This window comes from Ammodytes marinus (genome assembly GCF_949987685.1).
Source record: "Ammodytes marinus genome assembly, chromosome: 14".
NCBI classification, from domain to species: Eukaryota; Metazoa; Chordata; class Actinopteri; order Uranoscopiformes; family Ammodytidae; genus Ammodytes; species Ammodytes marinus.
Window position 1 is genome coordinate 18,722,413 of NC_137218.1, and position 70,016 is coordinate 18,792,428.

At 40.4% G+C, this 70,016-nt stretch overlaps 6 protein-coding genes and 1 long non-coding RNA gene across 8 annotated transcripts in view; 4 read left to right on the forward strand and 3 right to left on the reverse strand.

Moving 5' to 3' along the window:
• The window catches only part of LOC307260960 (ribonucleoside-diphosphate reductase large subunit), a 7,214-nt gene extending 1,527 nt beyond the window's left edge, over positions 1-5,687 (forward strand). For both annotated transcript variants that reach the window (XM_080041368.1, XM_080041367.1), the window contains exons 2-19: positions 601-689; positions 782-959; positions 1,498-1,598; positions 1,702-1,761; positions 1,850-1,889; positions 2,016-2,178; positions 2,297-2,438; positions 2,526-2,609; positions 2,724-2,885; positions 3,259-3,338; positions 3,436-3,637; positions 3,758-3,907; positions 3,994-4,215; positions 4,295-4,371; positions 4,478-4,613; positions 4,701-4,796; positions 4,896-5,084; positions 5,177-5,687. In XM_080041368.1, the coding sequence (XP_079897494.1) occupies positions 794-959; positions 1,498-1,598; positions 1,702-1,761; positions 1,850-1,889; positions 2,016-2,178; positions 2,297-2,438; positions 2,526-2,609; positions 2,724-2,885; positions 3,259-3,338; positions 3,436-3,637; positions 3,758-3,907; positions 3,994-4,215; positions 4,295-4,371; positions 4,478-4,613; positions 4,701-4,796; positions 4,896-5,084; positions 5,177-5,368 (2,262 nt within the window). In that variant the 5' untranslated portion in view covers positions 601-689; positions 782-793 and the 3' untranslated portion in view covers positions 5,369-5,687. The remainder of the gene's footprint in view (positions 1-600; positions 690-781; positions 960-1,497; positions 1,599-1,701; positions 1,762-1,849; positions 1,890-2,015; positions 2,179-2,296; positions 2,439-2,525; positions 2,610-2,723; positions 2,886-3,258; positions 3,339-3,435; positions 3,638-3,757; positions 3,908-3,993; positions 4,216-4,294; positions 4,372-4,477; positions 4,614-4,700; positions 4,797-4,895; positions 5,085-5,176) is intronic.
• A 1,704-nt stretch (positions 5,688-7,391) lies between these two features.
• On the reverse strand, positions 7,392-15,833 carry LOC307261026 (short transient receptor potential channel 2-like; the record flags this gene model as incomplete). Its single annotated transcript, XM_080041463.1, has 13 exons — positions 7,392-8,239; positions 9,325-9,442; positions 9,524-9,596; positions 9,678-9,805; positions 9,909-10,101; positions 10,985-11,077; positions 11,214-11,376; positions 12,266-12,466; positions 12,558-12,732; positions 13,382-13,546; positions 13,659-13,859; positions 13,960-14,652; positions 15,819-15,833. 13 exons carry the CDS (start codon positions 15,831-15,833, stop codon positions 7,392-7,394), a joined length of 3,066 nt encoding a protein of 1,021 aa, XP_079897589.1.
• Positions 15,834-17,325: 1,492 nt separating this feature from the next.
• On the reverse strand, positions 17,326-49,807 carry rb1 (retinoblastoma 1). The gene is made up of 27 exons (XM_080040954.1): positions 49,465-49,807; positions 48,856-48,976; positions 47,789-47,892; positions 46,387-46,521; positions 46,251-46,289; positions 46,097-46,146; positions 45,762-45,872; positions 42,996-43,141; positions 42,820-42,897; positions 41,684-41,793; positions 41,502-41,579; positions 40,988-41,075; positions 40,770-40,886; positions 40,613-40,669; positions 40,224-40,255; positions 39,976-40,052; positions 39,624-39,844; positions 24,598-24,713; positions 22,298-22,452; positions 20,766-20,911; positions 20,546-20,650; positions 20,337-20,450; positions 20,103-20,251; positions 19,964-19,994; positions 19,706-19,851; positions 19,498-19,544; positions 17,326-19,392 (listed from the first exon to the last, which is right to left on the reverse strand). Exons 1-27 carry the CDS (start codon positions 49,566-49,568, stop codon positions 19,328-19,330), a joined length of 2,742 nt encoding a protein of 913 aa, XP_079897080.1. The 5' UTR covers positions 49,569-49,807; the 3' UTR covers positions 17,326-19,327.
• LOC307260679 lies at positions 26,624-28,664 on the forward strand. Its single transcript, XR_013845191.1, has 3 exons — positions 26,624-26,836; positions 27,698-27,774; positions 27,864-28,664. It is a non-coding gene; the product is annotated as an uncharacterized lncRNA (long non-coding RNA).
• LOC307260677 (lysophosphatidic acid receptor 6-like) lies at positions 32,351-35,638 on the forward strand. Its single transcript, XM_080040955.1, has one exon. It carries the CDS (start codon positions 32,817-32,819, stop codon positions 33,921-33,923), a length of 1,107 nt encoding a protein of 368 aa, XP_079897081.1. The 5' UTR covers positions 32,351-32,816; the 3' UTR covers positions 33,924-35,638.
• LOC307260678 (lysophosphatidic acid receptor 6) lies at positions 38,142-39,228 on the forward strand (the record flags this gene model as incomplete). Its single annotated transcript, XM_080040956.1, has 1 exon — positions 38,142-39,228. The coding sequence occupies one exon, from the start codon at positions 38,142-38,144 to the stop codon at positions 39,090-39,092; it is 951 nt and encodes a 316-aa protein (XP_079897082.1). The 3' UTR covers positions 39,093-39,228.
• Positions 49,808-52,687: 2,880 nt separating the features above from the next.
• slc6a7 (solute carrier family 6 member 7) lies at positions 52,688-66,755 on the reverse strand. The gene is made up of 14 exons (XM_080040618.1): positions 66,547-66,755; positions 64,588-64,819; positions 63,969-64,100; positions 63,188-63,398; positions 59,381-59,519; positions 59,089-59,223; positions 58,888-58,991; positions 58,668-58,792; positions 58,037-58,149; positions 57,797-57,934; positions 57,593-57,692; positions 56,214-56,332; positions 54,728-54,901; positions 52,688-54,400 (listed from the first exon to the last, which is right to left on the reverse strand). Exons 1-14 carry the CDS (start codon positions 66,610-66,612, stop codon positions 54,230-54,232), a joined length of 1,959 nt encoding a protein of 652 aa, XP_079896744.1. The 5' UTR covers positions 66,613-66,755; the 3' UTR covers positions 52,688-54,229.
• Positions 66,756-70,016: the final 3,261 nt, after the last annotated feature.

The window sequence follows — 70,016 nt, forward strand, 5'->3', positions numbered from 1 at the left end:
ACACACACACTCACACACACACATACACTTTAGGCTGCAGCTCGTTTTCAGCCCTGTTTAAATGAGTTGTTTTTTGTTTCTTTGTGTGTTTCCGTCGAAACAATAAACAAAGTCTGCAGTTATCAAAAGACAAAATCTGTCCGTTTTTTTTTTATCTCAGGTTGAAGGTTTCTTGCCTGTTTCACATATATTTTGAATACACTACGACTTATTATGTGTTTTGATAAAGGCGACGCAGCCAAGGCTTTTAAGTATTTGTTTTTAACTTTCGATGCCTAAACTGTTTTATTCTAGTGTTTTGCAAGGTAAAGGTGGTGACAAAATGTCTCCCAAGTTAATGAATGTGTAAGAAGAGGGTTACTTCTATTAGTCATGTATGGTTTGTGTGGTTATGGCGCGAAGTAGGAAGCTATCATCCTTTTGTTGTCATAACAACTGGTCAGGCAGGTGTTCAGCGCAGGGGTTAATTGATCAGTAAAGGCGGTCCAATTAGCCGCTGCCTGGACTTATACTAATCAACTTGACTGAGAATTTACTTCAGAAAAAAATAGATAAATAAGTTTGATGTCTAATCATTTTGTCCTTGTATTTGTATTTCAGATGGGCGCAAGGAGCCAGTTAGTTTTGATAAAATAACATCTCGCATTCAAAAGCTTTGCTATGGACTCAATTCTGACTTTGTGGACCCTGTAAGTTCAACCTCTATAACCTATTATTTGTATTTAAACAAATACACAACAAGTAATGGAGTGACACGGTTGTTTTACCTCCCTTTGCGCAGGCTCAGATTACGATGAAGGTGATCCAGGGTCTATACAGTGGAGTCAGCACAGTGGAGCTGGACACGTTGGCAGCTGAGACCTCCGCCACCCTCACCACCAAACATCCTGACTATGCCGGCCTGGCTGCACGGATCGCTGTGTCTAGCCTGCACAAGGAGACCAAGAAAGTGTTCAGTGGTAAGCACAAGTTACCATAAAAAGATACAAAAAGTTGTGGGACTTTTGTGTAGGCCTATGTAATAAATGTTTTTTTAAAAATATGACTTAATTGAAATTATAATACAATTAATACAGCATAGTCACTTTAAACTGTGTTCCCACAGGTCCTGAAAGTTTGTGAAATTAGACATGAGTCCTTGAAGATTTTTAAAGAGAAAAAAATACAGACTACATTGAGTGTTTTTTCTCTTGATAGCGCTGGAGATACAATTTCCTGTGCTTTAACAGTAATTAACCTTGATTCATGTCTCAAACTATGCCATGTTGGATCTTTGAATATGGGGGAATTGGGCTTGAAAAGTCATTTCATTAAATGTTAAAGAATCTGCAGGAACCCCGCTTAAAGCAACCTTTTTTTGTGTAAATAAATCAAATTAATTTTTTTTTATAATGTTGCCGGAGGTGGTCTTTACAGGAAACCATGGCATTTATCACTGTTCACTTTTGAAGTGATTCAATCATTGATGCTGATGTTACACTTTATACGGTTTTGTAGATGTGATGGAATCCCTGTACAACTACGTGAACCCGTTAAATCAACGGCACTCTCCTATGATCGCCAAGGAAACGCTAGACATTGTCCGGGAGAACAAGGCTGTAAGTCACATTGAATGATATATATCAGCCGAGTTTTCAAATTTTGAATTCAGTGTAATTATGTTTAGCATTTTTTCACTATAATATCCGATATTCCTTGCAGCGCCTCAACTCAGCCATAATTTTCGACAGAGACTTCTCTTACAACTTCTTTGGCTTTAAGGTGATTTTTCTTTAAATTTCCTTTTAATTTCAATATCTCATGCTGATACTTGGATTATAAATCTAATTTGTCCTTTTCGCCCCAATAGACTCTTGAGCGGTCGTATCTTTTAAAGATTAATGGCAAAGGTGAGAGTTGATTTTCCTTTAGAGATGCATGTTTATCGGTGCAGGAACTTGCTCTCAAGGTAATTTGTTATTCGAATACTCGTTATTATTATGAATTGAATTGCTAATTTACTCTTTTTTCTGTAGTTGCTGAGAGGCCCCAGCACATGCTGATGAGAGTGGCAGTCGGCATTCATAAAACAGACATTGATGCTGCCATTGAGACCTACAACTTGCTGTCAGAGAAGTGGTTCACCCATGCCTCACCCACTCTGTTCAATGCTGGCACCAACAAGCCACAGATGTCCAGGTAAGGACTACAACATGCGGGCACCTGAAGGCTCTGAGCAAAGCTGACTACATTTCTGATGCTTCCCTTTAAAATAGACTTGTCTTTTCCATATCTGATTATTATTTCTTTTTTGCAGTTGTTTCTTGCTCGCCATGAAGGACGACAGTATCGAAGGTATATACGACACACTGAAGCAGTGTGCCCTCATCTCCAAATCAGCTGGAGGTATTGGCTTGGCAGTAAGCTGTATCAGAGCAACAGGCAGCTATATTGCTGGGGTGAGAAAGAACACACACGAGGGATTCAAATGAAGTACACATGGAGGATCTTTCATTTTACATACATTTTTGTTTTCTTGTTTTCAGACTAATGGGCAGTCTAACGGGCTTGTTCCTATGCTTCGAGTGTACAACAACACAGCACGTTATGTTGACCAGGGTGGCAACAAGGTAAAGAATCTGATTTGCTTTAAACACACTACAATAAAAAAATTAACATTGTTGCTATTGTTGCTATAGACTCTTCTTGTGTAATCACCTTTGTCTTTGTGTTGGCTTGTTTAGAGACCCGGGGCCTTCGCTGTGTACCTGGAGCCGTGGCACTCTGATGTGTTTGACTTCTTAGAGTTGAAGAAGAACACAGGGAAGGATGAGCAGAGGGCCAGAGACCTCTTCTATGCCATGTGGATCCCCGACCTTTTTATGAAGCGAGTGGAAAACAATCAGGTGAACACTGAAGGGAAAATTCTCCCTGACTCGAATCCCACAAACTTTAAAGTCTGAATTAAAGGTGCAGTGTGTAGAATATATTGGTGTTTTTTCAGAACAGACTTGAAAAGAAAAATGGAATATAACATTCATAAGTATGTTTTAATTGGTGTATAATCATATAACTATGTATAATAATAGTTATTCGAAAGGGACAGGTTACCAATTGAGCGTTGCAATCTGGAATCAAACAACTAGATGCCACAAAATATTGCGATATTACACACAGCACCTTTAAAAAATATAAATTATAGTCTACTGTGTGTTTTCTGCATGGTTTGACAGTTTTAGGCTCCTCCCATAACTTATTGTTCCTCCCTTGTTCTCATAGGACTGGTCTCTAATGTGTCCCAGTGAATGTCCTGGGCTGGAGGACTGTTGGGGAGAGGAGTTTGAGGAGCTCTACACCCGGTAAGACCAGAACCAAACCAAACCCTGTTCTTAGCAAACGGATCGTGTGTGTCTATGCGCCAACCTTACCTGTTCCATGTTTCCTGTTTGTCCTCAGATATGAGAAGGAGGGCAGGGCTAAGCGTGTGGTGACGTCTCAGCAGCTGTGGTACGCCATCATTGAGTCTCAGACGGAAACCGGTACCCCATACATGCTGTACAAGGACGCCTGCAACAGGAAGAGTAACCAGCAGAACCTGGGCACCATCAAATCCAGCAATCTGTGCACGGAGATCGTAGAGTACACTAGCAAAGATGAGGTGAGGGGCAGGAGATGTTTTATTGGTAGCTAATAGATTTAGCTTGTTGTTTCATTAAATTATTTTGCTGATGCTTGTTTTCAAGTGTTTTTATTTTTTTTTATCTTTTTTTAAACTCAGGTCGCAGTGTGTAACCTGGCATCCATTGCCCTCAACATGTATGTCACTCCAGAAAGGACCTTTGACTTCAAAAAGCTTGCTTCTGTCACCAAAGTCATCGTCAAAAACCTGAACAAGATTATTGACATCAACTATTACCCAGTGCCTCAGGTGTGCTTTCCTATCTAGTGTTGTTACTATATCAGCCATGCAGCTAGGTCTTATGTGCTCAGTGTCAACTCTGTCCTTCCCTACAGGCTGAAAGGTCTAACAAGCGTCACAGGCCAATTGGAATCGGTGTGCAGGGTCTGGCCGACGCATTCATCCTTATGCGTTATCCATTTGAAAGCCCAGAGGCACAGCTGCTCAACATTCACATCTTTGAGACCATCTACTATGCCGCCCTGGAGGCCAGCTGTGAGTTGGCAGCCGAGCTCGGCCCTTACGAAACATACGCTGGCTCTCCTGTCAGCAAGGGAGTGAGTAGCTTTCATCATGTCTCAAATCCATCCTGGGGTACAGTTTAGCCGTTTGAACCTAAATAACTTTGTTTTCCAGATCCTCCAGTATGACATGTGGAGTGTAACCCCAACAGATCTGTGGGACTGGATAGCTTTGAAAGAGAAAATTGCAAAGTAAGTCTTTGTGACAGTTTTTTTTCGTTATTTCCCATCTCTAATGTATGTGGATATTGTAGCTCATCCCTGATTCTGCTCCTCTCTTGTCCCTGTGTGTCCTCAGGCATGGTGTGAGGAACAGTCTGCTCTTGGCCCCCATGCCCACAGCCTCCACTGCCCAGATCCTGGGCAACAACGAGTCCATTGAAGCCTACACTAGCAACCTCTACACGCGCAGGGTGCTTTCTGGAGAATTTCAGGTCTGCACCAAATGCGTTCGATGTGCCTTCAAAGTTAGGTGTCCATAGAAGGAAAAGTAGCTGAGTGTGTTTCTGCCTCTCCCATAGATTGTGAATCCTCATTTGCTGAAGGACCTCACAGAGAGAGGACTGTGGAATGACGAAATGAAGAACCAGCTGATTGCTCAGAACGGGTCCATCCAGGTAAACAGTGACACAAAATAAAACGGATTCAATGATTCATTACGGCAGCTATAAATGTAATTATAGCAGATTATTTAAACACATCTGACTTGTCCACAGGACATCGAAGAGATCTCTGATGATCTGAAGCAGCTGTATAAAACAGTTTGGGAAATCTCCCAGAAGACTGTCCTTAAAATGGCAGCGGATCGTGGTGCCTACATTGATCAGAGCCAGTCCCTAAACATCCATATTGCTGAACCAAATTATGGCAAACTGTCCAGCATGCACTTCTATGGTTGGAAGTTGGTAAGTCAGGGCTAAGGGAATGCAGTTTTGATGTATGCTGCATTCTAGCGCCAAGAAACAACATCCTAATGCACATCTTCTTTTCTCTGCAGGGCCTGAAAACCGGCATGTACTACCTGCGTACGAAGCCTGCTGCCAACCCCATTCAGTTCACCCTGAATAGGGAGAAATTAAAGGACGCCCAGTCAGCCAAGAGCGAGGAGGAGGAGATCAAAGAACGCAACACTGCAGCCATGGTCTGTTCCTTAGCCAACAAAGATGACTGTCTAATGTGCGGTTCCTAGGTCTAGTTCACTCAGACAAACACACTTACCCTTTCCACCAGCTTCCCAATTCAATATATATTTATGGAAACTAATTGCTTCTTTTTATCCGTGTATGATGTTGTAACAAGGGTCCTACCTAGGCAGCTTTTTTTATATCACAAATCAAAGCAGTTTTTATTTAATAATTTAAGTATTTCCATCATGAAATGTGTAAACATGTTTGTATAGTATTAATAGGGTACAATGAATTATTTTTTTATCAATTCAATTTTGTAACACGTGGGTCACATTAATGAACTTAATGTTGGTATTTTATTTTAGATGTTTGGAAAATTAAACTTGCTAAAAAAAATTCTCTAATTGAAGTCTCATTATTTGTTTTGCTGTTTTCTTGCATTGTACCTTATAACCTGGTCATATTTATACTTTGGTATTATACATATTTAGACAAACATTTATTGAGGCAAGAACAGCAATTCTCTAATGAGGTTAAATATCCACAGAGAAAAGTATTATTATAAAAATGGGTGAGTATTCAGTATGCTGCATCTTGAAACTGGCAGATCAGAGCAAACATAACAGGCCTCACAACACCAAGAATTTAATTGGAAAGGATGATGGCACCAACCCTGCAATTTGCCACAGAGGGTTACATGCTGAGATGTTTTTCCAGTGGAGTCTGGATGTGCTGTGTCTGGGGACAGGTGATGCCGCAGGTGATGATTTAATGACCCAATGTGTCAATGCATTCTACCTCATGGGAGCAGAATGTGTAAAGCAAGCTGAGACCTGCACTGTTGCACTGTGTCAGGGTGTACAGTTGGTCTGCTGCCGACACAGAGAAGAAACACTTAAAGCAACACCAATTCATAACCTCAGTCTACACACCAGTAATGTTTCCCTACACTATGTTGATGAAATACACAGACATGAAAGAAGATGCATTTTCAAATGTTTTAATCGTATTGCAATGTCACTATCTGTGCAAAACTTATTTAACACGGCCATTTTTTGCTTTTGAAGTGAAATTAATTTGAATACAAACTGCAACAAGAATGACCAACAGAGGCGTTTTGCTATTGAACAGTGAACTTTGGAAAACACACTTATATCAACTGACTGATTCATTTTCTAATCGGAAGCCACTGTAACCCTATTCTATTGCCAACGGTGCCTATCAAAGTATACTAGTAGATGTGGTTCGCCATTAAGAATCCGTTTGATCACTCCAGCATGCTGAATTATGAGTACACGACTTCCCTGAAGTTAGGATTGGCAAAAAAAAAAATCCGTTTTGGTAAGAAATTCTTAGAAACAAGCATACATTCTTAAAATTACAAAATCTAACTTGGAAAGGGTTGGGGAGAAAAGGAGGGGAGGCAAGGAGAAGCGTGAGAATTCCCCAAAATGAACACTTCAGCCAGAAAGCCACATGTTTTTGGACACCGATCGACTGAACTGCATAAAACGTTTCTAACAATATCCGTGTATAAGACTAAAGGAATTGTTCACCCTTTCAAAGATAGATAGCTCTCTCGTGTGTACAGTAAATCTGATGCTATGCTTAGTACAACTGTAAACAAATAGCTAGCCTGGCTATTTCCAAAGGAACACCACACCATACGTATTGTTTATTTAATCAAAAACAAAGCATAAAAATGAAGATTACACTGTTTTACAGGCCTTTTCTCAGATATTTGATAAAGTGGCCAAGGAGTCAAACCCCCAAGAAGTCAGTGTGGCCCTTTAAAGGTGGAGTCGGTGATTTTAGAGAATGGTTGTTGTTAAAATCAGATTGTCAAAAAATCTGCTTAGAATCTTAGAAAAAGAATATACTGTTACTGTAAACTGGCATGTTTCAAGCCACGGTGGGCCTTTTGTTGACATACCAGTGTACAGAGCCTAGGCTGTGTATTAACACTAGATTTGTTTTTAGTGCACACACAGTACGGACAAATAGCGGATTGTGAGGAAATATTCAATGATTTTGACAACAAACGTCCAGTATCGCTGACTCCACCTTTAACTTCAGACATCATCGCTATGGTAGCGGATTCAGTAGCTTCCCCTCCATCGATCCTTCTCCTTCCCAGGAACCAAAGCCTGTGTCCTGGGAGCTGCTGCTGCCTTTTGGTGAGTCAATGATGTTCTTGTCTCCAGGTTTTTCTGTGCTCTCCCGGACACTAGACTTCTCTGCTACATTATTTTCAAACTTCATTCCCTTCATCCAGTTTGCCTCCTTTTTATCTTGTCGCAGCTCTATGTCTTTGACCTTGTTTCCAACTCTCTTTTCATCACTGACTTTGGTGATTTGAGCTTGTTTGGGGTTTGGCTCTGTGCAGTCCTTCAACACTGTGGAGACCTCTCTTTGTTCTCCCTCATTCTGTGTGGCCTCGGCCTTCACCTTTTCTTCAACATTATTACAACTTGTCCCTTGCACCGCCTCCTCCTTCACGACATTATCAGTGTTTTCCCTTTTGTCTGCTGCTTCCACCTGTTCTTTTTTCTCACTTTCCTTCTTAGCTCGGCCTTCCTCCATTTTCACCACGTCACAGTCCGTTACCTGCTTCGATCTACATTCGCCTACTGGATTCTCTTGTGTATCTGATGCCTGCTTGGTAACTGAGTCAACCTTTTCTTTATCCACCTCTTCCTCTCCTTGGTGCACTGTCACGTGAAGTGATGTATTTTTCTCATCTGGTTTTTGGTTAAAACCTCTGAAATTGTTCTTGGCACCAAGGATGTATTTCCCAAGTATGGAGGAGCCCGCATTGGTCTCTACGTCATTTGCAGAGTGTCCATCTGCAATCAGAAGATGCTGGACCTCTTTTATATCAGTGTGCATCCTGCAGACTGATTTGTTCAGCTCAGTGATCCGATTCCCGATATCTGAGGGAAGAGAATACAACAATCACAACACAGCGTGCAGGCACTTTTATAATAATATATGCTTACAGTTTTTAATCAGATAACACTTCCTCATTACTTCAAAAAGTGTGACTAGGCAACATGCTGCAGAGTTGGTGCTGCAGTGCTGCCTAACTTGTTTTGTGGATCAATATGATCATATGATCATGTATAATGAATTATTTAGAATGTTTTAAATTAGAACATTTTAAGTTGTTTCTTATTTTATTATTTATCTGATTCTTTAGATAATTGTATTCTTTATTTGTGTTCCAAAATAAGAGGTGTTTTTATAGAGGCCTAAAATGTTCAAAATAAATATCAATGAATGCCTTTTATTTTTATTTCCTTGCCAATTTCAAAATCCCTTTTTGATTCTATTTTTTTTCCAAATTATGCTTTGTTCATGACCCTTTTCATGAAAGTAGTGAGACGTCTTTAGCCACTGTTAGCAACCACAAAAACAATGTTATTCTGAATCCAGTAAACCAGCTGTAATTAGATTAAACAGTTCACAGAAACATTTAATTCATTTATTTTGCTCGATAAGGCTGCACACACTACCTGCCTAGCTGGCTAATTAGCTAGGCTGAGTTGCGAGCTTGCTAACACTAATTTTTCTTTTTGATGCTGAGTCATAAATGAAGATCACAAACTGGTTAGCTGACTAGGGAGGTTCAGTTACTGAGACTGTGTAGGCTACTGTGTTCGTTTAAAACAGCAGCCTCTCCTTAGTTGATTTAGATTCAGAACAACTGACACTGATGTTGTTCTAGCTTACAGAAGCTAACATGTGTTTACATATAGCTGAAGCGGCAGCTGATTGGCTGAAAGGTGAACAGGTTGTGACAACATTAGGATACACAAAATAAAACTTGAAATACAAGTTTCTGGAAATATATAATGTTTCATATGGCAAGTGCACCAACACATGTCAGCTTGAGCCTTCTTCAGGGTCTAGTGTTTCTCTATGTTTTTTTGACATACTTTATCTCATATTGTCTTCTTTACTTCAGACTTTTTAACTGATGGCCATAGTAGAGCCAAGTGTAACAGGTCACGGTTACCTTTCCTCTTGGTCTCCTCGAACTCCCTGCGAGCTGACTCGATATAGCGCTGCACCAGAGCTCTGATCACCTGCTGCCGGTAAGGTAACTTGCTGTTCTCAGATTCTTTGTCATTGGCCTTAAAAAAAGGGCCAATTGTTAAGCAAAGAATATGTAAAAAAAAACTACTACTGTATTTGAATATCAAACTCACACTGACCATTGAGGCTATAGGAGGGTATTCCTTCTCAGAATTATAAGTGCAGCAGCAGCAGATTCGTCTAAATATACCTCTGGAAAATAATTTTAAATAAATAAATAATGTAATTAATTTAAAAAAAAAACATACACAAAGGTTTTATTTAAGAGCTCACCTTAAAATGTAAAAGACAGCTTTGGGTGACGGGATGATGTTGAAGGGCACAGGCATGGTGAGGCCCTCTCTGAAGTAACTGAGGTACAGCTTTGACCTGGCAAATTTCCACTCAACATCTGCATCATCCTGAAATAAAAGATGTTGAGATGTCAGTGTCAGTCTTTAGTTTCTGCTTTTATTGTAGGTTTGCCATAAATATAGTTTAAAAGAACAACAAAATAAATTCTACCTCAATTTTCTGAAAGGAGTTGGTGATCATAGCTATGAGCATGTTGAGAAGGACGATGACAATGACTAGCGTGAAGATGCCGTACAGTACCCTTCCTACGAACTCAGCCAACGCAAACTGTGCCATGTCCACGTACTCGATGTTGGCCACACCGAACATTGTCCAGAATAAGAAGTGGAACGTCTCATTAAACCTGCAGCAGTGCAGTCAGTTAAAGTGTTATCACGCGGAGACCATTTCCATACTATTCTTTGAAATTACAAAAGAGAAAGCACACTTTACACTACAGAAACGGTCTGATACTTCAGAGATGTTATTTAGTATTCAAGATTCTTGTCTGCACTTATTCCATTGTTCACATCTGGATGACAAAGTGCAGTGAGTATGTTGTCAAGTAAATACTTAAACTAATTACCAATCATTTGAATTAGCAGAAAAGACTATTACTAAGAAGAAGTATACAGAGTAGGACAAATTATTGTTGGCTATCTTGCTATTTGTAATATTTCTGTTAATAAGAAATCTGGTTTAAACATTGCATCATATATATCCCAAGCAATACTGGATTCTTTTTAACTTGATATTTGCAAATTAAAAACATGTAATACAAATATATATGCTAATGGGAATGACTTAACATAAAAATCCTAAACACAAACATGTTTTATAAGGTTCCCATATATTTGCTTTTCAAAATGTGGGACATTTAACAATTGAAAAATAAACAAGTCAGTGCTCTCCGGTTGTGAAACTATGGGGCTGCAATACCGTTGTGAATTATCTTTAACATATCTTTGGCATTTCTGTATTCACTTTTCTTGTAAATAACTGTCTGGCATATTTACCAACATCAATATATCTACACTAAGCTCATATTAGCTCACATACTGACCAAGTATATATGTCAGTCTGGCTCTGATATGGTAAAATTCTATGTAGGCTGAACTAAAATAGGCTTATTTGAGAAAAGGGAATTTGGCATATTTGATTGGGCTTACTGGCAGCTGTACCAGAGCAGCTGGTGGATGAGCAGCCTTGTGTAATTGTGATTTCTCAAGAGGGCGCCTTACTCTTACCTGCCAAGATTGGGAGAGATGACATAAGGAACATAGATATTGTTGATGCCACAGAGGAAGGCTGTTCCGATGATCATCAATATAAACATAAATCTAAAAGAAAGAAAGAAAGAAGGAAGGAAGGAAGAAAACAACACACTCATTCTCTTTGTCATGTGCTCCGAAATCCCTTGCAGGAAGTGATCAATATATGAATATGCCAGATGGCAAGATGAAAAAGTGTTTCTACCTCATCATATCATCGATCATTTTCCCTATTGAGATCTGCAGGGTCCCCAGAGACTCGTGGGCCGGCAGGATGTATGCCAGCCTTGTGAAGCTGAGCATGCTGGTCACTGCAAACAGCACCTCTGCAATCAGCTGAGGGTCCTCCTGATGCCAGTCCTCACGTACTGCAAAACAGTTTCACACCACATAACACAGGATGTTCAGCATTAAAGGTCACCTTCTATGCAAAATGCACCTTTTCTTGGGTTTCAGTATTAATATGGGTCCCCCCCGGTGTGTCTGTAGACTCCCAAAGTATGAGAAAAAACTACCCTCTCTCATTTTCTCCACCTCCACTAGTCTGAAAACCTGTGTTTAAAAACCCCAGTCGGATTTCTCTCCCCTTATGACATCACAAGGAGAGAACAACGCTCCCTTATTACAAACCTTACCTAGCACTACATCCACCTGTGATAAGCACACTCAACCGGCAGTTAGACTCAGGGCCAATCAGAGCATACTGGGCTATTTGGAAGGCAGGACTTAAAGGCATACTAGTTGACAAATCACTTCTTGTCAAAATCGGTAAATATCTCCTCACAATCTGCTACCTGTACTGTGTGTTAATACAGAGCCTAGGCTCTGGAAACTGGTATGCAAACAAAGGGATCAACCTATTTTGTTTACATACCCTTTGATTACAAACCAGTTTACAGAGCGTAGGCTGTGTATTCGCACACCATTTATTTTCAACGCACACACAGTACGTACAGCTAGGTTATGAGGAGATATTCACTGATTTTAACAAAAAGTGATTTTTCAACAAACATTATCCAGAATTACCTAGTGTGCCTTTAAAGAGAATCTAAAACGGAGTGTTTCGGAGAGAGGCCGAAAAGACAAGATTTAGCAATGGCACGTTTAGAAATAAAAAGTTTTTTTTGGACACTACACGATGACAGCAGTTTCTTGAAGAAACCCGAATCCCAATTTTTAACCAGAAAATGATCATAACGTGACCTTTAAGACCTTTGACAATAATTTTGTATGAATGGCCCGATATGGCCGTCTCACCGGTCTGAGTGAAGTAGATGCACTCCTCTGTGCCACTGTGGTCGTGGCAGAGGAAGTAACCCTTGAGCACGATGAGCACACGTAGCGCAAAGGACGCCAGGTACATGCTGAGCACCATCACGTCCAAGCAGTTCCACCAGTCCAGGAAGTACATGCGCAGCCCCTCGATCCACACTTCCTTACACTCGTACCAGAAGAATCCTACACGAGACAGCTCAGTATAAACAGTTTAAAAAAGATTTGCTTGTGCACATTGTAGAGGGGAATTGGAAAAGAGAGAGAATGGACCTACCAACCACCCACACCATGTGGAAGGAATTGTGCAGCATGTTCTGCTGCCGGGATGCAAACTTGTCTCGATACATCTCCATAGATATGGATTCTCCAAGTAACGTGATGAGAAACCACAGATAGGAGGCGGAATGGATGAGAAACTTGATCACAGGGATCTTTACTAACTTTCCTGCCTGGAGATAACACAAAGGAGGATGCCAACTGTCAAAGTCAAGACACACTTTTGCTCATTGTGGTGACCGTCCTCTTGTTCTGCCTAATGTGTAATATTTGAAATATCATGAATTTCTGCTGTATTTTGTACCTAATTTAATAGTCGAGTTGTTTTTAACATGTATCAAATATGATACAACAGGTATACATAAATAACATATCTATTAAATCCATAAATGGTCAATGTATTGCATTTCATGATGCACTCTGCATTTTGCCCACCACAATGCCAAACACATGTTTTTGACTATAAAAAAAAACACACAAGGTCAAAAGGTGAAATATAAGGTTGTAAAAAGGTTCACATTTAAAAATAAATAACCAAACCAACTGAAATATTCTAAATATTACAAATGCAATGGACAATATTTTTCTACAATATACTACTGTGCATTCTTGAGATCAATAAAATGCCAAAAATGCCTGATTAGAATAAATGTGATACAAAAAGTCACATTACAATTGTCTTGAGTTTCCTGCCTACTATTCGATGTGGCTTTGTTGTTATTGATCAGGCTTTAAACGGTTAATTAAATGTCTCTCGTGGAACTCTTTTTTTCCTCCAGAAAGTGCATGAGAAAACATCTGGCGATACCCGCTTGACTTGACCTTTGACTTGGGCGCGACCCAGTAGACGAGGCAGAAGAAGGGCATGGTGAAAAAGATCCCCACGGAGACAAAGAGCTTCCAGGCCGTCCTGCTACCTCTCCAGCCTTCCAGGTTCCCACACCAGATGGAAGACAGAACCTGCTGGCAGATTGGATGGGCCACAAACTACACAGAAAAAACACACACACACACACATTGGCAGAGGGACATTACACATAAAGTACATGTTTTCTTTTTTCCCCTCACCACGTCTTGGGTGACAGTAGCCTGAGCTGACCTGCTTCTGATTGTAGTTGACAGCAAGCCGAAGACGGGACAGGTTGGGTATCCCCTCCTGAAAGGCCTGCTCCTCTAAGGAATCCTGACTCTGGTCTCCGCAGCTGTTCAGGATTGTGGTCACCTCGCTCTGGTTGCGACACATGCCCAGCAACTCAACGGCAAACTCTTGACAAAGCTCCTCCAGGCCCAAGTACTGAGGCTGCAGGAGAGAGACACCACAGCACAGCAGTCAGGTAACAACAAAGACATTACTGTGGACAGAGTGTAGTGGGGACATCCTTCTTCTAACGTTATCGGACCTTGAACTCGGGCTCTTTCTGCGAGAGCATGCGGAGCTCTCTGCTGAGACTGAAGGCCCTGAGCATGGCATCGTCCGAGGTGACAGACAGGTAGGCGCGGCTGGCGATGCCGCGGTAGGTGTTGATGCGAGACAGGGAGAACTTCAGCAGGTCGTACTGCCGGCCGTTGCGACACTCCAGACAGGCACAGGATATCTTGTGCGGCCATGGGATGACGTGGCCTTTCTGGGTGAGCATGGTGACTATGTCGTACAGGTCTTTCTGACAGGCTAAGGTCAGGGGGGTCACACCGGGGGCAAACTGGGAGTTGTCAATGGAGCGGTCGTAGATGGCCTGGGAGAAGGACCGCACGTCCATCTTGTTGCCCTTCTCCTGGTCCAGCCGGTCCAGCAGACGCTTCACCACTCGGGGCTGGTTGGTGTCCACGGCGACCAACAGGGCCTCGTGGATCTGCCGGAAGTCAAACTTGACCCCTTGCAGCAGGGCGTCCATGGCCCCCTCGTTGCCCAGGCGGATGGACAGGTTGAGGGCCTCTCTCCACTGGCGGTCCTCAGACTCGTCCAGCTGTCGGATGATGCCGTCGCCGGTCTTCAGCAGGCCACGCAGCAGCTCCACGTTCCCCTCCTGTATGGCCGTGATCAGCTCCGGACGGAACCGCATTTTCTTGTTCATGATCTCGCGCCATTGTTCTGGCTAAAAGGGACAAGACAGGACAGGACAGGACAGGACAAGACAGTCAGCAGGAGTAGATGTCCGTTGTCCACACATTATTATTATTTTTTATCAAATTAATGACAAATGTCAGGGAAATAGCTAACTCCCAAATTGGTTTCATTAGAGGATAAAATCTTGTCAGAAAATTAAATATAGGCTACACCAGTGCTTCCAGGGGGGCGCCGTGAGTTGTCAGGGGGGGGGCGCGGGCTGCCTTGATTTCCAACTGACTTGATTTTTTGATTTATATATTATTTTTTTCAAGTGCTAGAAAGCGCGATGTGTGCTTGTATGGTCATATCCGCGCAAAAGGCCGCGATTTGCAGTAAATAAATGTCCACATGTGTCTCCAAGTGTCTCTGTAGGCTATTTAAAAAGAAATCAAGCAAGTAGACTAATAATAACATTAATGAATTATTGGTTATCTCATCACAGAAGGCCTATTGGCCTATAATAATAAAAAATACCACCTTAACTATGTTTACAGTTTAAAAATGTTTTGAATGAAATGCAAACCTCAGTGAATCATTTGCTCTTGTGACTGAGCAGTCTTGTTTAAATGTTACAAATTGAGCTAATAAATTGAACTTTGAATGTTTTTGCTGCAGAAGTTATCTCAGCAAATTTTTGTTATCTAATTTGATAATAAGGTGATTGTATGCAGAATGCTCGTGCCAGAAACTCATACAGTGGTTTTGTACAGATAAATAAATAAATATTAGCAGGTTCTCATTTAGGGGGGGGGGGGGGGGGCGCAAAAACATTTCTGTCCCCTAAGGGGGGCATGACAGAAAATAATTGAGAACCACTGGGCTGCACAAAGAAAGAGAGAGAGAGAGAGAGAGAGAGAGAGAGAGAGAGAGAGAGAGAGAGAGAGAGAGAGAGAGAGAGAGAGAAAGAAAGTTGCATATTCTACGAATGAGTGCCGGAGACAAATTGTATGGCATCAAGTTAAACACAACTCATTAATAAAATATTGAATAGTCCGTTATAATAAAGGCTTTTAAATGATAGCCTACATGCAGCACAGCAGCTTAAGATTTACCATTTTTAGCCTAATTAAAACTTATCTTTTACTCTTTACTTTCACTGTCATCTATTGATGACAAATTCCACAAACCACGAGTGAATAAAACTCTGCTTACCGTGAGGTTTTCCATTCCTGATGATAAAAAAAAGCAGTATAACTTTGAGCAGTGATCCTGAAATGAAAGCACAATCACATTCTCTGGAGAAATGAAATTTAGCTACAGAGATAAAAGTGAAATCTCAATAGTTTTGCACAAGCAGCTTGAATAAGACTAGAATTGAGCGCTTGGGTGTCCTGAGATCATGTGCTACCGGCTGACTGCACGGTATCAGCACCGACACACTCAAAAACATACATCAATCTCCCATGGGGCCGTGGGCCAATTAAAATGTAACCACTCCAAAGTGTTTAATGCTTGGCCGGGCCCAAACCAAACTGTTCCTGTGTTCAAACAGGAATTAACTATGGTCTTTCCCATTGGAAACAGTGCCATGGTACAATTAAGGAAGCTGTTACTGAACAGGCAGCAGCTGTCATGGTTTCCCCCAAAGGAGCTGGAGGGAGTTCACAGCAGCAGTGGGATAAACAAGGTGCAGAGAGTAAAGGACAAAGTGATTATCTTCACTACTCTCTTTTTATGCAGTAAAAGCAGTAAATCACAATGACTACAGTTTATGCAGTGGTGGAATTGTACATGTCAAAACCTTGTTCTGAGTTGGTTGGAAAAAAACAAGCCTTGTGGGTATCACTTTGGGCTACTCTGATGAGCATTTATCACTATTTTATGATACTTTTATAAACCTATAAATCAGAATCAAAATCATCAGAGTTCTTAATTTTTTTTTTTTTAAATGAGCTTGTCAACCAACTACAAATCAAAAATAAAATCTTGCTTTTATATGAATTTATGAGTAATAATATAATACACTAATTATCTAGTATGACACTCACAGCCTGCAGACGTTTTTCTGCATTGAGTACTTTCAATATTTTTAACAAAAACAATTCTTATTACACAAAGTTTTATTTTAAATGGATACCGTTGACTTGTAGAGGAGTATTTTTACCATGTGGTATTAGTATTTTTTTTTTTACTGAAGGATTTGAATGCTTCCTCTACCACTGACTGCAGTATGTACTTTACCATGGAAACTTGGTCACTGCCGACAGTTTTCAGGTTATATTAAAATAAAAATTATGTTTGAAATGAAGGCTTATCTAATTTACAGTACAGCATGTGTTTATCAGTCATTTAGTCAACTAGACTGTGAATACACAAGTGCACAGCAGAGGGAGGAAAAGGGCCACTGTAGATGTACAGTAATGCTCTTAAAGTGGTGTGACAGCTGTTCTTTTGATGACAATACCCACATCTTAAAAAAAATCTAACTGAACAGCAAATATGCTCCTTCGTGGACCAGCTTGTTAAACTCTACATACTGTCATCACCTACTGTTGGCCGCGAAGGTAACGGAGTCATGGCAACCGATTAGCAAAGATGTAAGTAGCTGTATGCAAAGAAGTATAAAAACAAATTATACGTTCAAAAGAAATATTTACTACTTTTAAGAAACCACTTCAATTAAGTACAATATAAACACTTTTCAATTTACAAACTCTGATAATTGACATTTCTATGTATACTTCTTCTGAAGTGAAGTCCACACCTTCATCTTCTCTATGTGGTGTGTATTCATCGCTGTATTTTCTTTATAAAAATTATGTAGTGAAAACTGGAATTAAAACAACTTAAAACGAAAATATTCCTTGAGTTGAAAAACACAAGAAGGTGTTAACATTTGATGTATAATGTAAACTATAATTTTTTCCAGACAAAAGCAAAACGAGAGTTGCTATAACACTATATATCAAAGATAAGCTTTACCTGTAACCAAATCCTTTACAACTACATGCAATCTTTTTTGGGAGTGCAAATCATGTAGGATTTTCCTTCAAGTGCTATTTGATCATTTCCTCCTTCTCACTTTATGGCACAAACTAAAGACTTTCCCAAGAAGCAAAAAAAGAAGTTCCAGAGTAAAATATCACTTTAAAAGTAAAAACATTGAAAGACATATTGATTTCCCTGTAAGGATGACATTAAATCCTTTTTGTTATCATGATTTAACACAAACTGTCACATCATGATTGAAACATTTGAAATGTCAACCTTTGTATAGACTCTAGCCCCTTTTACACAGAGATTGCGGAACAACATCACTCCAATATGCCGGCTTTGCTTGCTTCTGTGTTATTTACACAGAACCAAGCAACGCCGGCCTGCTGGCGCATCAGTAGCCCCTTTTACACAGCGTTCCGGAATGAAAGAGGTGCTTGTAAACAGTGTCAGGTGTGACGTAAACATTTAGCACCGCGCCGGTCAGCTGCTTTACAGCAACAACACTGGCCGGTGAATTGAGAGCAGAAGTGCTGGAGCTTGCAGTAAGAGGGCCGTATTTTACTGTCCCCACGATGTGCCAGTTGATCTCGCTACGCGCTGAGTCCAACATCACTGGGACAGTTAACCAAACTGACTAAATCAATCCGACCGCTTCACCTGTGTGTGTGTGTGTGTGTGTGTGTGTGTGTGTGTGTGTGACAGGTTGGTTGTGAGCGAGTCTCTTTGTAAGGGCAGCGATCTGCCAATCAGACACACACATACACACTGTGTGTGAAGTCACGTTACTGTAGACAGAAATAAAGTGTGGATATACGCTCAGACTTAGGATAATAATAGTGGTGGCGATCCGGTCGCAGCCTAGCTTAGCCTAGCCTAGCTTTCCCATTGTACAACTTCCCCTGGGCAGAAATAGACTCATACACTCTGCAAAATGAAGCGTGGGGGTTTGGATTGAGCAGCGGACTTCATGACCAGCTAGATTATACGCCCTTCCTTTTATTTGGTGATTTTTACAGGACATCAGTCCGCCGTGGTTAATGTTAAACACACGTCCTTCAACTGCTAACATGGTCGCATGTTTAGAACGTAGGCTATGGAACGTCAAACGCCCCCCTGTTCCGCAACAACAAGCTGGCCACATTTAAACAGAGAGGCGGAACTGATTGTGTCGGGAATCTTACTACCCCCCGAGGTAGTAAAATTCCCGGAACAATCTCTCGCACTTTTCTTCCCTCGTTCCGCAACGGTCGCATTTATACAGCAGGGCGGCGGGCCGAAATTCCGGCATATTCCCGGCTTTCACTGGGTGTGTAAAAGGGGCTTCTGTTAGGCTCCTAATGGTGGCAAAGGCTCAACTGATTATTTAACAACAGAAAAAGCAGCAATGCATCTCAACAGACTCCTGAATATTGAGATCATGCATGAGCCAAAACAATGATTTCTGAGAATGACCACAAATTAATACCGCACTTAAAACTCATCTCAAACACGACAAAAATGACCTCAATTATTTTTCAGTTTAAACACTCAGTTAAAGCATCAACAAAAGAAAAGAGGAAAAAGTCCTCTGTATTCACATATTACTCCTCAAAAGGCAAAGTTAAATAAAGACTAAAATCCAATACTAAATGTACAGAAAAACCCATGTTTCACATGGTGTGTGAAATAGAGGATAGTGTTCATGTTGTCACTAACAGTGCAGGTCAGTTCAGTAGGTTGTAGGGTTACTCCTTTCTTGATTCTGCCTCCTCCTTTATCTTCTGCTCCTGCATGCGACTCCGAGTGGAGCCTGCACGAAAAAAACATGTTAGATAGTTAGAATGAACAAAAAGGACTAATTTGGCATATGAAAAGGCAAAAAACAGAACTTCATATATTAAGTGGTTTCACTCACTCATCTCTGCGAGTTTCTGTATCAGCGTAGAATCTCCTCCAGATTTGCTGCAAATTAAAATACATAAAGTGTATTTTTTAATTGAAATTATATTCACAAATGCAATGATAAATTAAGTAAGTGTAGTGTTAGTTAGTTTCTTTTTAGTTTTTTTTACATTGATGTACAGTCAGTAAAATGGCCAATACAAATAATATTTGCAACAGACCTGCCATCGGCTTCATCTTGCCCATCCACATCAAACCGCAACCTCTTTAGAGGCTTGGGGGTGGAGCCCAGATCCAGAGTCCTCTTAAAGGAGCGCTCGCTGCTGCTGTTGACCATCTGGTTGATCTTCTGGAACCGATTGGATAGCTGCGGATGGAAACATCAGATAAATAAATAAAGATAAAGAAATCGTTGCCATTGCACTTGTTAAATTGAGATAATTTAATGTGCTACAAAGCAAACAAAAGGAGACTCTCACCCCAAAAGATTCACCGATTGATACCAGCATTCTGTAAGACAAAAAGCAGAAGTGATCATCAGCACATTTATTTATTTTTTCTCCAACAACTACTTAAGCTGTCCGGAAGAACAATGTTCCATGAATATGCAGAACTCACTTGGAGCGAGGAGTCATGATTCCCGGGGACATGCGTGGGCTTTTCAGAGGGGAGATGTACACATTGTTGCTCCCAGGCACACGCAGAGGAGAGTTGGGGAACTTGTAGGGGCTGCGTGGTATTTGTGGGATCGGAGAGAGGGTGGGCGGCTACAAAAACACAACAGTGAACAGTGAGAGGATGTAGTAGTAGGAAGGGTCAAACTGTAGAATCTTCACAGGGGAGGTGACTTACCCTTGTAGACGCATACTGCAGGATGTTTGTTTTCAGCTTTTGCATGAAGACTTGGTTGTAGAAGACAATGATGGAGTCAAAGTGGCCCTCGCTGATCAACACGTGCTTAAAGGTCTGTAACATTTAGAGTGACACAGAGTTCATAACCATTTTATGTCACAATACCAATACCATTACAACAAAAACATTATAACATTAAATATTGTCACCTCCTGGTTGGTGTTGGCCATGTTCTTGTAGGCTGTGACAATTGTCTTAAAGCGCAGATCAACACTCTTCACTTTACATATGGCGTACATGGCTGACATCATCAACTACAAGGAGAATGAGAAGGAAAAGAATTGAGGAAAGAGATGCTTAGAGAACATCAAGAGTGACTGACCAATTGAAAGACAGGGACCAAATCAGAAAGCGTATAGTCATGGTTACCTGGTCGAGGTGGCGGTCTCTCATTAACTCGTGCTCGTGCTGCAAAGTGTGCTGGAACAGGGTCCATATGATGGGCTCCAGTTCGGGGTGGTTGGAGAGCAGGTAGGAGCAGAGGATCTTCAGCCTTGTGTAGGCCAGGCGGTACACTGCCCACAGAGGAAAGCCCAAAGACAAGTGTTCAGTTATACATTTGTAAAGTGGAGATGACAGCATCAGGATTACCGTTTGACCACAAATCTATTATTTAGTCTTGTGGAAGTAAACTTAAAGCTCACATATTATAAACTTTTCTGTCAATATTATATGGTCTTAGAGGTCCCTAATACGTTTTTCTTTAGTTGTTTGCTGAAAAAACCGTTCAGATCATTTATTGTAGTATGCCTAGATACCCTGATGTTCAGCTAATCTCACGATGGCCTATTTCTTAAACCGAGCTGCAGCTCCCCTCGTAAATATACAATCTTTGAGCTGCCCCCGCCCCTCTCTGGAAGCGACGGGTCCATAGCCTGTAGTAGTAGCCTGTCCACAGTGCCTGTACTTTTAGCCGTTAGCACGGAAGCTAACGGCTAAAAATATCACGAAAATCAGAGAAAGAATGAGCTTCAAAGTTAGACTAAAACTCTATTACCTTCCTATGCTTTGTCTGGCTAAAAACGAGGCATTTTCAGACTGCTGTGGAGAATATAAAGAGCTTGTAATGGGCAAAATATCAATGCTTTTCCCGAAGCGACGGGTCCATAGCCTGTAGTAGTAGCCTGTCCACAGTGCCTGTACTTTTAGCCGTTAGCACGGAAGTTAACGGCTAAAAATATCACGAAAATCAGTGAAAAAATTAGCTTCAAAGCTAGACTTCGACTCTATTACCTTCCTATGCTTTGTCTTGCTAAAAACGAGGCTTTGTCAGACTGCTGTGGGGAAGATAAACAGCGTGTTATGAGCAAAAGCTGGTTGCTTGTCCCAAAGCTAATAGCTATACACCAGGCAGGCAAAAATACCAATAAAAATATTATTTTAGTTTCACCGTTTAAAAAAACCCACAAGTAGCTTCCTATCCGTTGTGTTATTAAAAACGAGGCATTAATAGACTGCTGTGGTTAAGATAAATTAGTGGAGTATGAGCAAAAGCATTCTGTGTTGGTGTATGTAACATTCAGGCTGTACTATGGGCATCTTGTCGCTTAGCGGGGAAATTTTCCATCGGATCGGACGTTTCTGGTTACTTATGTGGGGGGAAGCATGGACATATAAAGAAAATATGGGGATGTGGCTGTGCCGACTGTGACGTAATAGTCGGCGAGAATTCTGACTCGAGTATATTGGGGGGGAGGGGTGGGGGTTTCAGAAAGGGAGAGAGTGAGAAAAGGAGAGATTGTTATTTTTTTGATATTTTGGCAGTCTCTAGGCACACCGTGGACCCATGGATATGTTGGAACACATTTAAAAAGTGCATTTAGCATAATATGTGACCTTTAAACCAAAAGTAATCTGCATTGATCAAAAAACTATGCATTCGATCTTGGACGCCATCTTACATTTTTTATAGAAGAGGCTGAGAGAGTTCGATTTCGGCTGTCGAGAAGTGGGTCCGGCAGGCTGGGTCAGAGGCTGGGAGGAAGCTTGAGAGATGTGCATAGCAGAGGACTCAGGAGGCAAGACACGCATGCCAGGACGCATGGGGGACAGATATCTGTAAAGGCATTGGATCAAATATAATTTAACTGAATGTACAGTGGAGGAAATAAGTATTTGATCCCCCACTGATTTTGTAAGTTTGCCCACTTACAATGAAATGAGCGGTCTATAACTTTAATGCTAGGTTTATTTTAACAGTCAAAGACAGAATATCAAAAAGAAAATCCAGAAAATCACGTAAAAAAAAAGATATAAATTATTTTGCATTTCATTGAGGGAAATAAGTATTTGATCCCCTATCAAAGCATTGCTTAGTACTTGGTGGAGAAACCCTTGTTGGCAAGTACAGAGGTCAGACGTTTCTTGTAGTTGATGACCAGGTTTGCACACATCTCAGGAGGAATTTTGGACCACTCCTCTTTGCAGATCCTCTCCAAATCTTTGAGGTTTTGAGGCTGTCGCTTGGCAACTCCAAGCTTCAGTTCCCTCCACAGATTTTCGATGGGATTTAGGTCTGGAGACTGGCTAGGCCACTCCATGACCTTAATGTGCTTCTTCTTGAGCCACTTTGTTGCCTTTGCTGTATGTTTTGGGTCATTGTCATGCTGGAAGACCCATCCATGATCCAGTGACCTGGCTGAGGGAATGAGGTTGTCAGCCAGGATTTCATGGTACATGGCCCCATCCATCTTTCCCTCGATGCGGTGAAGTCGACCTGTCCCCTTAGCACAGAAACACCCCCAAAGCATAATGCTTCCTCCTCCATGCTTGACGGTGGGGATGGTGTTCTTGGGGTTGTACTCAGCATTCCTCTTCCTCCAAACACAGCGTGTTGAATTAATACCAAATAGCTCAATCTTTGCAATCTTTGTTTCATCTGACCACATCACCTTCTCCCAAGCATTCTCTGAGTCGTTCAGGTGTTCATTGGCAAACTTCAGATGTGCCTTCTTGAGCAGGGGGACCTTACGGGCGTTGCAGGATCTTAATCCATTACAGCGCAGTGTGTTACCAATGGTTTTCTTGGTGACTGTGGTCCCAGCTGCCTTGAGATCATTAACAAGCTCCTGCCTTGTAGTTCTGGGCTGATCCCTCACCGTTCTCATTATCATTGAGACCCCACGAGGTGAGATCTTGCCTGGAGCCCCAGACCGAAGGAGATTGATGGTCATTTTGTGCTTCTTCCATTTTCTAATAATCGCACCAACAGTTGTCTCCTTCTCACCCAGCTTCTCACCAATGGTCTTGTAGCCCATTCCGGCCTTGTGCAGGTCTACAATCTTGTCCTTGATGTCCTTAGACAGCTCTTTGGTCTTGCCCATGATTGAGAGGTTGTAGTCTGATTTATTCTGTGGACAGGTGTCTTTTATAGAGTTAACGACAGGTGTCTTTTATACAGGTAACGAGTTGAGATCAGGAGAACTTTCTTAAAGTTAAAGGACTGTTCTGTGGGAGCCAGCATCCTTTATTGTTGGTAGGGGATCAAATACTTATTTCCCTCAATGAAATGCAAAATAATTTATATCTTTTTTTTTATGTGATTTTCTGGATTTTCTTTTTGATATTCTGTCTTTGACTGTTAAAATAAACCTAGCATTAAAGTTATAGACCGCTCATTTCATTGTAAGTGGGCAAACTTACAAAATCAGTGGGGGATCAAATACTTATTTCCTCCACTGTAAATGCACAAATCACAGATAATAACAATGTTAAGAATGAAAGGTAGGGGAGGAGGTTAAAAGAACAGATAGGAGGGCTCATATCGAGTCGTGGGGCCTCTACGGATTCTCTTTTTTGCATAGGAAATTTAATTTCCTAACGAGATGACCCGGAAGTACTTGGCGGATAGGTGGTTCGAATTCTAAAAATGCTTAAGAAAGGAGCCTTGGTGCATCCTTTAACCCTCCTTTAGCATAGGTTACTCCTGACCAACCTTTACGAAAGGAAAGGACATAGTGGTATCCCATAATCCTTTCCGGCGGCAAGATTTAAAGCAACAGGCCACCGACGGTATTACCAACTCTACGCAAATACTAACGAGAGACGCGGTAAAACAGAAGAGAGGAGAAGAGAAGAGAGGAAGATTTTACTCGACTAAAACAAAACTTCTGGAGGCTTAAAGGATAGAAGATTTGACTATTCGTAGAGGCCCGTGGCCTTTAGCACAGACAGATGCATTGTGGGATGGTGGTGGACTCACAGGTCAGCTGCGGTGTGGTTGTGCTGCAGTGGTTGGCTAAAACTGGCTGGGGTCTCCACCTGCTCAGCTGCTCCGCCCTCATGCTCCTGTTTCAGCAGCTCAAACAGCGGGGAGCCCTGCAGAAAAACAACAGGTTTATTTATATTTAAAGGTCATATATAATGCCTTTTTAAGGTTCAATATTGTCATTTGGGTTTCCCCTAGAAACAGTTTTCATGGTGTAGGGTTAAAAAAAACAGTTCGTATTTTTCACAATGCCATTGCTGAATTTACTCTTTTCAGCCTTTGTCTGAAACTCTCCGTTTTAGAGCCTGTCTCTTTAAACCCAACCTTCAAAAAGCCAAGTCTGCTCTGATTGGCCCTAAATCTAACTGGCGGTTGGATTCGCCCCTTATGACATCATAACGGAAAATAAATCCACCTGGTGTTTTTTGAGCACAAGTTTTCAGAAAGGTGGGGTTGGAAAATGAAAGATGAATTACACACTGTATGACTTTTTAATGGCAATAATTAGTCACATCCTAGGGTTAAGACGTCCCCATAAGCTTACACAACAAGTGAGGTGCTCAAAGAAAGAGGTCTGGGGGGCACCCGTGGCGCAGTGGGTAAGGGCGTCGCCCCCCGGGCCAAGGCCCCGCAGCAGACCCGGGTTTGAATCACCCCTGGGTCCGTTCTCTGCATGTCTTCCCCTCTCTGTCCCATTTCTCTCTGTCTCTACAAACTGTCAATAACGCATGAAAAATATCTTTAAAAAAAGAAAAGAAAAAGGTCTGGTCAACAGTGCAAAATTCACAAGGAAACCACCTGCCTTCAACAAAAACCTTCGATCATATAACATTTCCAGGGAGGGCAAAGATAAGTTTTTTGAAATGCCTTTCACACCGCCGCAAAATCAGAACCGGCTCCGGCCTGTAAAAACCGGTTCAACTCCAACCCTAGGATTGAGCTGGGCTTGAGGTAAGAACTGCCTGCACCAGCGGCCCGGGGGAGGGATTATCCTGACCAACCAGTATGAAGGTATTATTGTAGCATAAGTCTTTAGCACGTGTAACTGCAGATTTTGAATGCGTAAACTGAAGTCACAAATGTGTAACAGTAGATTTGAAGTCGTAAATATTTGTTTTGCATGTGTACTCCAAAGTCACAAATGTGTAACAGTAAATTTGAAGTTGTAAATATTTTTTCTACCATTGTGGACACAAAATAGGGGCTACGAGTTCACAAATCGTTGTTACGGGTGCACAAATCCTATCCTGTGCATCGCAACTTCAAAGAGTCATGCGCTTGACACTTTTGCTACAAACATTGCAGCACAGTTGGTGCAAAACACATTTGCACACCCGTGTTTCATAATGTGAGAACATGCCCCCAATTTGTGCATTCGTAAACCCAAATGTGAACTAACGCATCAGAAGTTGCACATCTGTGAAAAATGTCCTCACAAATAAAATGATATCGAGCACAGCATTTTAATGAGCGAGCACAAATCGATGATACAACTGCTCAAATCTGTTCCTACAAGTCTCAGCTGAGGGTTTTCTCTGCTCGAATCTGCTCCTGCAAGTCTCGGCTGTGGGTTTTTTTGCAGGTAGATTTGCACCACGCCCAGGTGGTAAATGTGGTGCAAAAGTGTTTCGTATGCGTAGAACCATGCGTAGAACAGATTTGTATCCGTAGAAGGTGGGCGGGACAACATTGTCGCATCATCCAATGAAAGCGCCGGTTGGGACACGTGACGTCAGCATGTGAACAAACGGAGGAAAAGCCTTTTTCCTTCGTCCCTTTTCACCAGAAATTGTAGGAAATGACTAAATGAGCAACAACAACTATCAAACTAATGCGAAGTAGTAGGTAGTAGTGAATTGAACTCTTTTTCTGTAGTTTTACATAGCATTTTTTAAGTAATGGAGAATTATATTATATGTACTCCAGCCTTTGAGGAAAAGTAGTCCAAGGTGTCTGTAACAGTAAATAAGCCGCGTTAGCTAGTTTTGAGGTGGTTTCCCGATCATTTTAGACAGGACAGGAGGCTTATTATGTGACACGGTGAAGTTGAGGAGGGGATACCCATTAAACACCAGGACCTGCGGTGGTTTAATAAACAGTTGAGCTGCTTCACAATCTCTGTCCGGAGCCACAGCAGTGTCTGGACTGACGGTCACGAACACAGACCTAGGGTTTAGCTAGAGCCTACAGGACACGGAGCCATCAGAGATTCATACCACGGAAACTATGAACTGTAAGTCTGGTTTTCTTATGTTTTTAAACTTCAAAGTTGGTCGGTATAATACGTTCAATGATGAGAAGCAACGTGTGGTTATAATGTATTGCAGGCAGCATAGCTAACCACTAGCTAACAAGTCATAATGGGTATAACAGCTAATGTTCGTTAGCATATTATTTTAAAGGATGTACCGTTTTTTAAGGCATTTGGTCACTTCTAAGGATGTTAATAATTAACTGTTAACGTAAAATAAGAAGGCTGACCAATGAATCCTTCCGTTAATCAGTTAAAATAATCCCGGCGCTAGCCAGGGAAATATGAGTCAGCTGAATACTGGAGTCTCGTTGCTATAATAATAATCAGCGTGTCTGTATGTCTGCTTTTCTGGGACATCGGCACCTTCATACATAGCCTACTAGTTTTACATCAGGATGTAATGTTAGCATGTGTCGACCTCATATAGAGCGTTTTCTGTCTTAATAGTGGCTATGAAGATCCAAATAAACACATGTGAGCAGTATACTATTCTGCTCAGCCCGTCTCAACATCATGTTGCTGTTTCTGAATAAAAACAGGTAGACAAGCGTCCCATTATGCAAAGGATTTTTTTTTTAATTGTGCAGCTCCATCGTGTTTAAATCATATCTTATATCTGTTTTTCCAGCCAGAAAAAAACCATTTACAACTAATTTTAAAAGTCACTAATGACAAGATACCCCCCACGAAGAGAATGAATTGCAGGGCTGTTATAATAAACTATATTGATTAGTTTTTAGCTTTGTGTTCTTCATCAACTCGAACCTACATGTATTTTATTTATTTTATAAATCTTAACATTATCTTAACATCTGAATGGCACAATCTGCTTTTCCACAGACTCATCTTGGCTGTCCTGCACAAGGCCTGCACAAGTGTCTGGGATTTCCACCCTGTCAGGGAGAAGCCATTGTACAGTGAGCAGCTACAGTCAGTCCTAACTATTAGCCGTCATGTGTTTACTATAACATCACTAATGGGATCTAACAATTGTTTCCGTCCCCAGTGTATGCATTGCTGAGGGAAGGACACTCCAGATAACTGAAGACTTCACTGCTCCTGCTGCCTTGAGAAGATCTCCGAAGATGGAGCAGCGTGGAACTCACCTGGCAGTCACAGCACATCAGTCTGACTCTACACTCTACACACAATTTGTTTTCAATTTTTAGAATGTGATTATTATAAATCTAGACAAAGTCAGATCATACTCAATTCATAATCATATTGATTGCAGTAAATGAGGTGACATACTCAGTCATGTTTATTTGTTTGACATATTAAAAAGGTAGGGGAGATTTTGATTAAATATGGTAAACAGTTGGGCTACAGACCAAGGACTAAGTTACTAGTTTTATGTTTTGTTTTATAAAGTCTTGTTCCGGCACATGCCAGAGCATTTTGGGTATTTTGTTCATTTTCTCTTAATAAAATAACGCCATACACAACTTTACTTGGAGGTATGCAATTGTGAGTGCATTCTAGTTTTAAACTGGTTGATTTGTATTTTTCATTTTGACCGTATGTATATGTTTAGTAAATCCACAAATATTTTAAAAAGTCCAAATCTTGTGATTTGTTTGTGGGGTAAGCTTTTACTATACATTTGTACTGATTGTGCTTTGATGTGATAACTGCAAATCATAAATATAATTGATATAGGGCATTTATTAGTCTTGCTTTAGCAGCATGCAGACCTACTTATTAATGCAGCACGTGATCTGAATTAACATGTTCTAAACTGCATAAAATGTTATGGTGTGACACTTTGTGATTGTGATTAATTAAAGTAATCACTGAAATGAGGTTATATGAAGCTTTGTACCCTGTTCTTCTGGACACGTCACATGAGGTAAGGTGTATAGCAGAACTGTCTGGGGATAAGCACACAGTTAAACCTGATCATCTAATTATCAGTTTGTGATACAAGTAGTGATAATTTCACATGGAAAATGTGAGATAGAGGAACAATTATTCCAATTCAGTTTTAATGTGTCCTCTATACTTTTCTATTGCCTTGTAGAGTAGGTTACTTATTCACTTCACTATTCACAAGTTTAAATTAATTAAGCTTACTACATTTAGAAGACTAAGTGTATGATTTATAAGCATATTTCTGGATTTAGATACTGAATACTCTGCAGCAAGATATGTAGGCCTACTTTATTTACTTTGGTCCTCAATGCCTGCAACGTCCTCCTCACCCCCTGCGTGTGGTGTGTTTTAACCATAGATAGTTTTAACAGCCAGGAGCCTTGACAGCGGCTGCGGGACAATAAACTATTGTCGATAGTTAGCCTGCTATCGGTGTATGAATGTGTGTAAATGGGAACAGGTCTCCCTTGCAAAAGAGTCTTCGGACTCAATGGGATATACCTGTATAAATAAAGGTTAAAAAATATATAATGGAAATTCATTCTCTATTTAATAAGACTACTTTTATTAAAATGTAAAGGTTTTAAAGAGAAAAACAGCAGGTTTAAACAGTTACACCAGTGCCAATCACACAGCAGACGTTAACTGACGTCGACGCTGGCCCTTATATCTGCTAAAGTAAACTTGTTAATGACTTTCACTACTGGCATAAGGCTCCGCTGTAGTTCCCTCTTATTCAATTCCCTTATTATTACATTTCCTACATTTTCTGGTGAAAAGAGACGACCATGGACCAGCCATGGACATATGAGGGAGACGAAGGAAACAGGCTTTCCCTCAGTCTGTTCACATGCTGACGTCACGTGTCCCAACCGGCGCTTTCATTGGATGATGCGACAATGTTGTCCCGCCCACCTTCTACGGATACAAATCTGTTCTACGCATACGAAACACTTTTGCACCACATTTACCACCTGGGCGTGGTGCAAATCTACCTGCAAAAAGACCCACAGCCGAGACTTGCAGGAGCAGATTCGAGCAGAGAAAACCCTCAGCTGAGACTTGTAGGAACAGATTTGAGCAGTTGTATCATCGATTTGTGCTCGCTCATTAAAATGCTGTGCTCGATATCATTTTATTTGTGAGGACATTTTTCACAGATGTGCAACTTCTGATGCGTTAGTTCACATTTGGGTTTACGAATGCACAAATTGGGGGCATGTTCTCACATTATGAAACACGGGTGTGCAAATGTGTTTTGCACCAACTGTGCTGCAATGATTGTAGCAAAAGTGTCAAGCGCATGACTCTTTGAAGTTGTGATGCACAGGATAGGATTTGTGCACCCGTAACAACGATTTGTGAACTCGTAGCCCCTATTTTGTGTCCACAATGGTAGAAAAAATATTTACAACTTCAAATTTACTGTTACACATTTGTGACTTTGGAGTACACATGCAAAACAAATATTTACGACTTCAAATCTACTGTTACACATTTGTGACTTCAGTTTACGCATTCGAAATCTGCAGTTACATGTGCTAAAGACTTATGCTACAATAATACCTTCATAAACCAGACCAACTCAGACCTCATGCCGCCATATTTAAAAACACCACTACTACGAGACGTAAACATAACATAATTACCGAACGTAGCGATCAAATTGACCGGCGAAAATACGCTGTATGGGTCTTGTTTGCAAAGTGAGAGCCAACACGTGTAAAAATAAGACGTATTCGCCGCTTTTATTGTGCTTCAAGCTAGTGGTAGCTTTAGCGTTAGCCACAAGAGCAGCGGCGTCGGGCGACGTACACACGTTTACAGTGACACCATGACGTTGCTCTCTTGCCGGCTCCATGGCTGGCTCTGGTCGTTGTGAAACCAACCGGTTCATAACTAGGATAAGGCTGTAACCAGTTTTTAACTGGCCCCAGCACCAGCCCGGAACTGGCTCATGGTTCTTTTTGGTGTGAAAGGCCTATCATTGAACCTCATCCAGGGAGGGACAGATGACAGAAAGCACTATTTGATTCCCATGCCACACACGTTGCTTCCACATTTTCAAATTACAACAGAAGGTTATGGTTGTAGTGGCAGATATTACATATGATATATCTCTGGACTCAAATGTTGGAATGCTTATTAATGCAATAGGAAACATTGTTATATCTTGTATAGACTTATAAGTGTAATGAATTGTAAACTGAAATGTAGATTCCTCAAATGCATATCCAACAAACCACTCAGACGGGCCACACCTCTCCTATTGTACTATGCCCCCTGTTGAATCTTCAAACTGTCCCCCCCACCATCCCCCCTCACATGACTGGCCAAATTGAGAACATTGCATTGTTGTTATGGTGAACTGAAGCCATTGTTGTATCTTAAACCTGTCTCACTACATGGTCATTTTGCAACTCTCTTTTTCAATGACTCTGGCTATGAAGAAATGCCACAGCAGAATATGAATCAGTCCTGAGGCCGCACATAAAGATGTGTGCTACTCCGTCTGAACTGCCTTTTTATCTGATCTGAGAGCACAATGTTATCTGCTATTTTAATCAAAACACTCTCATTGCAGTTATTGCTGTCTGTTTATCTATCAGATAATGTAACCACTGCAGGCTTATCATTTGCCCTACAGGGGGACTTATTTAATAAATAGGATGTTCACATGAAAATACAATCACAAGTTGGGTGACAAGGCAATGATCAAACATCAAATCTGAATTATCATCGTTTATCAATTCTGAAAATACTAATATCCCAACACTTGTGTTTAATGGCCACATGACATCATGAAGCTATTACCTATAGCATCTACTGTAGCAGTGACAAAGTAGCAGTGCAGGAATACCCCAGCAGTTAAATTACAACGACTGATTAATCGTTCCTGTTTTTATGTTAACCCAAGAACACGCCCTTTAGCGTCCTATCTGATTTCAGTTTTTAATTCTCATAAGATATAGATAAAAAATGTAATTTATTAAAAAAAATGCTTTCTCCATAAATCCTCACACAAAACCCACTCTTACAAACACACATATTGGCTCGTTAAGATAACAAACGAGCGGTGAATATAGATATCAGTGTGCAAATACTGAGACAAATCTGCAGTGAGATCATACAGGAAAATGGGTGTGGAATACTACTCAGAGATTCCCACAATGACTGCAGGCACAAACTTGCGATTAGCACATTCTTCGCGACAAACATGCCACGCCCGACTGACACCACCAACGAGTTTCAAAAGTACACCCTTTATTTGAAATTCACTATTTGAATTCATTGACATATAATGGTTACACACACTGCAATATTTTCTTAGGTTAAGTAAGAATCCTGTATTCAATGTTAACTTTAGATTCATGTAGCTATAAAGCTGTGCAAATACTGTTTTAGCAGGCAGACAGTTAAATCTCCTGCTGAATACACAAAATGCTTTGTTGCTTTGGGTGGGTGATGTAAACAAACAAAACCTACAGTAGCCAAGAAGAAAGAACCCTGAGAGAGTCTCATTATTCGTATTTCAAATAAGGGTGATAACAAAGCAGCAATGGGAGGACTTTGGCCCAAGGGAGGCTCCACCCTCCGTGTTTCAACAGTCCAGCCAGTTCTCTCTGTTGGTGCCACTGACTTGCTGTCTGCTACAAGGTTAAGAGTAACGATCACTAAGCCCCCCAAGGGCTGCTGCAACAACACATAGGACATAAGAGAAGGGGAGAGCAACTCAAATGTGTTGTCAGAGTTGAAGAGAAGGACGCGACTCTTCACCAAATAAACACTTCAACGGCGTGAGACAACTTGAAAAGAGTGCAAACTTCACTCTGAGGATTATCGAAAGTGAAGGACAGTTTTTCCACAAAATGAAATGGATGTAAAGGACTTTGGATATTAATGCAGGTATTTTGTGGAGTTATTGCATATTTAACTTTTTTTTCATAGCATGAAATCACAGAAACTGAGCATTGTTTAGTGTTCAGGTTTTTACCGTCCCAAAGAAATGTAAATGTTCCTAATTTACAAGTTGAAACTGGATTTGTATCACTGGAATTGAGGAGAACTATTTAATACCAGTCTAAATATGTATAGTAACGAGAGTTATACACTGCCTGAAGTGGGCGTGAATCAAAATCACTTGAATTGCACCAAGAGCGATGACTTCAAGTACCCTCTGTACGTCTGGGTTTACAGCCTGGTATTTGTTGTTGGACTTATCTTCAACTTGGTGGCTGTGTACATTTTTATGTGTACCCTGAAGCTGCGGAACGAGACCACGACATACATGATGAACCTTGTCGTTTCGGACTCTTTCTTTGTCCTCAGCCTGCCTTTTCGGATTGTTTACTTTGTTAAACGTGACTGGCTTTTTGGAAGTGTGCTCTGCAAGATCTCTGTGGCCCTGTTCTACACCAACATGTACGGCAGCATCCTCTTCCTCACCTGCATCAGCGTTGACCGTTTCCTGGCCATCGTGCACCCATTTCGATCCCAAACCATTCGTACGAGGAGGAATGCCAAACTGGCCTGCTGTATAGTGTGGGTGATGGTTCTTTCTGGAAGTATACCAACTGGGTTACTTTTGGATACCACTTCACCCAAAAATGCTAATTCCACCACCTCACACTTCTGCTTTGAAAACTACTCCAAGAAACAGTGGAAGGCTGAGCTGTCAAAGGTGGTGGTGTTTATTGAGACAGTGGGCTTCATCATCCCATTGCTGGTCAATGTCTTCTGCTCCATCATGGTGCTTCGGACGCTGAAAAAACCCCAAGTCATCGCTCGTGGAGGGAGCCTCAACAAGACCAAAATCTTGAGGATGATTGTCGTGCATCTGCTCATCTTCTGCTTCTGTTTCATTCCCTACAACATTAATCTCATCTTCTACGCCATGGTCCGCTCCAATGTGATCAAGGGATGCGACGCAGAATATGTAGTCAGAACAATTTACCCCATTGCACTGTGCATAGCAGTGACAAACTGTTGTTTTGATCCAGTAATTTACTACTTCACCTCAGACACCATTCAGAGCTCCATCAAACGCAAGTCTAGAGTATGGCATAACGGTGCCAGGCTATTCGACAGACTACAGGCAAACAGCTCAGCAAACAGCAGTCCAGCCACAGCACCCAGAAACCTGACTCTGAGGCCTCTGAAATGCACAGAGTTGTTCAATGAATCTTCAGTCTAAATAAAAATCTTGTTATGCGACATGATTAAGTGAGTATTGCTGGTGAAACTTACTTTCAATCTGGGGATGTAGGTTGAAGCAGAGTGACCAAGAGGTCATAACAACACTTAAAACACCATGGATACTAAGGAGTCACTCTCTCATCTGGACACTTAGGATTTTAGACTTGGAATTAACACACTGATCCCTATTCAGTTAATGAAAGATTGGAACAAGTGAACATTTAAAAAAAAACATGTTGCAAGATAATTATCCTTCATCGGGGTGACGTTGCGCAACGAATGTTAGAAAACTATCAGCTCTTGCACAAAAGACTTTATAATTGTTGTCTTATTCCTCAGAGCAGATTCCTAGTTGGGAATCTTTTGCTTTGGCAATTCTCACCAGTATTATTACAACTCTTTTTTATGTTCTGTGCAGTTTGTCAGTAGTTGTGGCTTCACTAAGGCTTTTAAGCACTTTATAGAGCAGGATATACCGAAAACAAATAAAATAGTTAGTACCTTTAGAAGATCTGGTGTGAGTGTGAAATACACTATTTGTTTGATAGAGTGGGGTCTTGATTAGGTATAATGTGTCCGTATGCCACTCTTTGATAGCTACCAAATAATGTGTGTAGGCTGATTAGTCACCAACAACACAATTACAGGTTCTGTGCTTGGCCAACGCCACAAAAGCACAATGAGTCAATCAATTTCGAAATGTAGATTGCAGGTGTACTAAGTATTTGATAGCTGCACTGCATTGTCCAACGCAACACTAACACTGCCAATGTTCGTATCAATAATGGTGATTTCTGAAAAATCTTTGTGGCATTTATGAACATATGTCATGTCAAAATATTTTAAGCGGTTTGTGTCTGTAAAGACTAATCTTCTAGGAGAATTACACCAACAGTAAAGTCAATTTAGATTACATTTCTCTAGTTGCAGATATGTATTGGGTATCATTAAAACAAGATTAACTGACTACATGTCTGCCTGCCTATGGACTAATAGGTACAGTGAAAACACAAACCATGATGTAAATGGGACACGCTGCAGCTTGAATGTATGTGAAATACTTGATGCTTCATGTAAATGCTGTGTGCTGCAAGACCGAGCACTACCGCATTCCTGTTGAGAGGTTCAGCCTGAGGGTCGGGACTGACAAGGGCAGACTCATCTCCACCACCAAACTGACAAGAAGGATTGTGAAAGTGGAGTAGGCGAGCAATGACATGCCCTCTTGAGGGAGAGGTATGTTTAAAAAAATCAGGCACAGTGGTGGTTGCTGCAATACTGAGAAAGGACCTGGTGATTAATCCATGACATACACTTCAAACTGGCATCCTTGAGACAAATAAAACAACTGAACATTTTCTAATGTCTTATTTTGCCACGTTTGGACTCCTTACAGTACAACATGTAAGGCATATCAACTTACATTTAGGATGCAGCTGGAAATAAGAATTTTGTGCAGAAAAAGTATTTGTAGAATATTGTAGTAATGATGATGATGATACTTACACGTTAGTGTGTGAAAAGGGTTTGTCAAAGGAAATGTTTTTTTTTTTTAAATCAGTCACGGCATCACATTCCCAAGTTTAATGATAATCGTAACCTGAATAAAAGATTGAATTTTCTGTGTTGGGAAGTGATAAATCATAACATGAATATAAGATTCATATTTTTTGTGCACGGCAGATTAAATCTTAAAATGTTATTCTTCTGTTATTTTATGTGTTGTGTCATTCATTTTCTCTTTATGTTTTATCCAATACAAATGTGTCTCTCAAGGGCAATTGAATGTACAGCAAGGTCGTAGTATGTGCATTATTAGCCTAGTAATTAAAACAAAGACTGAAAGTTCAACGCTGCTTACATTTTATTCCAATTTGATTGGTTAAATCCAGCTGATATGGATTTAAAGAGATTAATAAATGCATTTTCATCATGGTCAAAAGGATTGTCCAGAGGGTTTAGATTTTATTTCTGACTAATTAAAGGTTGATCAAGTGATTCTGGAGAATGCTTGTTGTCAAAATCACTTTGTCAAAATCAGTGAATATCTCCTCATGACCCCGCAATCTGTTTGTACTGTGTTTACGCTACAAAAAAACAACAGTATTAATACACAGCCTAGGCTTTGTAAAAGGACATGTTGCTACCTACGGTGGGTCCCCTTTGTTTACATACACTTTGTTTACATACCCATTTACAGATCCTAGGCTGTGTATTAAGATCAGATTTATTTTAAGCGCACACACCATAAGGACAGGTATAGGATCGTGAGAAGATATTCACTGATTTCGACAAAGTGATTTTTAAAACAAATGTTCTCAGGAATTGCTGACTCCTTTAAGACATATATTTTATAGAGAAAGCTCACTCGTGGTTAGTACCCGTGGACTGATATCCACACTTACATGCTCTTCCTGGGGAGCACTATTGCCATAATACACTGCTGTCTTATTAGAGTGCATTCTCCCAATGATAGATTGCTATTCATCCATCAACTGGCTGACAAATGTAGTAAATGATTAACTCCTATAACCTGTGTAGGTTATTAACAAGAGGCCATAAACGGGATGTCCACCATGAGGTAGTGACTTACCAAAATTGTAAGGCTGATCACAAAATTCAGTTTAATGAGAACACTTGCTGGTGCCAACATAGTGATCAGTACTCTTTAAGATTACTTGGTATTTTGATTCAATTAGCTAAATAATTAGGTAGTAGAACAAACTACAAGAAGTGATTGTGGGTGAGTGGGAGAGACAGAGAGGGGAGAGGGGAAGGGAGTGATGAAGAGAGAGAGAGAGAGCAGTTGGTCAGTAGCGTGTGCACCGTCATGGTATCAAGTTATCCTGCTGCTGAACACCAGCTGAGTGGAAAAATAACTATTACACTGCCACTGCATTGATAAGATCCTGATACTGGTGAGTTACAAATTTGATCTGTTTAATTATTATCTTAATAGTGCCAACATGTACAGTTTATCATAGATTAAGATATGGTGTTTTAATAAAATGAAAACAGTTAATAACTATGTGAACTTATCAGGCTTTGTTAGAATATTAACATTTTAAATGAAGAAGGTCCACAAATACTATCTAAAGACAAACATAATGAACAATATTTTTCTTATGTGATATAATAATTTCTTTGACTTCCACAGTTAATAATCAAATAAAAAGGCACAATACTTGTAGTTGTAAAAAATGTAATCTGATGAGAGAAAGACTAACAAAACAACGACTGTGAATTGATCTCCTCAAGATCAATTCACAAGTTACAAACTCAGACGTTTACTAATGGCGATAACTTCATTGTTTTAGAGGAGTTAGTATATTTCAGAAAGAAAAGGCACCATTTCATTTATAGGATAAGGGATTGAGCATAAAATTACCAGGGATGTCTGTCAAAAAAAGGGGCTATGGAAGATTTTTTTACATGTTAATTCGGGAAAATGTTTTGATGTCTTATCAAATAATTATACTGAGAATTAAATACATTTTTATTAAGACTAGTTGCAAGTTGACTGAATGTTATAGTAACAAATCAAAAATAATCCTGCAATTGTTTTGTTAAAATGAATGCACTATTCACTTTTACAGTTGTGTGTTTTTGTTATTATAAAATAAAAAAGCCAAAAATAAAGAATAATTAAAAACAAATGAATGCACTAGAGTAGTGAGTGCACCGCTTACGATCAGTGTCTCCCCAACACTGACATAAAGATGCTTTACCGGATATTGGTTTATGCACAAGAAACTATTGACTAAACAATTTAAATTACCACCTCTGACCATTTAAACCTAACAACTTTATGAGCTTCATTGTATGTATATTTACTGCAGGGCAATTGCATTTCATAGTGAGGGGTGTCTATGTTTCCAGCTCTGTTTTATGAAACCAAATTGCTGCATGTTTTACGAGAGCAGGAAGGTGTAGTTAAATCTTTATTGAGAACATTATTCTTACTGTCCTCTTCCATATATAATTTTAATTTGTCTATGTAAGCTCTAGAAGTGTACTCATGTTGCCTAAGCAAATTTACTTTCTATAAAACAACAGACATTTTGAGTTTATTAAGTTTCTACTTTTCATAGGTTTAACAGCTCCGGCAGAAGCAACTGAACATGTTTCTTCCTCCTATCTCATGTTCACTTCAGCCAAACTCATTTCCTCCAGATACAGTCAATTAAATTGTCGGAGCAGCAAATCGTTTTGTGACATGGAGCTATGGAATATGACTGACTTGCCAGCCAAGCCATTGTCTAACTGCACAGTAGACACCAGCTACCGCTTCACCTTCTATCAAGTGTCCTACAGTGTCATCTTCCTGATGGGGTTGGCCACCAACAGCCTGGCTCTGCGTAGACTGTGGCTGTCTCCCTGCACTATGAACAGCACCGCCGTATACATGGTCAACCTGTCAGCTGCCGACTTCTTTTTTGTCATTTCCCTGCCCCTGAGAATCTACTACTACCACCAAAAGGCTAGAGCCGTGTCCGGTTGGAGTCCTGGGGTGGCATACTGCCGCCTCACTTTCACCCTCAAATACATCAGCCTGTATGGGGGCATCTTCTTCCTGGTGTGCATCGCTGTGGACCGTTACTTTGCTGTGGTGCACCCGCTGGCGTCGACACTTCGCAGGCTGCGTGTAGCACAGCTGGTGAGTGGAGGGATCTGGTGCCTGGTGCTGGGGCTCAGTGTGGGTCTGCCTCTGCTGCGCTCTGCGGCTGCTCACCAACATTGGCCCTGTCTGCTGGACCCGTCCTCGCAGCGCCACCGCACTGTCATCCTGTTAGCTCTGGGCATAGTGCTGGGCTCATTCCTGCTGCCCAGTGTGCTGCTTCTCTACAGCTACTGCAGAGTGCTGAGCGTGCTGAGCCAGCCGAGACACCGGCAGCGCCGCAGCCGGCGTCACACGCTCACAGTGATTTACTGGGTGCTGGGCGTCTTCCTTCTATGCTTCGTCCCGTATCACATCAACCTCCTGGGATACACCCTCACACATGTGGGGCTGCTGCCCCACTGTGGCCTAGCCAAGGTCACCAAGGCTGTGCACCCCGTCATGCTATCGCTAGCAAGCTCCAACTGCTGCTTTAACCCATTCATCTATTATTTCTCCAGCAGCAGGCTGCACAGGGAGACGCCCGGTGCTGGAGGGAGCAGCAGCTAGTGACACACATCATCTCACAATACTACTGATAGAGAGACCCTTTCTTAAAAAAGAGCAGCATCTTTACTTTATCTTAAAGAGACTACATTACTATCTATAGAATTGTTTAAAACCATTATGCATGCTGAATGTTTTGTGCATTTACTTAAGCTTACTTCTTAATAAAGCACCTCTGGAGAAGTCTGGGGTTCAGTGCCATGCCAATAAGCACTTTGTCAACTTAGTTAATATGTTAGTTATGTGATTGTGAAATATTGTTATGCACTGTCTTTTTCTCATATAAAGTGACTGTTGAATTGATTTGGAACCTGCCTCATATTACAAAGATTCTGATGAAACATTATTAGAATACTACACTGTAAAATATGTTGATCTCATGTCATTTATAATATTCTTGAACCGTTGGAATAATATAATACATTAAACAGATATATTTATTTAGGTTCTGTGTCTTTATGTGGTGGATGCATGAATCGTATTTCAATGCTTTGACAAAGCATACTGTAGTAGCGATGAGAGATAAAAACTGACCGTTCTCCATGCAATCCTCTCCATGATGAGGTTCTCGCAGGTCTCCAGATGTTTGACGATGTCTTTGCTCAGAGTGGGGTCGGCCTTGATGAAGCTCTCGATGACTTTGTAGAAGTCAAAGGCGGCGAGGTCCACCACATCCAGTATCCAGGGGAAGCACACGTTTGTCTCAGCTGCCTCGCCGCTGTTGTTGTTGTATCCTCCAGTCTTGAAACTGCTCTCTAATTATGGAGGAGCAAACAACATTAATATGTGTACCTGTAATATGGATAACTGTAAGATACAATACAGTTATTCCAGAGGGGGGTGTGTGTGACTGCATTTGTTTTTAGCTTGTAACTACTGGACTCACCTCCATATGTTGCCATGACCACCTCCAAAGCGCAGGCCAAAAGTGAGGTGTGGAATGTGGAGTCATTGAGGAGTTTACTAGAAATGGAAATCATGTGACTCAGGTCAAGGCAAACAACAATTGACTAACACTGAACTTACAACTAAGAAAAAAAGAAGCACAAATGCAGAAGTGAATAGAATACAAACACAAAAACTGACTTGCCACATAATTCACCACTGATTTAATTGAAAGTTAATAACACATACCTGAAGTTCTGCACAGACAGTCGCTTCTCTTCCTACAGAATTAAAAAATATGAGATCAATGAGAGGAACAACATGAGCAGGAGTTATCTTACATGTTACACGTTTTTCCATGTGAGTTGCTTCCTATTGACAGATTGTGTTTGCTCTCCCCTCTCTCAGGTTAACAAAAGTTAGGACATAGAAAGTGAAAATAAAACTAGTTTGTTAATATCTAAAGTATAACATACTGTAGATTGATCAATTCCTTTTTTCGGGAGCATTTTTGATAGGTCAACTGAAATTGAAACCCTTGAATTAACCTGAGCCTATTAATAAGCAACCAATAAAAATACAAAATCATTAAACGGGTGAAAAATTATTATCTCATCAAAATTAAGCAAGTCAAATACCGATTTCAGCATGGCCTCCATGACTTTGTAATACAGTCTGACACCGAGGGTGAATCTCTGGAAGATGAATGAAATACAAGTCAGACATAAAGTAACTTAAACATCATAGCAAGTATTGCCATTGCTGCTCATTGTCCTATTGAGTTTGAGTTCATACCTGTCTACCAAGAACCACACAGCGCGGGCCCACCGCCTCACCAAACCTTTGGCTGAACGCCTGTCCAAGTGTCTCCAAGCGCTTCAGCACACCTTGAGTTGGATCTACGGTGCAATTCTGAGCACAGGAAAGAAGAAAACAAGAAAAAAGGGTCAAATTAAGGTAAAATGCATTTCTGTGGAAAATTGTTATTGGTGGCAACACTTCTAGAGACCCACTTTAAAATATGTGGCCAGGTTAGTGGATGGTTGGTCCCCACTGGAGTTGAGATCCCCCCTCAACTGCTGAATAGAGGTCATGGCAGCTCTGATGAGGCAAAGCAAAAGATCAGACAGGGCTAGAGGACAGACTCAGACATATGATCAGAACAACTCACACAGTGAAATATGCCCAATAATGTACTGGATTGCACATCCAATGGTACATGGACATCCAAAAACAATTTCCACTGTTAGGTTTTCCATTTGTTTAATAAATGCTTTCTTTGCTATTTAAAAAAAAAAAAAAAAACTTTATAGATAAAGTTATAATTTAATTCACTTCAGCAACCAAATGCCCCTGCTGGCACTTGAGCAGCCAAAATTGTATATGGACACTTAGGTGAGAATATTTTAAATTGTACTAATGTTAAAAAAGGTGCTGGTGAAAGCCAACATGAGTGCTCAGTCATTCTTCGCTGGGTTAGCGTTGACTAAATGATTAAACACAGGTGAGTGACTCCTAAAAGCTCACCTGATTGGAGTTTGGGGAGGGATGAGCATAGCATCGTCATCTAGCTGGTTCTTCTTTGGCGTTCTCTCCACCTGTGATCTGAATGGAGGGTGAGATTATTAAACACTTTAAATAAGTAATACATAAGATATTAAAAAGATTAAGATAAAAAAAACAGGAAAGTGTAGAAAATTTGAAATTACATCTCGACTTTAGGAGCAAGAACGGTCTCATCTCTGTCGAAAAACAGCCTTCCATCGAAGTCCCGAGTCTTGAGGTAGTGCTCGTCATATTGTTGGTTGAGGTCATTCACCTGTAGCGAGAGTTAAAGGCTGAAGTTACTCAAAGTTAACTGCTTCCCTACATACAAACTTAAACACCATCACTATGCTGCAATTTGCTGGTAGCTACATGCAAAGTTATCAAAACAAAATTGTGAAGTGCACTGCATGACATACAGAGATTGAAGAGTTCTTCATAATTACAAAAATGCTTGATGCTTTACTAGCAAAAACAAAAGCAATGCATGGTTGCTTACACAGTGGTGAGGTATTGTGATCATAGCCCCTATCTTCTCTATAAAAACAATTTTACTGTTGTAGGAATGCTAAATACTTTGTACACTGAGGGCTAAATGCATATTTTAGATTAAAAAAAAAAAATCTTAACCCGAAAACTATATTATCAGATTCTAAAGAACTCAGTACGCTGGAAAACACACTTTGTATGATGAGACTTGTCCGAGTCTGCCTGGATCCGATCTGATCTCAATCTAAAAAATAAATATATCTCTGAAAACGGCAATAGGGCTCCAACTTGTCTGCAACAAGTTTAGGACAACAGACTAAGACAACTGTTCTTTAAAAAAACGCTGGGCCAAAATAAAAAACCTCACACTAAACTTAACTTTTTTTTTCTCCAATTTACTCAAACCCCTCTTAGCTCCTATCAGTAAGGTGAAACTTGCATTATATTTACATGTGACGCCTGTGTAAAATGTTCATCACCTGTCCATTAATGGGGTAAGGTAGCAGTAAAAGAAGCATGTCCAGTATCTTTATTTAGGACAGTGTCAGCTTCAGCAAACAGTAGCATCCTGTTCCTTATTACTTTATTCCCACCTCTGCAATAAACTAACCTGACACTAAAAAAGGATCTCCTGCTTGAGTGCACATTTTCCTGACACCGTGCATGTATGAAAACAAATATGTATGAGCAGCGAAGAGAACAGCTGTCACACACTCACACACTCAAACATGGGAACAGCAAACAGGATGGAGATAACAAATGGAAACGGAAAGTGAAGAGCAGACATTGATTCCAAACAGTAAGTCCCTACCTGAGGGAAATCTGGAGAGCTGGAGAGATCCAATGAGTCCAGGAAAGCCAAGAAACTAGTCTGGTATACATTCCTCACCTGCCAATACAATTAGAAGGCAAATTAAGACAAATACACAAGATTAAAGGGCACGATGACTTTAAAAATTACACAGAAGGGGGGGGGGGTGCTCAAACCTCTTCTGCGTTGCATTCATTCTCTTTGCACAAGGTGTTGAGAAGCTGCAAATCGACCTCTGGCTCAACAGGTCGCGATTTGGCCTTGCTCTTGTTGCGACAAGATGTTCGTGTCTGCGGACTCTGGACTTGGCTGATAGCAGATTCTGAAGTAAAACATTGAAGTGGTTAGAAAATCTCAACAGGATATCTGAAGATGATAATCTGTGTTTCATTTTTCAAAGCTTGAAAACACAAAAAGCCATACAAAATACTATATACTTTATTAACATAATGTGGATGAACTATCAATAAAGCATTACTGTATATGAATAAAGCCCTTGAAGTCAAGTTAGGTCAAAAGATGTGCAGCCATGTTTACAATTGACTCAAAAAAAAAATTCCAGTGCTTTTTTCCCGTTCTTTTTATGGATCAATTCTTTTACTTTCCATGTTACAGCCTATTGGATCTAGTAGTGCAATGACAAGACATAACAACTTATTAAAAAAGGTTCAGTCAACGCTTGTTGTCAAAATCCCTTTTGTCAAAATCAGTGAACATCTCCTCACAATCCGCTACCGGTACGCACTGTGTTTGCCCTGAAACAGAAATGAAGTGAATAACACAGCCTAAGCTCTGTAAAAAGGGCATGTTGCTAGTTTACATACCCGTTTACAGTCCGTATTAACTAGTGCTGTCAGTTTAACGCGTTATTAATGGCATTAACGCAAACCCATTTTAACGGCGTCAATTTTTTTATCGCACGATTAACGCTCGTCATGGTCTAGCAAACGTTGTGGTTTTTTCTCATGCTGTTGCATCAACTAGTAATGTTAGGGGCACTTTACACGGTGAAAACGTGACAGTTTTCCCGTTTTTGGTTTAAAAAAAAAAACGTTCGGACACAATTTATCTGACATCTTCACTCGTACACATGTTTTCAGAGGAAACGGGACCAAATCGCTGTAGTAGCAGTGTAGCAGCCATGCCAAGCCAATAGTCAGCGGTGACACAGCCTAGTAGATAGCTCTTCCGGTACAATTTGATGCATAAAACCTTACTGTAACCGATAAGTAATGCCATTAACGTTCATAAAGCGGTTGGTGTAAGCTTGGGGTTACAAGTATTGTAAATTACAAGCTTTCTGTCCTCTTATTTCACCGCATTGAACTCGTGAAAACAGAAGACATGCTGATAGTGAAGGGGCTTCGTGAGAGGCTACTTTCCTGTTAGGCGTACTTCAAAATAAAAGTCGACTCACGTTTGTCCAGTGAAATGCTGTTAATGTTTAGCCAGTGAAATGCTTTTACTGTGAAGCCGTAGCCTTAATGCTCCTTTTGTTGAACAGTAACTTAACCGCTGCACGCTGAACTATGGATAGTGTTTTTTTTAATGTAGAGAGAGCCGTGTCCGTGGCATATAGAAGCTACACACGTTTATTTTGCTAGAAAAACCGGCAGAGCACAAATCTTTCCCCAGAAAAAGTGTCGGGTGGTCTCAATAACTTACTAATCGCTTAGACTAAATTGGCGAGTGTTATATTTGAGCCCTGCACGACACTCTCCGCTGATCACAGTGATGGTGCCGCGGAGACACCTAGCATGTTGTGTTGTCTTCTAACTTTATAACTCGCGTGTGGGTATTTTGACAGCAAATGTTATAGACTGCTATAATCCTCCCTGGGAGTAGATCTCAAAAACTTGCGGTTTCATGCTTGCGTTTGCTGTTTTCATGTAAATTATATAGTGCAACCGCGAGAATATTTCCGCGTTTGCACCGTTTCGTGTTGTCGTGTAAAGTGCCCCTTAGAACAACTGAAACACCGCAAACTATACATATGGCTCGCATTTAAGTTAGTCAATTCAAAAGGAATATGTCCTACAGCGTAATTTCACATTAAAATCATTTAACTGGCAAAACGTCAAGTCAATTCTGACTTTTATTTTGAAGCAGAAACCGGAACCTAGCACTTCCTAGCCCAGCTGCGCGACCTTCACTAGTAGAGTCTTCCGTGTGTGACTCTGAGACTATGCGGAAAAGAACAAAAAAGAAAGCCTGTCATTTGCAAAAGTCCTACTTATAACCCTGCGCGCACACCAAAAACCTCCATGAATGTTGGTGGCAGCTGCCAGTCATTCATTTTCACTTTAATTTTCGCTACGAAGCCTCGGCTGCAGCAGCACCATGGCAACCACCTGCACGCAGGCATAGTGTGTCCACTCCACACACGTGGATGAAAGACTCCCAAAACATTTAGGCCTACAACAACCAGTTTAATTTAGCTTTAATACTATTTTTTTTCTATATACCCTATGTTGTTTTATGGCTTTGTTTTTGTTTTTTGTTTTTTTTGGGGGGGGTCTATATTGTTATTTGCACTGAATTGCAAATTATGATATTTTAGAAGAAATACACTGAATTACACCATTGTAATTCAGTGTATTTATTCTAAAATATCTTAATTAGAATGGGTGTGATAAGAGCATTACAATGAGAAAAAATAATGGGGAAAAAAAGAAATCAAGGGACATTCAGGCTAGAATAAATTAAAATGCGATTAATCGCGAGTTAACTATGACATTAATGCGATTAATCGCGATTAAATATTAAATCGTTTGACAGCACTAGTATTAACACCAGATTTCTTTTTAAGCACAGGTTGCGGATCATGAGGAAATATACACTATTTTTGACAAAAAGGGATTTTTGACAACAAGCTACACCAGAATTGCTGAATCCAACTTTAAGTATAGACTGAGCACTAAGTAATTGACACTAAAGCTTACTGTATAGAGGCTGCAGGAGGTCTGGAGGGCAGCGCTTGATGCAGAACTCAAGTGTACAAAGCAGCAACTGGAATGAAATGACCAGGTCATCCTCCATCTGCAAGGCCCTTCCTGCACCGAGCAGAGACACAGCACATGAGAGGCATCGTCATAACACTTATACTGTGGACTGACAACAACAGAACTGTTCAACGATTTGAAATGACAAAGATTTTCCAGTTCATTTGAGCTCATCAGCGGTGCACGAAGGAGGAAGGAAGGATGGAAAGATAAAGATGAGCAACATGAAAACTATTCAATCAAGTGTGTTCACAGCTTGCTGTTTCAAAACGTACCTTTGGCCAAAAGAAACATTGTCCAGCAGCTCCGCATGGTCTCCCTCTCCCTTGGAAAAAAGACACAGCACATTTAATAACAAACTTGCGTCACATCATTCATAAACACTCAATTATCAACAATTATGAATTAAATAAAAATTATCTAACTTACTTGCCGTCTGAAACCAAAGCAAAGATTTCCTTGCAAGTTCTGAAAAAAAGAAAAGAAAAAACAAATTAATAAAATTTTTCCCGAAAACAGTTCCACATGAGTCAAACCCTTGTACAGTGCTGATGTGTTCACTCACTTCTCAAACCTCTGGTAGAGAGCCCGCGTCACATCATACTTCTTCTCCAATCGGGTCAGAGCTGAATCCACCTTGGTACTGATGGTATCCAAGTTCACATCCAACTTCCTCACCACACCCACAAACTGCTTCACACTGCAAAACAAATCGTCAGAAAGACAGAAAGATATCAGACAAACTTTTACTTCAAGTGGATATTATTACTTTTTAAAGAAAGCGTCCTGAACAATGACCTCGTGGCGCTAAGAGCAGCCATGTGTTATCATTTTAGAGAGTGTATGTTTGATTGATATATCATTCATCCATGTGGATGACTAAGGGTGTTTTCACACATGCCGTGTTTAGTTCGGTTGAAACTAACTCAGGTGCACTTCCGCCTTCGGTGCGCATCTTTCAGGCAGGTGTGAATACAGCAATCGCACTCGGGGGCGGACCAAACAAACGCTCCGAGACCCAGCTGAAGAGGTAGTCTCGGTGCATTTCCAAACGCACTCTGCTGCAGTTCGTTTGTGGTGTGAATTTGTCCAGACTCGATCCGACCCAAATGCAGGAAGCACTATGCCTTTTCTTTTTTAATAAATTGCCGTCATTATGGGAAAGTGTTGTTGTCGCCACTGTTAGAACGATAAGTTGTGGTTTGACCGGGAGACCAGAACAATATATTACAGTACATTTGATTGAGAGGACACGTACAAATGCTGAATGTGTTCAGCGATCAGATGAAGGAGAGGGGAGCATCTCCCGCACAGTGCCAACAGGTTCACGCTGCGCAAGAAGTGTGTGTTTTTATTTTGCTCCCATGAACGGGACCGTCAATACTATAGCCGTGTCAGTTTGGAGCTGAACTGCGCCGAACTGACACCCAGCTGATACACAGCTTAATCACATGAGTGTGGGCATGAGCCTATTCTTCTCGCGAGCCGCACGTCCAGCAGCAAAAATACAGTAAAAATGATGTTTCACATCGTAGACTACAAGCCACATAACGTGGCATTGTCATAGGGCTTCATATTATAACCATATGAAACAAGAATAATTAGATTTTTTTCTTCTTTATTTATAGGCTAGATATAGGCATTTTTATTATTTTTAACCCCATATTATATCAATGATATATTTCGCAGTTTTTACTTCGTTCTTCCTGCTTCTCTCCACCCCAGAATGTCTGTCCAATGAATGAATGACCTCAGATCACGTGTGGTTTTGCTTCGTAATGCTGGTTCACTTACAAGAGGGGCAATATGAAAGTGGACAACACCAAACAAAAAAAATCTAAACTCTATTTGGTCTGGACCAAAGCAAGTGAAATAGCAGACTTTCCCAGTGTGAATACACCCTAAGTTGCACTACGAGCACCAAGGAGTAGTTGTCAAAACATGCGTCATGCATAGCGAGTACTTACTTCAGACCGACTGCTTTCAGAACCTGAGTAATGGTGAAACAGGCAGCGTCCATGTCTGTCACCAACACAAACAGACAAGCTCCCCACAGATTTTTCTGACTTTCCTGAAATGAGATGTACAAAAATACATTTTAATTATCATGCTTTTTTATTTTGAATCAATGACCTCAATTAGTATGAAGACTTGGTTGGAGAACATTAATATTACAAGGACGGCTTATAGCAATCCAATAGATATGTCAGAAGAACGAAGTAACATGCCCCTGTATGTAAAAAAAATATTAATTTAAAAACACTAACACCTTTTAACAAAGGGTTAGAAATGAAAATTGATATAGCACTGGGACTGCGTGCTGAATACAAGTTGGAGCCTCATTTATAAACTGCAGGTTTGTCCAACCCCAACATGCAGAGAACCTCACACATACACATTGTGCTACATATCACCAGATAAGTATAACGTGAAATGTTGGGAGCATCTAAGGCAACACTAATATATATGCATTTTTACATTAAATCTCAAAAGACGCTACTTGTCAGTCACACAAGACCTGTGACAGCCCAATATAACACATAAGTCTGTGGATTGCGTACATGCATCCTCCTTTCTTGCACCGTGGGTCGGATCAAAACGTATTTTTCTATTTCCTCTATGTCCGACACTAACGCAGAAATTGACAATAAAGTTGACTGGACTACAGCCCTCCTGTCTACAGTTCATGTGTCACGCTGAAATTACCGTAGGAGGATAGTGCATTTGAACATATTTTCTCTTGTAACACAAACTTGACACAACATTACAAAAATATTTTTAGATATAGAGAGGGTTTGATTCTTAGGGCATATTCATTATGAAGGTTACAATAGCAATGTTATACCGAACCACTAGTATATAAACAGTTAGTGTGCTAATATTTTGGTTCCAGGATTGGGTAGTTTTCAACCAGGCCAGGGTAATAAAATATTTACCCATGCCTTTGTTCTTGTTTCAATGGGACAGCCAACGGGATCACAACATTGCACATCTACTATCACAGATATGAAGTGCACATAGTGTAAATACATACAAAGACCATCTCCTTGGAGTCTTGAACAGTTTTCCATAGTGTCCAGGCTCGGTCACACACCAGGTCTGTCACATGGAGGCCCTTACACAGGCTCACAAACTCAGCATCCTTGTCTCGGTGTCTGTAGACGATGGAGAACATGTATCAGTGACGAGGAGAAAACGAACACAAACACAGCTGCTGCAGGACATCAAAACATTGTGCACAGATGACAGCAGGCTCCCACTGGTGGAAGCTTCCTGACTTGTTAGCCGAAGAATGTATATATGTATTGATACATAGCCTACATACATACATACATACATACATACATACATACATACATACATACATACTAATATAACACTTGATACAACACATTCATAGTCCGTGAACAGTTGGGTATGGTTGAAAAACGCTAAATATCCACACGAATTAGCTTTTAAAACAGGCTTGACTTCGTCTGAAGCGGTTAGCTAGTCGGTCTAACGGTTAGTCTCATTAGCTTGTTCGCCAGACTATAACAACAGCACACACTAGATACCCATTAAGGAACAGAGTACACACGTTTTACAGAGCAAATAATTCATTCGCTGACTGCTGATATACTGAAAGACTACATAGTCTTACTTTTTAAGAGATAACTCTGGACTCTTGTCCAGAGAGGCACTTTCAACCCCGGGCTTCAGCTCCTTATTCTGTGTCGTTCCAGAGTTGCGTTTTTTAGGTGGCATCTTTGTGTCCGGTATCCTCGCTGGCAAATATAATAATTACGCAGATAACTATGTTTGGGAGGCAACAAATTAGCTTGAATAAGTTTAAAGCCCACGGCGTGAGATCCGTGGCAACAATACAACAAAACCTGACCGACTTCCTGACACCGTGGTAGAGGGGGGCGCTTGTTTTTTGTCACCAAAGGGCGCGGCGGGGCACCGGAGCCGACGGGATCCCAACTTTGAGACTGCCTTCGCGGTCAGTGTCTACAATAACGTGTTTACTAATCTGCACACTCACTATTTCTGCTAATTTGCCCCTGTTGAACCCACTATAGTCGACCTTTTCATTGAATACCTGTTTTATATCCTAATATGTATCTCAAGTTCTCCGTGACGACGGGCTAAGCACAGTTTGCTTTCACCAGGGTCACGTGACAATACACAAACGAACTAACCCCGACTCAAGAGGCTAAAACGCGGGAAAATATCCACGCAACATCCGCTCATTTGCATATATCCCGCCATCCAGGCTTGTTACAATTATGAGGTTATTTCAAAGAAGCCACAGATAATACAATGAAAATACAGTCTTTACAGTTGTTGTAAATATCTATGTGTAGCCTATGTAATTGCCCCTATTTCTTTTTGTTGACGTTCTGTGTGGTTTTCTTTTTCTTTTTACGTGTTATTATTACCATTAGCCTTCCTTACAGTCTATGGTTATTATTACGCACTGATGTATGGTGTGTTTACTTCTTCCACGAATCAAGGCAACACCAATCTCAACATTGTCACATTGGCCATAGTCAACTCTCTTTAGTGACTGTAAAATTCTTTATTTAATACAATTAAGCGAGATTTCAGTGTCCCCATCCCCTCCCACACACCGTTGTGTCGTTGTGCAACCATTGCCATCTTGTGGCAAAAGTAACACATTGTTACTTTACTTGACTGACAGGTTCGTTTGAGGAAACTTTTATCAGACATTCGGACAAAAACAGCCTCTTTGTAGCCTTTGTTTATAATATACTAGGCCTACTAGGCGTGTGTGTTTATGTAGCCTGCTGCAACCTAGATATGTGACAAACGGTCGCCATCAGTGCAACAGATCACCGACTTATGATCACCCTCAGTGTACTGTTTCAAAACTAATCTTATACATATACACACACATATATATATATATATATATATATATATATATATATATATATATATATATATATATATATATATACATATACATACATACATATACATATACATACATACATACATATATATATACATACATACATACATATACATACATACATATAGTATATATATATATATATATATATATATATATATATATATATATATATATACAGGTCCTTCTCATATAATTAGCATATTGTGATAAAGTTCAATATTTTCTGTAATGTACTGATAAACATTAGACTTTCATATATTTTAGATTCATTACACACAACTGAAGTAGTTCAAGCCTTTTATTGTTTTAATATTGATGATTTTGGCAAAAAAGTAAAGAAAAACCAAAAATCCCTATCTCAAAAAATTAGCATATTTCATCCGACCAATAAAAGAAAAGTGTTTTTAATACAAAAAAGTCAACCTTCAAATAATTATGTTCAGTTATGCACTCAATACTTGGTCGGGAATCCTTTCGCAGAAATGACTGCTTCAATGCGGCGTGGCATGGAGGCAATCAGCCTGTGGCACTGCTGAGGTGTTATGGAGGCCCAGGATGCTTCGATAGCGGCCTTAAGCTCATCCACAGTGTTGGGTCTGGTGTCTCTCAACTTCCTCTTCACAATATCCCACAGATTCTCTATGGGGTTCAGGTCAGGAGAGTTGGCAGGCCATTTGAGCACAGTAATACCATGGTCAGTAAACCATTTACCAGTGGTTTTGGCACTGTGAGCAGGTGCCAGGTCTTGTTGAAAAATGAAATCTTCATCTCCATAAAGCTTTTCAGCAGATGGAAGCATGAAGTGCTCCAAAATCTCCTGATAGCTAGCTGCATTGACCCTGCCTTTGATAAAACACAGTGGACCAACACCAGCAGCTGACATGGCACCCCAGACCATCACTGACTGTAGGTACTTGACACTGGACTTCAGGCATTTTGGCATTTCCTTCTCCCCAGTCTTCCTCCAGACTCTGGCACCTTGATTTCCGAATGACATGCAAAATTTGCTTTCATCCGAAAAAAGTACTTTGGACCACTGAGCAACAGTCCAGTGCTGCTTCTCTGTAGCCCAGGTCAGGCGCTTCTGCCGCTGTTTCTGGTTCAAAAGTGGCTTGACCTGGGGAATGCGGCACCTGTAGCCCATTTCCTGCACACGCCTGTGCACGGTGGCTCTGGATGTTTCTACTCCAGACTCAGTCCACTGCTTCCGCAGGTCCCCCAAGGTCTGGAATCGGCCCTTCTCCACAATCCTCCTCAGGGTCCGGTCACCTCTTCTGGTTGTGCAGCGTTTTCTGCCACACTTTTTCCTTCCCACAGACTTCCCACTGAGGTGCCTTGATACAGCACTCTGGGAACAGCCTATTCGCTCAGAAATTTCTTTCTGTGTCTTACCCTCTTGCTTGAGGGTGTCAATGATGGCCTTCTGGACAGCAGTCAGGTCGGCAGTCTTACCCATGATTGCGGTTTTGAGTAATGAACCAGGCTGGGAGTTTTTAAAAGCCTCAGGAATCTTTTGCAGGTGTTTAGAGTTAATTAGTTGATTCAGATGATTAGGTTAAGAGCTCGTTTAGAGTACCTTTTCATGATATGCTAATTTTTTGAGATAGGAATTTGGGGTTTTCATGAGCTGTATGCCAAAATCATCAGTATTAAAACAACAAAAGACCTGAAATATTTCAGTTGGTGTGCAATGAATCTAAAATATATGAAAGTTCAATTATTATCATTACATTATGGAAAATAATCAACTTTATCCCAATATGCTAATTATATGAGAAGGACCTGTATATATATAGGGAACTAGAGGAATTATATTTCAATAATTTTTTGGCTAGGCCTACTCACCAGTTTTAAAAAGTGTTCATCTTTTGAGAGAAAAATATCTAATGATTTACAACAAAATGAATCAATGGTAATAGCCTATAAGGAATGATGAATGAAGTCCTTTTGGAATGTTTATTCATAATGCATGCATGCAAGGGATTGGCAAAAAGGTGTACAAAGGCAAAAAGGTAAGTTAAAATTAGAGGACTTTCATGACATTATGAACAATCATAAAACACGAGTAGTGATCCCGCCTCGAAATAAGCTTTGCAACTGAAAATACTAACCCTGTTTGCATCAGGACACGATTGTGAGAATGTTTCCCCATGAATGGTAGGGAATACAACAGTTATACCAAATTAAATACAGAAATGTAAGACAATATCAAAATGTCATTCCTCTGAGAAAAAAGTGCTGCAGCTAGTGCACATTTGATTTATCTGGGATAATTGATTTCAGTGTGTTCTTTTTGGAATTCTACATTTCTTTCCCTTTATGTCCCTAGTTGATTATCATCCAATTTATCTAGCAAAGGGTCTAGTAAAAATACATTCATCACATATTTCTATAACATTTATTAACTAAGCATTGTGGCCAATTTGCCAATAAATAACATTGAAACAACCAATTTTGAAGTCTTCTCTGCGAATAAGAGTACAATTTGAGCCCTCAGATTGATACAATAACCATGTCCTCAAGAGGATGATACATTTAACATATGAGTGTCTCTCCAGATAATCTACACAACCACAGATATATACAATGACTAAAAGAGGAATTTCTGCTAAAAAAAAGCAGATGGGAAATTGACAATGCTGTCAAAGCCAACTTTCAGTAAACATTAAAAAACTAAAAACTTAAATATACAATCAAGTATAGTGTAGCTGTAAATGTAACAATATTGATGTATTCTGAGCTTACTGTATATACAGTCAATGATTCTGAGCAGCAATGTTTTCACCAGGAGTGACGTGATTGCAACATGTTGTGCAGAAACTGGCTATTTGAAATGCAGATTGTCAGAGAAGACATCTGAATATCTATCCAACATATGGATATGCAGAAAGTACCTATAGTTCATTTGGCAAGTGCTTTTTTCTTCTAAATTAAGTAATTTATTATAGCAATCATTTGTCTTAAAAGTTAGGAAGAATTAGAAGTAGTCCTGATTCAGTGCAGCAGAGTCACCATACATGCTGGCGGGCTGGGGACTTGTGTTTCACTTCTTCAGGGGTCCACGTGTGGTTGTTGAAGGTAACGGTCAAGAGTCACTACACCTTGAGGTCCCTGCTCCTTGTACGTGATAAACACAGTGTGCTCCTTAAGCCGTTGTCGACCATTGTCTGTGAAAAGTCATGATGCTTCTTACGCCACTATAATAATAAATAAGACCAGCAGATACACTGCAAGATACACACCATCCGAATGTCCCAGTAGAGTTCGACCATGCTACCAAAGACGAAGATGATCCAAACTTTACAGCTGTAACCTTATATTCTCTACACAACGGTAAAAAAAATTAAATAAATTTGAAACGTGGATAACGATTTAAATTAATCCATGCTGCCCTGCAGTACGCACAGTCTGTCAAGTCGAAAATTCATAATAAGAAAATTCTCTGTCTCTCATCATTGTCTGTTCATTGCTGCTCCCCGCGCCATTACGCCTCGCTTCCAATATCCCACGTCATGGAGGTGAAGTCCATGTCTGTGAGCGTGACAGTGTACGGAGCCTCCACCCTCTCAGCATCCATGCTCACCGCCGCTGCTGTGGCCCTGTTTACATTGTTTACCCTCCAGGAATTCAGAGGTCGAATCGATTTATGGAAACGCTGCGAAAGAAGAAAAATGAAGCAAGAGATTATTATAACCCTTCCTAAACTGGCCACGTCATCTACCCATGTTACATACTTAAAGGTGTAGTCAGCGATTCTGGAGAACACATGCTGTCAAAAACACTTTTTGTCAAAAATCAGTGAATAAGGGGCCACTTTTACAAAAAAAAAATTATTTTGACAACAAGCATTCTCCAGAATCCCTGACTCTACCTTTAAAACAGGTAAGTCACTACGGCAGTGAGTGTGTTTACAGCTAGTGTGACCATGGGAGAGATGTAACTAGACCTGGTAGTGACAGAACTACACAGTGGTGCTACTGACCTCTTTCAGTGTTCCGGTTTCCTTGCTGATGGCCACAATAGCCCAGATGAGGATCTGTAGACAGCAGGTGGCTCCTATGCACACGCCCAGGGCTTTACCCCACCGCGGATACACATAGGACCCGTACTTGAGTGACGTGCGGTACATCTCGATGAAGATGTAGGTCAGTATGAACTACAGCCGCGAGGAGGCAAGGCACAGAGTGAGCAGAGGAGCGTTTTAATCCAAACAACAAAAAGAGCCACAGTGACATCATAGGAAGAGTGACATAGCAGACCAACGGAGATATGCAACAGGAGGGACTCAGATTGAATGTCAGTTTGTCCTCTTAAATTATTCACAGCTGTTGTTGTGAAGATTTCAATGCAGCTGGCTACATTTCAAAGAAGCACAGTGGTTTAGTCAGTGAGTATGATAACTCAATAACCAACTGTTGTGGAGTTATCACAAAAGTATCCCTGACTAAAAAGTGACACCTTTCTAACATATAGTAATTGAGTTTTCATAACTTATTCTCCCTCGGTTTACCATAAACTCTCGAGTCATTTGATGAGATATTTTTATCTCCCAGGGACGATACAGTGTCGGTACATTGTCTCACCCCTCATCAAATGACCCTTTGACTGAGAGTGCAACAATACATTACAGTAAAAGGTGGCATCGAATGGCTATTTCGATATCAGTCAGCCTTCATGGTAATTCTGCCTCAGGTGAAAAGAGCCCAGAAATAGCGAGTGAGCTAACATGGATTGTGTAACTGATACAAACCAAACAATACAGTAAAGCTACAATATAAGCTTTAGCTCAGCAATTATGTTTCAGCTCTCAGTGAAGGTTGTTACTTGGACATTGTCATAATTCTTAGTATGGCAAAATGAATGCAAATCTCAATATAAAGATAAAATCTTAATGTTTTTCTTCTACACTACCAAAATTAGTTTCTGTCAGCCTGAAAAGTAATGTCCTTTATTCCCTCCAATTCAAAACAAGCTATAAGGGACCTTTTTAGCTCCAGGAAACTCCATAGCGACTGTACCAACAACAATACCACTCTGCAAAATAAAAAATAATGTGAGAATTGCCAAGTACCAAATTGAGGTGACCCTTAAATGCATTTCTGCCACCAAAACAGACCAACCAAACTAAAATGAATAAACCAGATCAATCTGCTGTTCCCCATCTCATTGTGCCAAAAAGGTAAAAATTCCTAAATGATTTTAATGCTGCTATATGAAATATCAAACCTAAACTTAATTACTTTTTCATGATATATGATGATGTTTGTTGATATATTAAAACCAATTAAGTTCACTGCCATTAGGGTTTTAGAAAATATATCAGATAACACATGTATGGCAGTTAAATAAAAATTCTGAAAAGCATTTGTCATTCAAATGATAGGTTACCTAACTAACCAATGCAGATGTCACATCGTACCTGCGCCGCCTAACAACAAATCAGTATTATAACTGATGCGTTCACTCACCAGCAGAAGAAACGGAGTAAAGACAACCCAGCATAGTTTGAAGTAGATCAGCACTTTGCCGCACCATGGAGGGCAGTGGGCGATCATATCTAGAATGTCTTGACAGAACTGGTTGACTCCTGATGGAAAAGGTTCATTAAGAAATGCATATGAGGAACCCCGGAACAACCGAGACATGATGATGACAAAAGAGCATGACAGGGAATGTGTTCTTAAAGCTACAGTGAGTAACTTATGTCGCCCCCATGAGGAATTCTGAGTAATTACAACAACACTGTTGGCTCATCTACATGACGTAAGCCTTAGCTGATTGCTCTTGGATTTTATTCCTTCTGTTGTACACCAAGGTTTTTTCTTAGCACTAGAATCAACAACTGAAACATTTAATGGGCTCTTCTTGAGCTCCTGCACCAGTGTCGGGGGGGGGGGGGGGGGGGGTGACACCAGTTTGTAAACGCTGCCATACTGATAAATACAGAGATAGTTATGTGGAGCTGATAGACTTAATCAACTTTGTGTCAATTCATTTGGCAATGGCTTGAATTAGTGCCCTTTAGAAAAAGTGCCCTAAGCCACTCAGCATTCTCAGTTACAGTGCCACAGGAATGGAATTCAGTACCAGCTCATATTAGAGAAATTGGTTCTTACCGTCCTTTTCCAGGACAGCTGATTATTAATGGCTTATTAGTAATCAATTATGTGTACATTAGGACTGCAATTGCTTCTCCTGCCGACTTCTTAGCAACTGTCGTGTCCTGCTTGCTTGTCTCTTGTGTGCTCCTGTCCTGTCTTGTGCACCTGTCCTGTGCTGTTCATGTTAGTTTTTAAATGAATATGTTAGTGCTGCATGTTTGTGCTTTAGGCTGCTTTATATGTTTGTGCTTTATGCTGCTGTATATGTGCTTTTACTGTAGGTGTGTTTGTCCTGCTCTAATCTACTGTTTTGTGCACTTCCTATAATGTTTTATGTACGCTGTGTTTTATTGTCCGCATGTTTTATTGTTTGTTTGCCATTGTCTGTCAACTATGTTGTTTTTTTAATCTCTGTTTGTACATGCATTTTATTTAGGTTGCCTTTTTAATGTCTGGCAGGGGACAACGGATGCAAACTAGCCTCTAAGGGCGCACTCACACACTCTGGCTCACTTACAGTCTGACTGTTTATTAGTGTGCTATGTCCCTCAAATAAACCAATAAATAAATTAACCAACATTCATTTAGATGAAAAAGTGACGCACCATAGATTTAAGAAGAGCAACAAAATGGCAAAAAAACTGCAACAGAAAGGATGTGATATGCCCTGAATGACCGGTGGAATGGCGTGACTATAGAGGGGTGTGTGTGTGATGTGAAGGTTAAGGCTGGGAGAGATAGACTACCATAGAAGAAGGAGATGCCAATGCACATGAAGAGGGTGATGATGATGAGGCCGAAACTAGTGCTGAAGGAGTCAATGAGGGTGAACCAGTAAATCCCACCCTATGAAGACACAGAGAGCAATGTGAGGGAAATGTGAGTACGATCGCAGAAAGGACGCATTTGCAGCCACGTTCCAGTTTGCGCGACACAAGGACTCAACTCACATCACTGATTAACAGGAGACCCATCAGGAAGAAGCAGAAACACAAAGCGGCCAGGAACAAGGACTTGTGCAGCGCGTTTGTCCGGAGATGTGGAAACTCATCCAGCACGGCCGTAGTGATGCCTTCCATGTTGCCGAACTGTGATGCAGCAGAGTAGATTGGTATTAAAACATGTAGAGGTGGACTCTTGCATCGTTATTACTGCTCATATCTTTATGTGGTGTGTGTGTGAGGCCTTACAAGCGTATCGATCCCCAGCATGAAGAGCATGAGGAAGAACATAATGGACCAGAATGCTGAGCCTGGCAGCAGAGCAAGGGCCTCTGGGTAAGCAACAAAGGCCAACCCAGGACCTGAGGGGCAAAAATAAATAAAACCATCAAGTTAGAGGTGACATCGCACAAAGAAAAAGAGCCAAAGTTACATTCAGACTTCAGGCGAGACACTGCAGGTGATAAGGGAAAATGTTTCTCTTATGGATATCATCATGAAACGTTGCCAGTTGATTACTTAGATTTAAAATATTATTTTATATTACAATTTTTTCAAGACATTTTTGAATAAATATTCAGATTTGGTTCTTCAAAAACCAAAAATATAGATGGTTGATTTAGCCAGAGCTCCTCATTATTTTGGTAATTTGTTAAAATAATCCAAATTGTTAATCACAAAAAATAATAAATTGTATCATAAATTAGACTTTATGAACAAATCCTTTTGTGATAACCTTGAGAATATTGCTAATAATAATTGTGGAAAGTTTAGTTGATGTAAGTGCTTTTGAAGATAGGATTTTTGGATCAGAGTATTGACAAAAACTAATTTTGAGTCAATAGCTGTTATAGATGGTTGCATAGGAGACAGTAGCTACCTGTATCTGCCACCTCTCCGACGGGCACTCCCTTCTTCCACGCCATATGACCCAGGATTGAGAAGATAGCAAATCCTGCAAAGAAGCTGGTGGTGCAGTTCCCTGTGGTGATAATCAAAGTGTCCCTGAAATAAAAAAGAACCACGAATGAGAGACTGAACCCATCGTAGCTGCAAGTACAGAGAAAAGGGTATAGCCCAGCACAAGTACAAAGCCTCACCTGATGACATTGTTGTCAAACTTATTGTAGGATGCCATGGATAGCAGCCCTCCAACCCCAATGCCTAGAGAGTAGAAGATCTGGGAGGCCGCGTCGTTCCACACCTGCAATGCATCGGGACGGAAATGTGCTTTTAACAATGCAAATATCCAAAGCACTGTGTTCACGGACTCACATATGCCAGTCTACCATCAGAAGTACCTGTGCGTTAGCTAACCGGCTCCAGTCTGGTGTGAGGTAGAAAGCAATGCCCTGAAGAGAGCCTTCTAGTGTAGCACCTCTGATGATCAAAACAATGAGCACAAAGTATGGAAAGGTAGCCGTTACATAAACCACCTGAAAAACACAGACAGGCATTGGGCCAACAGATAAGGTTAGGTTAGGTTAGAAACTTTATTGTCCGTGTGTATGTGTGTTTATATGCATGTGTGTGAATATGTGTGTGTGTGTGTGTTTTGTGGGAGCTGACAATAACAACATTGTGTTGAATCACCTTGCCAGAGCTGCGGATGCCCTTGAGCATACACAGGAAGATGACGACCCAGGCAGCCAGGAGGCACAGGGCCAGGGGCCACCGGACACGGCCGGGATCATGGAGGCCCTCACTGTTTACTACACCCAGCACACGCTCACTGCAAGACACACAGATCAAAACACAAACCCATACGTTGGCACACCTCTTAATGTTTAGTTTAGTTTATTTATTTAGCACACATTAACAATTAATGGTGCAAGGAGGGAACGAAGCCCAATGGGCTTGTACAGAGTTCCACCCCTATCAATAATCACAATGAAATCATATTCAGGCTAACAAATAAACTCTAGAAATTAAGGAGACAAGGTACATAAATACTCAAAATAATCAAAAATAGATGGAAAAAAAATGTGATAAATACATGTCAAAGATAATGAAAAAATTAGGAAGAAAAAGAAAAAGAAAAAAGCAAAGGAGAAGACAGGAGGTGATTAGAAGATTCACAAAAAGATAAGATGTTTTTTAAGCTGCTTTTTAAAGAGTGAGTGGGATGATATGGATCTTAAAAGGGGAGGTAAGACATTCCATAAAGCCGGGCCTCTATAATATATACTAAATTGATGATGTGATGTGCGGGAAAAGGGTAAAGATAAGTTGTTATTGGTGCTCTGTCTAGTGCGATGTGAATGTACGTTAAATGAATAAGTAAACAAAGTCTGAAAGCTTTCCGGGAGATCTTGGTTTCTGTAAATAAACTTGTGAATGAATAAACATATGTGATAGATATTCAATTTGTGAATTGGAAATATATAAAAATGAATAAAAAGTGGTGCTGACGGAGCATATCTGTTTGAATGTGAGATGAATCTTAAAAATCGCTTCTGAATAATACATAATTTTTTGAGATGGTTGGGATATGAAGCTGCCCAGACCAGATTACAGTAGTTCAGGAAATGCCAATCCTATTAAGTATTTTATAAACAAGGCATGGTGGTTGGGCCTTCAATTATGCATGACGACAAAGGCATTTCTCTGAAGAGCCCTCAGTCATGAGGTTATTACACCTACAGTGCTGTGTGAAAGTTTGTGAACCCCTTGAGCCTTTTGGAATTTTATTTATTTTAACCATTATTAATACATTTTTATCAATACCAGTATTTTTTATATGAAATAACAGATGTTTGTTTATCAATTCAACATTTTTCTTTTCCAGAAATCAACTGTTAAAACAGATAAAACACATTATTTGACAAATGTTGTATCTGCAAAAGTTTGTGAACCCTGAGCTGCATTGCTTAAATGGAGCAGGTAAACACAATCAGATGGGCCAAATTGAGTGATGAAATGGACCAATGTAGTGAGAGATCTTTAGGGAAGAAATTGGGCGGCACTAGATAAAACAGAGATCAAACCAGGTCAGTTTAGGCTCACCAAAGTGAACCCATACAGGTCAGACATGCTAAAAGCGAAAACAATCTCAGAGGATCTCAGGAATAGAGTTGTGATGCTGCACATTTGTCTGGGGACAGCTATAAATTAATTTAAAAAAAGTTTGAGCTCCATCGGTCCACCGTGAGGCAAATCATCTACAAATGGAGAGCTTTAAGAGTGACTGAATATCTGCCTAGAAGTGGACTTCCTTCAAAAATATCCTCAAGCGCCACAAGAAAAGTGATTTTTCAGTTAAAAGCCAACCCAAACATTACATCTAGTGATTTGCAGACCTCTCTTGCAGCATCTGGGACAGATGTGCATGGTTCCACAATAAGAATAAGTCAACGTGGCTTTCAAGGGAGGGTTGCTGAAGAAGCCTCTATACTCTCAAAAAAGAACAAAAGTGCTTGTCACAACTTTGCCAGAGAGCACATGGAGATACCTGAAGTCTTTTCTGTGGACAGATTTGTCCAAAATGTAACTGTTTGGTCACAACCAAAACCGCCATGTTTGGGCAAAAACGCAACTCTGCCTACCACCAAGAGAACCTTCTCCCAAGTGAAGAACGGTGGTGGCAAATGGTCTGCAAATCTCCAGATCTAATGTTTGGGTTGGCTTTTACCTGAAAAATCCCTTTTCTTGTAGCGCTTGAGGATATTGTTGAAGGAAGTCTACTTCTAGGCAGATGTTAAGTCACTCTTAAAGCTCTCCATTTGTAGATGATTTGCCTCACGGTGGACCGATGGAGCTCAGACTTTTTTATATGAATTTATAGCTGTCCCCAGACAAATGTGCAAAATCTATTCCTGAGATCCTCTGAGATGTTTTCCCCTTTGAGCATGTCTGACCTGTATGGGTTCAGTTTGGTGGGCCTAAACTGACCTGGTTTTATCTTTGTTTTATCTAGTGCCGCCCAATTTCTTCCCTGAAGATCTCTCATTACATTGGTCTATTTCATCACTCGATTTGGCCCACCTGATTGTGTTTACCTGCTCGATTTAAGCAATGCAGCTCAGGGTTCACAAACTTTTGCACATACAACATTTGTCAAATAATTAGTTTTATCTGTTTTAACAGTTGATTTCTGGAAAAGAAAAATGTTGAATTGATAAACAAACATCTGTTATTTCATATAAAAAATACTGATATTGATAAAAATGAATTAATAATGGTTAAAATAAATAAAATTCCAAAAGGCTCAAGGGGTTCACAAACTTTCACACTACACTTACAATGGGAATGCTTACATTGCTTCAGGGTTATAAAGTCTTAAGCGCACAGTGCTTTTTGTTGGTTATCACATGTTGTAATTCCCTTCAACACATCTCAGTATCATCTTAAAAGTAAAGTTTTAATACATCCAACATATACGTATATATAAACATACATATGGTCAGGTATTATTTTGTCAAAAGAGTGATACATCGGGGCGCCTTTAGCTCAGTTGGTAAGGCGTCCCCCTCCCGGGCCGGGCCCAGCAGCAGACCCGGGTTCGATTCCCACCCGCGGTCGTTCTCTGCATGTCACTCCCCTCTCTGCCCCATTTCACCTCTGTCTCTCTGCACTATCAAATAAAGCATAAAAATGCCCAAAAAATATCTTAAAAAAAAAAAAAGAGTGATACATCTGGAGGGCCATATAGTCCCACGTAATTCAATAGATGTTCCACAAACAAGTCTGTGGTTTCTGTTCTTTTTGTATCTCTACACTTCATATTAGTTTACACATAGGATGAAATAACACAGTCAGCATTTGGGATGGGTAGATTGAGATTCCAAGAGAGAGAGAGAGAGAGAGAGAGAGAGGGGGGGGGGTTCAGTGGAGAAGCTGCTTCTCGTAATTACGCTAAATGACTGCTATGCCTTTTTGAGAGAAAGCTAACCGAACAAACAGTGTGACCTCCATGTTGTAACTTATCTCATTTTGAGCCCTTTGCTGTACATCCATTACCCGTTACTTTTACAGAAGACGTCATCAAAGGCAATGTAGCTGACTATACCACACTTTTCAACTGTGCGAATACCTTACAACCTTTCATACACAACCTTTTTTAGACTCAACTGATATATTTCAATTGTAAGGTATTTTAGGCATAATATGATCATAAAAATCATAATGTTGATGTAAGTCTTATGATTTATTTGGGCGTTACACAGTATGATGTATCAAAATTCAAGGCCATCATTAAAGGTTTCGCTTCAAAGTCCTCAGTCAAGATAGCTTAAATTGACATCAATATGACTAACTTGAAGTTGCATGGATGTGTAAAGTAGACATTTTACAGTGTAAAGGAGGTATTTGGTAATGAAATATTGTGGGTCATCTCTGTATGTTTACATTTGCATACACAAATACGATAGGCTGTGAAGAGGCTGAGACAGACACACTTACTTCCAAAACTTCTCTGAGGGGCTGAGGAGTTTACCGGTGGAGCTATTTCCAGCCGTGCCATTACCACAGAGTCCTGCGTTGGCTATGGCCTCACAGGACCAAGGCAGGGGGCTCTGGAATGAGCTGCCCAGGTAGAAAAAGGTCCAGGCAATAATGACGTTGTAGTAAAGGCACACCAGCGTGGACACACAGAGCATCCCAATGCCTATACCTGCAGGAAGAGACACACGCCTTGAGTATCTCAGGATGAAGAGAATACACACTGTTCTGTAAGGGTACTGTATCAGACATCAGTTTGATCCGATTTAATGTACACGTAGCTATGAACCCCTGTTGTATTAAGTTATAATTGTACATGCAGAAACAAAGAACATTTCATATTTCTGGCTCTGAGATTGGCTCTTTATCACACGGTTATATTTAGCAAATGAGATGCAGGGCTTTCAGGAATTTCAAGGGTTGGACACATGACGTAAAGATGTGAGTCAGCCTGTTATATTCCTGGACTGAAGCGTTCACGGACTAGTGACGGTAAATATTCCGCCGACTCAAAACGTTACGTAGGCTCCAAACTGGATGCTCAAGATTCCTGGAGATTATTACAGAACTGTGATAAGATGTTTTTACACCAACTAATTTGGCCACCTAATTGGAGTGAAGTGACATGAGGAACCCACTTCATAGCTGTGCTGACAATTTTATATCTAAAGGGGTTTCCTTGTGTTTTATTCTGACAGAGGAATTACTGTGCTAAAAAGCTTTATACAGTACGTCCCTATACCTTTAAGCAGAGGACAGCATTTCCACACGGTGATGGGGCCGGCGGCTCCATACTGGCCTAAACTCAGCTCCATGAGGAAGAGGGGAACGCCCGTGAAGAAGAGCATGATGAAGTAGGGAATGAGGAACACACCTGTGGAGATTCAAAATACGCCATCTTTAGGAAAAGCTTTTGCTGGGGAGGACATGCATTTGTTCAGCTGCAGCTAAAGCCTGTATAGGCAGGTTATCTTATACAACATTTGTGTAGAAGGGCAGCTTCACAGACAAGTTGGTTTACTCTAAGTCAAGCTCAAACATGTTTGATTTCAAATGCATGTTAGTTAAGGCCGTGTCATACAGGCTTAACTGGTGTTAAATGAACGAATAACTCTACTTGTGGGATTGTTACAGACTCTGTGTTGAAGCTCACAGTATTACAGGCTACCATGAAGAGCTCCTCTGGCCTGAGCATGCAAAATAAGCCAGCGTGATTAAGACAACAGTGCACACACACACACCCAAAGGCGAGGCCAAGAGTGCCTCTTGCTTATTGGAGTGTGTCAAATCACAATAGACACATGCATTTAAAAAGAATTTCCACTTCAGAGGCCATTGAACATCTTTTGCACAATGCTCACCTCCTCCATTGCGATAACAAAGGTAGGGGAACCGCCACACGTTCCCCAGTCCCACGCAGTATCCGATGCATGAGAGCAGGAATTCGTACTTCCCGCCCCACTGCTCCCTTGGGACGATCGGGATTGGATTAGGCACAGGGCTCGAAGCTCTGGATTCAGACTGTGGTCCAGGCGTAGCTGTCGGATTGTGGCCACTTTTAGTGACTGTGTTCCCGTTCAAATGTGCTGAATTCTAGAAGAAAAAAATTTAAATAATAGGTTTTAGGACTGTGCAAAGAGAGTCAGAGAGGAGATGGGCAGTTATAAAGATAAAAACGCAAGTTTGAAATCGACCAATTCCCGTTTCTTTTTCATGACAAGGTAGTTGAGTTGTTCATGTTGATTATATGAAAAAGTGCAAAATCCAGTAGTGGATTATTCAGTTGGTCAAGCAACAGACATGTAATCCCTGTCTTGAGCACATTTACCAAAATCACCAAGTGTAAAAAATTCAACATTTTTGAAATAAATAAACAAAAAAAGTCCTCCCACAGCACCATGAAATGTGTTATCATGAAAAAGGACTTCACGATTATGAGAATAGGTGCTGATTAATTTTCTATTACTAAATTAATTGACTAATCATTTCAGCTAATAGTAGTAGTAGTGGAGTAAAAAAAAGTAAACATTTTCCCTCTAATGAAGTATTATAGAAGTTTAAAGTGGCCTGATAAGGCAATACTTAAGATGTTTGTCAAATCTGCGTTAACATACCTTACACTACATTCCACCTCTGACCCTGTCTCTGTTCAACACATGAGGCGTTGAAAACCAACAAGTGTGGACTATTTCTTCCTCTTCCTCCCTACAGATCATCCATCTCTAAACAATTGAGGAAGTATTTTCTCTCGGCATGCCATATCACAGGGAGGAAGTCAGATTTAGATAAGAGCAGGACTTCTGCTTTACATTCTGTTACTGTCATCAATATATAGTGTTTTGAAGATTAATAATGAGTTAGTTATTCAAATGACAAAAATGTAAGTAAAGTAACCATACTTTCATTCAAACTTAGCTCAGTCCGCAAGCATCTTCCCATGTTGGACACAGACACAGCGAACATATGTTAACATAAACATGGAGGTAGAGTGACATCAGAGTAGGAGAAATATACTAGAAGCATTAGGGCAACTTCTTTTTTAACCCAAGATTACTTGGGTAACTCAATTAGTATGAACTAGGTAATGTTTGTACTAGGCTATGTAATTTAAACAATCAATGGTAACAATTGTGCGAAAATGTATTTCTGTTATTTGCTATTTATTTATTCACTTGACGTCTATTATAGCTGAAGATAAGATAACTGTAAATCATATAAAAAGGGGGAAAAAGAAAGCAAAATCCTTAAATAGCCTAGCCTACTGTAGAAAAAAGAAAACATATAGGGTGCTATTGACTATTGTTGCAGTCAGACTGTTGTCAGTACTGTACTAAATCTAACACTGAGATGAAGTTACACATCTGTGCAACTCAAAACATGTAGCCTAGGCTAATTTAAACTTTTCCTGATAATATAGACTGATGGCACACTATTAGACCAACAGCATGTTCCCTGATAGGGATACTCCCCTGTGTCTGTGGGGTTAAAATCCTTGAGAAAAAAGTCAGAGCAACACATGTGTTGACGTTTGGGCTCTAAGCGCAAGCTCCAAAGTGTGTACAGTGAGTCGTTGAAGGAGAGTGAGAGAGCAATGTGGACGGACAGGTTAGACGTGCTTCATCTTGAGATATTGTATATTTTCTGTTACACCGGTAGGCTACAACTCTGGGTGAAGGTAAAAATTAAAACGCTCGTAAAGGGGTCCCATATTGAGAGTCCAATATGAGGTAAATACCCACACAAGGTAGCCTATATAGTAACCTAACTTATGTTTTGTTGTGGTCGTGAAGAGCCTCACTAAACAAACCCTCCGCTCCTACCTGCTCGGAGGTCGCACTGGCTACAGCGGGGCTCCCGAGTGCTGCTTTGCCGCTGTCGTCCTGCATTTCCCCCGCCGGAGCAGAGCAGGTGTCGCTTTAACTATCTTGTGTTTGGCTCCTTCATCCGCATTTTACACGGTTAAAGTCGCGGCGGAAGTTCACCGTGTTGCCGGAGTTGATGTGGCAGTCGAAAAAGTAGTGCAGGCGGCCCGGCGTTAACCGAGTATGACACTGCAGCAGGGAGACAACAGCGATGACGATGAAACAGGCGTAGAGGTGAAGGGCAGGGAGGCAGGGCTCAAGTGCAGCACAGACAGAAGAGAACACAACACAACTCCTCCTCCTCCTCACCTGCTTTGTTATCTGAGATTTTAAGGCAGGGTTAAGGGCATAGATTGTAGGCTAGGCTATATCCAAAGAGGGGGGTTGCTATAGGCCTACCTGGGGTGGGCCGTGGGCGACTTTATAGGCGTAAACCTTTTATATAGCCTAGGCTACTATCTATGGCCTAAACCAATCAGCTTTTGTTGTTGTTGTGGAAAAAATAATCTCTCCAAATTTTTAATTTTATAGCCAAAAGAGATTAATAGAATGTGTAGCCCAATGTAGCCTATGGAAGCCTAGAACGGCAGTGCCTTTATTGGGAATTGGTTATTACAACTTCAACTTTTTGAGAAAACTATAAGCCTAGCCCTAGGCCTATGCTTGTTGTGATAACAAGACAAAAAAGATTGTTTCCTCCAAAACTTCTGTTATGTCTATTAACCAAGGGTCATCTCGAGATAATGCAATAATAACCGTTATCGCAAAACATTGCTTCCTTGATGCTCATCATCTCCTGCTTCATTAAAGAAGTTCTGCATAAATATTACATGATCTTGAGAAAAAAGCTAGTTTTCTCATGATAATGAGTTAATAATCTTGTGATAGAGTATTTGTATCAAAAGAAAACAAGCATTGTGTTCTAGAGATCACAAGATATTGAGCACAAGATGAAACTTGTTTTCTAAAAAGAAATTGTAAACACTGCCGTTCACAGCCTCTATAGCCTACATTGTCAATAAGTTGTATAAAAAACTGTATAGACCCTGGTTCAAACAACAACGCTTGTGCAAGGGGGTAAAAGTTTTAGCTATAGCCTAGGCCCTTTGAGATCATGAACAGAAAAAGAAGGATATTACCAAAAAATAGTCTACAAAAGAGCATATTCCTCCTTGAGTTAAGATTATTTCAATACAATTGCTAATTGCCAACAGGCAGCCGGGAAATGCTAATCAGTCGGAACAGTTCTCAGAGCCTTTTCTATTTTTTTAAAGATATTTTTTGGGCATTTTCATGCTTTATTGACAGTGCAGAGAGACAGAGGTGAAATGGGGCAGAGAGGGGAGTGACATGCAGAGAACGACCGCGGGCGGGAATCAAACCCGGGTCTGCTGCTGGGCCCGGCCCAAATCATTAGGTTATATAAATTAAAGTAGCTACGAGGAACTTTAAAATATTTTTGAAGCACTCTCATTTTTCATCTGATGATCATACATGACATGTTACAGCAAGTCATCAGAGCAAAGAATGTTATTTTTTTAAAGTTTTTCTGAATGCCTTTTACGGGTACGCTTAACCAGGAACAACAGCTGGCGTCATAAATACACTACCGCTTTTGTCTCAAGAGGGCGCTAGAATGAACACAAACAGAAAGTTATTCGGAGCCACTTTAAATAGGTTATTCATTACCCTTGTTGTCCTGATGACTCAAAATAAATATACCCATATCCATCTGTGTGTGAAAGACCAGACTAGGTGTGAACATATATTCTGAACTATATCATAAATGCTCATCATAATTCAGCTTCTTATTGATAAAAGTGTTACTAAACCCCATAACCACTTCTTCTTTTTTTAGCTTACAACCAATTTATATGGTAATATTAGTAGTGTTGTTGATTGTCCTAGGTAAAATTCTCCACATTTTAGTACAAGGTATGTTTATTCAACATTTTATGGTATAAATCTGCATAGAGACTGCCTCTACAGGTTGAAACCTGGGTACTGCATACTCATTTTTCTATTGGCTGATCTAGTTGAGTGTACCGTGGTCACCAAAGTCATTAACGACCCACCCCTCCTCCTCCCCCCAGCCTAGCCCCCTGCTATGAATCCAACACAGCATTGAGCAGCGTCTCAGCTGGGTGCTTTTGATGTGAATCCACAGTGAAGTCTGAATAAGCTGTGGTGGAACAACTAGCTCATTATACTTAACATGATGCCCAAACAGAACTTATCAGTTAGTATGATTTTAACCATACCAAGAATGGAGCTTGCAACATTTTTCTTTTTTATCTCTCACAAATTAAAACAAAAAACAACATTATATCAACTCACAGCATAAGTTTATCATGCAAATATTAGGCAACAATTCAATACCAAACTAAAAGCATGCCAATCATATAAAATATGCCAATGATGTACAAAATACAATTATGTAATGCATGGGCAGCAAGCCCAAATAAGTGACTGCACTTTATAAACAAGCCTAAAGACGCTTTTAAAAATCTGTCATGGCAACACTGGCAGACAGGGTGTGGCAGAGATTAGAATACTGGGCTGTCTGTGTGTGCCATTACTGTTTTAGCCTGCCTCCTAGCACCGCCATAGTTGATGCACTTTTTTAATATCAGGGAGGAGGCAATTCAGCCCAAACAAGGGGGATTTAGTTACCCTAGTTATTAACATTACAGTTTCTTAATGCAAGAAGAATGATTGTCATTTTACAAGTTATAACATTGTTAGTATGTGGGTAAGTTAATTTATGGCTTCAATGTTACATCATTTAAATTATTGAATGGTTGTCAAACTTTTGTTACTGAAAGGAAGATAATTTGAGGTTTCACATGGCTATAATTCTTGTGTTAATCTGCCTGTGTGTGTGTGTGTGTGTGTGTGTGTGTGTGTGTGTGTGTGTGTGTGTGTGTGTGTGTGTGTGTGTGTTGTGTGTGCGCATGCTTCTATGTGTGCATGTGCTTCTATGTGTGTGCGTGATATAGTGAATAGAGAAGCAGGAACTCACCACACTTCTCTGTACAACTTCCTTGGGTTTGATGAGTGCATCAGGTACATTTGAAAGCACAACCACAGACATTAAACATTTGCACATATACAATGAGAACAAATCAGCTATCAATATGAATGTACTCTCATGCATTGTAATGTAGAGGAGGAAAACACACCTCGATGGAAACATCCCTCCACAGTCTATATGAATGTTATTAAATAGTTTAAATGCAATAGACAGCTAACCAGAAATGTGACACACTGTGTAAGCAAACACATATTTCTGCACAGTGGGTGGTGTGCATATTATGGTGTGATGTTGTTGAGTGGCTCTATGTCTTTCTTATTAGCACTTCAGGAACTCTTTAATCCACATAAGCTGCACGATGCTCCTCTAAATCCATCCAATCTGTTGTGTGTCT

Coding starts and splice junctions, on each gene's coding strand:
- LOC307260677 (XM_080040955.1), top strand. CDS start 32,817: ATGTATAGTAACGAGAGTTATACACTGCCTGAAGTGGGCGTGAATCAA.
- rb1 (XM_080040954.1), bottom strand. CDS start 49,568: ATGCCACCTAAAAAACGCAACTCTGGAACGACACAGAATAAGGAGCTG. Junction 47,893..48,855: donor ACTCCAAGGAGATGGTCTTT/GTATGTATTTAC, acceptor ATCTCATTTCAG/GAAAGTCAGAAAAATCTGTG. Junction 40,256..40,612: donor TGGAGGCCATGCTGAAATCG/GTATTTGACTTG, acceptor TTAATTCTGTAG/GAAGAGAAGCGACTGTCTGT.
- slc6a7 (XM_080040618.1), bottom strand. CDS start 66,612: ATGCAGGACGACAGCGGCAAAGCAGCACTCGGGAGCCCCGCTGTAGCC. Junction 64,820..66,546: donor CCAGTGCGACCTCCGAGCAG/GTAGGAGCGGAG, acceptor TTTTTCTTCTAG/AATTCAGCACATTTGAACGG. Junction 59,520..63,187: donor CCCTCAGAGAAGTTTTGGAA/GTAAGTGTGTCT, acceptor TGTGTCTTGCAG/TGAGCGTGTGCTGGGTGTAG.